Genomic DNA, 72,089 nt, shown 5'->3' on the forward strand with positions numbered 1-72,089 from the left:
AAATCTCTGTCTCCAAGCCATCAGACTGTTAAACAGCCATCACTAACATAGAGAGGCTGCTGCCAACACACTGACTCAAATCTCTGTCTCCAAGCCATCAGACTGTTAAACAGCCATCACTAGCATAGAGAGGCTGCTGCCAACACACTGACTCAAATCTCTGTCTCCAAGCCATCAGACTGTTAAACAGCCATCACTAGCATAGAGAGGCTGCTGCCAACACACTGACTCAAATCTCTGTCTCCAAGCCATCAGACTGTTAAACAGCCATCACTAGCATAGAGAGGCTGCTGCCAACACACTGACTCAAATCTCTGTCTCCAAGCCATCAGACTGTTAAACAGCCATCACTAGCATAGAGAGGCTGCTGCCAACACACTGACTCAAATCTCTGTCTCCAAGCCATCAGACTGTTAAACAGCCATCACTAGCATAGAGAGGCTGCTGCCAACACACTGACTCAAATCTCTGTCTCCAAGCCATCAGACTGTTAAACAGCCATCACTAGCATAGAGAGGCTGCTGCCAACACACTGACTCAAATCTCTGTCTCCAAGCCATCAGACTGTTAAACAGCCATCACTAGCATAGAGAGGCTGCTGCCAACACACTGACTCAAATCTCTGTCTCCAAGCCATCAGACTGTTAAACAGCCATCACTAACATAGAGAGGCTGCTGCCAACACACTGACTCAAATCTCTGTCTCCAAGCCATCAGACTGTTAAACAGCCATCACTAGCATAGAGAGGCTGCTGCCAACACACTGACTCAAATCTCTGTCTCCAAGCCATCAGACTGTTAAACAGCCATCACTAACATAGAGAGGCTGCTGCCAACACACTGACTCAAATCTCTGTCTCCAAGCCATCAGACTGTTAAACAGCCATCACTAGCATAGAGAGGCTGCTGCCAACACACTGACTCAAATCTCTGTCTCCAAGCCATCAGACTGTTAAACAGCCATCACTAACATAGAGAGGCTGCTGCCAACACACTGACTCAAATCTCTGTCTCCAAGCCATCAGACTGTTAAACAGCCATCACTAGCATAGAGAGGCTGCTGCCAACACACTGACTCAAATCTCTGTCTCCAAGCCATCAGACTGTTAAACAGCCATCACTAACATAGAGAGGCTGCTGCCAACACACTGACTCAAATCTCTGTCTCCAAGCCATCAGACTGTTAAACAGCCATCACTAGCATAGAGAGGCTGCTGCCAACACACTGACTCAAATCTCTGTCTCCAAGCCATCAGACTGTTAAACAGCCATCACTAGCATAGAGAGGCTGCTGCCAACACACTGACTCAAATCTCTGTCTCCAAGCCATCAGACTGTTAAACAGCCATCACTAGCATAGAGAGGCTGCTGCCAACACACTGACTCAAATCTCTGTCTCCAAGCCATCAGACTGTTAAACAGCCATCACTAACATAGAGAGGCTGCTGCCAACACACTGACTCAAATCTCTGTCTCCAAGCCATCAGACTGTTAAACAGCCATCACTAGCATAGAGAGGCTGCTGCCAACACACTGACTCAAATCTCTGTCTCCAAGCCATCAGACTGTTAAACAGCCATCACTAACATAGAGAGGCTGCTGCCAACACACTGACTCAAATCTCTGTCTCCAAGCCATCAGACTGTTAAACAGCCATCACTAGCATAGAGAGGCTGCTGCCAACACACTGACTCAAATCTCTGTCTCCAAGCCATCAGACTGTTAAACAGCCATCACTAACATAGAGAGGCTGCTGCCAACACACTGACTCAAATCTCTGTCTCCAAGCCATCAGACTGTTAAACAGCCATCACTAACATAGAGAGGCTGCTGCCAACATACTGACTCAAATCTCTGTCTCCAAGCCATCAGACTGTTAAACAGCCATCACTAGCATAGAGAGGATGCTGCCAACACACTGACTCAAATCTCTGTCTCCAAGCCATCAGACTGTTAAACAGCCATCACTAACATAGAGAGGCTGCTGCCAACACACTGACTCAAATCTCTGTCTCCAAGCCATCAGACTGTTAAACAGCCATCACTAACATAGAGAGGCTGCTGCCTACACACTGACTCAAATCTCTGTCTCCAAGCCATCAGACTGTTAAACAGCCATCACTAGCATAGAGATGCTGCTGCCAACACACTGACTCAAATCTCTGTCTCCAAGCCATCAGACTGTTAAACAGCCATCACTAACATAGAGAGGCTGCTGCCAACACACTGACTCAAATCTCTGTCTCCAAGCCATCAGACTGTTAAACAGCCATCACTAACATAGAGAGGCTGCTGCCAACACACTGACTCAAATCTCTGTCTCCAAGCCATCAGACTGTTAAACAGCCATCACTAGCATAGAGAGGCTGCTGCCAACACACTGACTCAATCTCTGTCTCCAAGCCATCAGACTGTTAAACAGCCATCACTAACATAGAGAGGCTGCTGCCAACACACTGACTCAAATCTCTGTCTCCAAGCCATCAGACTGTTAAACAGCCATCACTAGCATAGAGAGGCTGCTGCCAACACACTGACTCAAATCTCTGTCTCCAAGCCATCAGACTGTTAAACAGCCATCACTAGCATAGAGAGGCTGCTGCCAACACACTGACTCAAATCTCTGTCTCCAAGCCATCAGACTGTTAAACAGCCATCACTAACATAGAGAGGCTGCTGCCAACACACTGACTCAAATCTCTGTCTCCAAGCCATCAGACTGTTAAACAGCCATCACTAACATAGAGAGGCTGCTGCCAACACACTGACTCAAATCTCTGTCTCCAAGCCATCAGACTGTTAAACAGCCATCACTAACATAGAGAGGCTGCTGCCAACACACTGACTCAAATCTCTGTCTCCAAGCCATCAGACTGTTAAACAGCCATCACTAGCATAGAGAGGCTGCTGCCAACACACTGACTCAAATCTCTGTCTCCAAGCCATCAGACTGTTAAACAGCCATCACTAACATAGAGAGGCTGCTGCCAACACACTGACTCAAATCTCTGTCTCCAAGCCATCAGACTGTTAAACAGCCATCACTAGCATAGAGAGGCTGCTGCCAACACACTGACTCAAATCTCTGTCTCCAAGCCATCAGACTGTTAAACAGCCATCACTAGCATAGAGAGGCTGCTGCCAACACACTGACTCAAATCTCTGTCTCCAAGCCATCAGACTGTTAAACAGCCATCACTAGCATAGAGAGGCTGCTGCCAACACACTGACTCAAATCTCTGTCTCCAAGCCATCAGACTGTTAAACAGCCATCACTAGCATAGAGAGGCTGCTGCCAACACACTGACTCAAATCTCTGTCTCCAAGCCATCAGACTGTTAAACAGCCATCACTAACATAGAGAGGCTGCTGCCAACACACTGACTCAAATCTCTGTCTCCAAGCCATCAGACTGTTAAACAGCCATCACTAGCATAGAGAGGCTGCTGCCAACACACTGACTCAAATCTCTGTCTCCAAGCCATCAGACTGTTAAACAGCCATCACTAACATAGAGAGGCTGCTGCCAACACACTGACTCAAATCTCTGTCTCCAAGCCATCAGACTGTTAAACAGCCATCACTAGCATAGAGAGGCTGCTGCCAACACACTGACTCAAATCTCTGTCTCCAAGCCATCAGACTGTTAAACAGCCATCACTAGCATAGAGAGGCTGCTGCCAACACACTGACTCAAATCTCTGTCTCCAAGCCATCAGACTGTTAAACAGCCATCACTACATAGAGAGGCTGCTGCCAACACACTGACTCAAATCTCTGTCTCCAAGCCATCAGACTGTTAAACAGCCATCACTAACATAGAGAGGCTGCTGCCAACACACTGACTCAAATCTCTGTCTCCAAGCCATCAGACTGTTAAACAGCCATCACTAGCATAGAGAGGCTGCTGCCAACACACTGACTCAAATCTCTGTCTCCAAGCCATCAGACTGTTAAACAGCCATCACTAACATAGAGAGGCTGCTGCCAACACACTGACTCAAATCTCTGTCTCCAAGCCATCAGACTGTTAAACAGCCATCACTAGCATAGAGAGGCTGCTGCCAACACACTGACTCAAATCTCTGTCTCCAAGCCATCAGACTGTTAAACAGCCATCACTAGCATAGAGAGGCTGCTGCCAACACACTGACTCAAATCTCTGTCTCCAAGCCATCAGACTGTTAAACAGCCATCACTAGCATAGAGAGGCTGCTGCCAACACACTGACTCAAATCTCTGTCTCCAAGCCATCAGACTGTTAAACAGCCATCACTAGCATAGAGAGGCTGCTGCCAACACACTGACTCAAATCTCTGTCTCCAAGCCATCAGACTGTTAAACAGCCATCACTAGCATAGAGAGGCTGCTGCCAACACACTGACTCAAATCTCTGTCTCCAAGCCATCAGACTGTTAAACAGCCATCACTAGCATAGAGAGGCTGCTGCCAACACACTGACTCAAATCTCTGTCTCCAAGCCATCAGACTGTTAAACAGCCATCACTAGCATAGAGAGGCTGCTGCCAACACACTGACTCAAATCTCTGTCTCCAAGCCATCAGACTGTTAAACAGCCATCACTAACATAGAGAGGCTGCTGCCAACACACTGACTCAAATCTCTGTCTCCAAGCCATCAGACTGTTAAACAGCCATCACTAACATAGAGAGGCTGCTGCCAACACACTGACTCAAATCTCTGTCTCCAAGCCATCAGACTGTTAAACAGCCATCACTAACATAGAGAGGCTGCTGCCAACACACTGACTCAAATCTCTGTCTCCAAGCCATCAGACTGTTAAACAGCCATCACTAACATAGAGAGGCTGCTGCCAACACACTGACTCAAATCTCTGTCTCCAAGCCATCAGACTGTTAAACAGCCATCACTAGCATAGAGAGGCTGCTGCCAACACACTGACTCAAATCTCTGTCTCCAAGCCATCAGACTGTTAAACAGCCATCACTAGCATAGAGAGGCTGCTGCCAACACACTGACTCAAATCTCTGTCTCCAAGCCATCAGACTGTTAAACAGCCATCACTAGCATAGAGAGGCTGCTGCCAACACACTGACTCAAATCTCTGTCTCCAAGCCATCAGACTGTTAAACAGCCATCACTAGCATAGAGAGGCTGCTGCCAACACACTGACTCAAATCTCTGTCTCCAAGCCATCAGACTGTTAAACAGCCATCACTAGCATAGAGAGGCTGCTGCCAACACACTGACTCAAATCTCTGTCTCCAAGCCATCAGACTGTTAAACAGCCATCACTAGCATAGAGAGGCTGCTGCCAACACACTGACTCAAATCTCTGTCTCCAAGCCATCAGACTGTTAAACAGCCATCACTAGCATAGAGAGGCTGCTGCCAACACACTGACTCAAATCTCTGTCTCCAAGCCATCAGACTGTTAAACAGCCATCACTAGCATAGAGAGGCTGCTGCCAACACACTGACTCAAATCTCTGTCTCCAAGCCATCAGACTGTTAAACAGCCATCACTAACATAGAGAGGCTGCTGCCAACACACTGACTCAAATCTCTGTCTCCAAGCCATCAGACTGTTAAACAGCCATCACTAACATAGAGAGGCTGCTGCCAACACACTGACTCAAATCTCTGTCTCCAAGCCATCAGACTGTTAAACAGCCATCACTAACATAGAGAGGCTGCTGCCAACACACTGACTCAAATCTCTGTCTCCAAGCCATCAGACTGTTAAACAGCCATCACTAACATAGAGAGGCTGCTGCCAACACACTGACTCAAATCTCTGTCTCCAAGCCATCAGACTGTTAAACAGCCATCACTAGCATAGAGAGGCTGCTGCCAACACACTGACTCAAATCTCTGGCCACTTAAATACATGGATTTAATAAAGGTATCACTAGTCACTTTAAATAACGCCACTTTAATGTTTACATACATTACTCATCTCATATGTATATACTGTATTCTATAACATCTACTGCATCTTGCCTCTGCCGCACGCCATCACTCATCCATATATTTATATGTACATATTCTATTCATCACTAAGCAGTTGTGAATTTGTTAAGATTAGGCTGCTGTCGGAACTTGAAGCACACTGACTCAAATAACCTCAGACTGCCAGAAAACAGCCTCTTAAGGTTTCTTCCTAGGTTTTACCTTTCTAGGAATTTCTGCCACCTCTTTACACCTACATTTTAATAAAGGTATCACTAGTCACTTTAAATAACGGTTTTAATGTTTACATACATTACTCATCTCATATGTATATACTGTATTCTATAACATCTACTGCATCTTGCCTCTGCCGCACGCCATCACTCATCCATATATTTATATGTACATATTCTATTCATCCCTTTACATGTGTGTGTATAAGGTTGTTGTGAATTTGTTAGATTACTTGTTAGATATTACTGCATAGTCGGAACTTGAAGCACAAGCCTTTCGCTACACTCACATTAACACCTGCTAACAATGTGTATGTGACCAATAACATTTGATTTGTTTCTTTCAAAATTATGTCCGAACAATTGAATTTGCCACAGGTGAACTCCAATCAGGTTGTAGTGACATCTAGGATGATCAAAGGAAAGTGGATGCACCCGAGATCAATGTGGAGCATCAGAGCAAAGGAGTGTGAATAGTTATGTCAATTAGATATTTATAGATTTCATTTTCAATACATTTGCAAACATTTCCAAAAAACATGTTTTCACTTTGTTATTACGGGGTATTGTGTGTAGATGGTTGAGAAAAAAATATATTGAATCCATTTTGAATTCAGGCTGTAACACAAAATGTAGAATAAGTCAAGAGGTCTGAATGAATACTTTCTGAAGGTACTGTATATTTAAGCAATAAGGCACGAGGGGGTGTGGTATATGTGGACGAGGGGGTGTGGTATATGTGCACGAGGGGGTGTGGTATATGTGCACGAGGGGGTGTGGTATATGTGCACGAGGGGGTGTGGTATATGTGCACGAGGGGGTGTGGTATATGTGCACGAGGGGGTGTGGTATATGCCCAATATACAGCTACGGGCTGTTCCTACACACGACGCAATTGCTATTATAAACTGGTTACCAACGTAGTAGTAAAAATAATTGTTTTGTCATACCCATGGTATATGGTCTGATATACCACGGCTGTCAGCCAATCAGCATTCAGGGCTCGATCCACCCAGTTTATTATAGCCCTTTACTCCCTCTCACACACTGTTGTTGTGGAGTAACAACACACACTTCATGTTAAATTAAACACTTTATTAAAAAATATCACCACATTCATCAACATCCTATTATTAGTCCCCTGGGTCCTTCATGGGGGAGATCAACTGTGCTCTTCAGACAGGGACATCAGCTATTGCTGAGTAGGTGGTGAAAATTGAAACACTACTCTATTTCTAGCTTTCTCTTTCACACTCTCTCTCACACAATCACTCAGGTGTAGGGGTCAGCACATCCGAGTTGGGGGGTCAGGGTGAGAGGTCAGTGGACTATAGAGTTAAGGGGTTCAGCGCGGATGTTCCCCAGGTCCAGCGAAGAATCTGTGTCCTCGTCAATCTCCCCAATCACAGCTCTGCAAAATAGAGGAGAGCAGTTGGGCCTGGGTGTACTACTGTGTGTTGAAGTCTGACTGACTGACAACCCCCCCCAAAGTGGCCAGTTAAAGTGTTCATTCCCCTCACGGTTTCAGAAATGTTGTCGACACTCAGTCTCTTCACCAATCCAAGTGCATGATGGGGAGTGAACGGGCGCAGTGAGAGGGAGAGGTCATAAGGGGTTGTTTGGGTGAAAGGTGAGAGTTCCACCAGAGGTCGACATGATACTTACACGTTGTCTCCTCTGACGATGTATAGTCCCAGGACCACCTGCTCCACGCCCTGAGAGGAACTGAACACACGCTCATGACTCTCATCCAGAATCAGGTTGATGGTCTGGTCAAAGCCCTTCAGGGTGCCCTGAACACACACAGTCAGTTCAACGGTCCAATCAAAACAGTACACACAGATCAACGGTCCAATCAAAACAGAACACACACAATCAGATCAACAGTCCAATCAAAACAGTACACACAGATCAACGGTCCAATCAAAACAGTACACACAGATCAACAGTCCAATCAAAACAGTACACACAGATCAACAGTCCAATCAAAACAGTACACACAGATCAACGGTCCAATCAAAACAGTACACACAGATCAACGGTCCAATCAAAACAGTACACACAGATCAACGGTCCAATCAAAACAGTACACACAGATCAACGGTCCAATCAAGACAGTACACACAGTCAGATCAACGGTCCAATCAAGACAGTACACACAGTCAGATCAACGGTCCAATCAAAACAGTACACACACAGTCAGATCAACGGTCCAATCAAAACAGTACACGTACAGTCAGATCAACGGTCCAATCAAAACAGTACACACACAGTCAGATCAACGGTCCAATCAAAACAGTACACACACAGTCAGATCAACGGTCCAATCAAAACAGTACACACACAGTCAGATCAACGGTCCAATTAAAACAGTACACGCACAGTCAGATCAACGGTCCAATCAAAACAGTACACGTACAGTCAGATCAACGGTCCAATCAAAACAGTACACGCACAGTCAGATCAACGGTCCAATCAAAACAGTACACACACAATCAGATCAACTGTCCAATCAAAACAGTACACACAGTGAAATCAACGGTCCAATCAAGACAGTACACACAGATCAACAGTCCAATCAAAACAGTACACACACAGTCAGTTCAACGGTCCAATCAAAACAGCACACGCACAAAATCAGGTTTATGGTCCTGTCAAAACCATTCAGACACATACAGACACACAGATCTGGAGCCAAGTACGGCAGTGAAGTAGCTAGAGACATACCACTATCATCCGTCCGTCAGATGTAACGATGGCCACTGTACCTGAAACACAGCAGCTAAGGAAAACATTTGGGACACTATTTCCAACCTGGTCTCAGGGGTAGACGTAACATAGTAAATGTAAATCCATGACACTCGTAATTTGTATAAGTTACATTTCGTATGGTATGTATTCACTTGTGGATGTCCGTCCATCCATCCATGGGTGGCAGGTAGCCTAGTGGTTAGAGGCAGGTAGCCTAGTGGTTAGAGCGTTGGACTAGTAACCAAAAGGTTGAAAGATCGAATCCCCGAGCTGACAAGGTTAAAATCTGTCGTTCTGCCCCCAAACATTAGTTAACCCACTGTTCCTAGGCCGTCGTTGAAAATAAGAATTTGCTCTTAACTGACTTGCCTAGTTAAATAAAGGTAAAATTAACATTTTAAAAAGTACGAAACAATACTAATTCCAATTTGTTGTGGCTGACATTAGCTAGGCTTGGGGTTAAGGTTAACTAACACGCAAATTTGCTAAACAAATAGGAAGTAGTTGCAAAGTTGCTAAAACGCTTAAGTTGTCCGTGATGAGATTCTTACAGCTTTTGTGGCGTTACACGCCCAACCACCCTGCTTTACTTTCTACTTACTGAGTAACGTTCGCTCTTATAATACTAAACATAACATATATACTCATTGAGTGCCCAGGATTTACGTTTACTATATTACGTCTAGTCTATCACCTCGATCAGACCGTTTACTATATTACGTCTAGTCTATCACCTCGATCAGACCGTTTACTATATTACGTCTAGTCTATCACCTCGATCAGACCGTTTACTATATTACGTCTAGTCTATCACCTCGATCAGACCGTTTACTATATTACGTCTAGTCTATCACCTCGTTCAGACCCACAGCGTCAATGCGTTTTGGTGCATTCATTTCCAAAGAACCGCTGCCTTGCAACATTGCGTAGCAGTGGTTCATACGCTGAACAAAAACACAACATGTAAAGTGTTGGTCCCATGTTTTACGAGCTGAAATAAAAGATCCCAGAAATGTTCCATACACACAAAAAAGCCTATTTCCCTCAAATGTTTTGCACAAATTTGTTCACATCCCTGTTAGTGAGAATGTCTCTTTTGTCAAGATAATCCATCCACTGTACAGGATAGGCATATCAAGAAGCTGATTAAACAGCACGATCATTACACGGGTGCCCCTAAAAGGTCACCAAAATGTGCAGTTTTGTCACAACAAAGCCACAGATTTATCAAGTAGAGGGAGTGTGTAATTGGCATGCTGACTGCAGGAATATCCAACAGGGCTTTTGCCAGATAATTTAATGTTCATTTCTCTACCATAATGTCGTTTTAGAGAATTTGGCAGTACTTCTAACCACAGACCATGTGTATGGCGTGGTGTCGGTGAGTGGTTTGCTGATGTCAACGTTGTGAACAGAGGGCCCCACGGTGGCGGTGGGGTTATGGTATGGTGTTTGCTGATGTCAACGTTGTGAACAGAGGGCCCCCCACGGTGGCGGTGGGGTTATGGTATGGGCAGGCATAAGCTACGGCCAACGAACACAACTGCATTTTATCGATGGCAATTTGAATGCATAGAGATACCGTGACACAATCCTGAGGCCCATTGGTGTGCCATTCATCTTGTTTCAGCATGATAATGCCCCATGTCACAAGGACCTGTACACAATTCCTGGAAGCTGAAAACGGCCTACATTCTCAGACATGTCACCCATTGAGCATTTTATTTGATCTTTATTTAACAAGGCAAGTCAGTTAAGCGCAAATTCTTATTTTCAGAAGGCCTAGGAACAGTGGGTTAACTGCCTTGTTCAGGGGCAGAACGACAGATTTGAACCTTGTCAGCTCGGGGATTTGATCTTGCAACCTTTCTAGTCCAACACTCTAACCACTAGGCTACCTGACGCTCTAACCACTATCGAGGCACCCCAATCGAGGCATATGAGAACAGGCTGCTATTTCATGAGAAGCTGCACATGCAGCAATACTGTTGAGCTTGCATGACAAATCCATAGTTAGCTTGCTATTATAAACTTGGTGGTTCAAGCCCTGAATGCTGATTGGAAAGCCGTTGTATATCAGACAGTATACCACTGGTATGACACAACATGCATTTTTACTGTTCTAATTACATTTGTAAACAGTTTATAAGAGCAATAAGGCACCTCGGGGGTTTGTGGTATATTGCCAATATACCACAGCTAAGGGCTGTATTCAGGCACTCAGCTTTGAGTCGTGCTAAAGATCAGCCCATAGCCGTGGTCTATTGGCCATATACCACACCTCCTCGGGCCTTATTGCTTAAATAACACATTTGGATGAACATGTACCAATGTCTGGCTTCCAAAATCATTTGTATTATATTTTATCTAACTAGCGCACAGTTACATGTCATTCTACTAAAAAGCCATATGCGATGCTATTGCTAGCTTAAGCTCAATCTAGCAGGCCAAAGCACCCATGCATCAATAATCACGCGATTCATCAGCAAAAGTCCCATTCAGTGACTGTACCAGGATGACTTTAGTTGAAAGGATACGGTTGATGTAGCTCTCGAGGGCAGTCGACATGGTGACAACAAAAGACTCGTTCAAATCCGCCGGGTTTATTTGGAAAACACAAACGTAGCTCCACCGTAGATCACAAAATCGGCGTGCAGGCACAAACCGGAAACAGCATCAGACCAGACTAGATGATTGCAGACCCACTAATGATTTTGGTGTCCAGAAGATGGCGCCGAATCCACAGAAAATGAGTGTCGCGCCGTTCTTTATACCTCAGTGGTGTCGCCCTACCGATCCATGAGTTTACCAGACCGCCCTTTCTAGAGAAAATAGGCTTGTTCGACCTTGGATCATAATTAATTACTGATTATTATTTGTAGATCAGTCAGTCACCATTTACCCACAATGCATCATGGATTTGATGTTCTCCAGCCAAAGGGATCAGGGTTCTGGTCTTGAAGCATGGTTTCAACTGCTCCTACAGTTTTGCTTCGGTACTGCAGTTTAACTGACACCCGGCCCAGAAAAAAAAGTCAGATTAGAAAATGTATTAATAAGACACTTTAGTCATAAGCTTTGTGCACAAAACAGCCATTTCATTATTTGAATGATTTTCCCCCAGTGCTCACAGTTGAAGACAGTTGTCCTGTTGGAGAGCATCAACGTGATGTATAATTGGTCAATTGTGACTTGACTGATCTACAAATAATGAGTCGTTATTTATGATGCAAGGTGATTTGTAGATCAGTCAGTCAGCAGTCACCTGCAATATCAAACAAGTCCATTAACATGTTAATATTCATCCAATGTCTGCTGTTTTCGGATGATGTAATCGCTACTCCTTTTGCACATTGAGTGCGAGTGCACATGTGATGTTGGTCTGTATAAACCGGATAAAACCTGGTCATGAAGAATGTCAGTAGATTACCTTAAACAGTCAGACATATGGATGCAGTCTCTAGCGCTCATTATACCTCAGTGTCTCCAACACTGCTTCTGTTTCTATGGCATACTGCACCTGGGCAGGCTGCTGAGACCCATACTGCACCTGGGCAGGCTGCTAAGACCCATACTGCACCTGGGCAGGCTGCTGAGACCCATACTGCACCTGGGCAGGCTGCTTAGACCCATACTGCACCTGGGCAGGCTGCTAAGACCCATACTGCACCTGGGCAGGCTGCTAAGACCCATACTGCACCTGGGCAGGCTGCTGAGACTGCCTAAGACCCACTGCACCTGGGCAGGCTGCTGAGACCCATACTGCACCTGGGCAGGCTGCTGAGACCCATACTGCACCTGGGCAGGCTGCTGAGACCCATACTGCACCTGGGCAGGCTGCTGAGACCCATACTGCACCTGGGCAGGCTGCTGAAACCCATACTGCACCTGGGCAGGCTGCTGAGACCCATATTGCACCTGGGCAGGCTGCTGAAACCCATACTGCACCTGGGCAGGCTGCTGAGACCCATACTGTACCTGGGCAGGCTGCTGAGACCCATACTGCACCTGGGCAGGCTGCTGAGACCCATACTGCACCTGGGCAGGCTGCTGAGACCCATAATGCACCTGGGCAGGCTGCTGAGACCCATACTGCACCTGGGCAGGCTGCTGAGACCCATACTGCACCTGGGCAGGCTGCTGAGACCCATACTGCACCTGGGCAGGCTGCTGAGACCCATACTGCACCTGGGCAGGCTGCTGAGACCCATACTGCACCTGGGCAGGCTGCTGAGACACACTTGGCTCACTGGAGTGACTTACATTAGCATGAACGTACATGATTGGTTGTCAAAAAGGCAGTTACTTGACATAAATAACATTTTCGGGATTTAAACGTTTTTATTTCTCACTTCTTTACAAATGTATATGACATTAAATAAGGTAATGTGACAGACAGGGCTGTTGTTGTTATCAAATGCACTGGACTGCTTAAAACAGCAGTGTTAAGGTCTCCTATATCTGGTGTGGTTAAAGACAACAGTCCCTGTCAGGAAGTGAGAGGGGGACCTCCTGATATACCCATCCACACCATGTGGTACTACTACATCTCCTCCACAAGAAGACAGAAGTCTGTGCTGTCAGTCAATAGACAAATAATGTCATCTACATGAGCAGTTCATTTAAACACATCCTTCAGGCTCCAGTCGCGGTCTCTCCCCTGCGTTTAGACCAGGAGTGGTGAGTTGATATGGAACAGGTGCTGAGCTTGTAGACAGAGGATCGGCAAAGTAAACAAAACTGGGATTAAACGGGATGGGACAGTATTCAGGAATGACAGCGGTCTATTCCAGGTTTCTGGGATACGGTGTAGTTCATTGGTAGTGGTTGCTCTTTGCCAGCTGAAGCCCGTCCTAGCCTGGTCACAGATCTGTTAGTGCTGCCTTGCTCAACTCCTACGGCCAATCGGCGTCACAAAGACCATAGGAGTTGTCAAAAACACATCTGGGACCAGGCTACTGTTTTTCCTCCCATCTCCCCTCACTTTCCCGGCCAGGAGGCCCTGAGGTTGAGCAGGATGAGGACGTCGCAGGGGGCCAGGCGGTAGACCCCCACCTCGTTGAGGGCTGACGTAGGGCTGGGCTGCTTGCCCTCCGGGGTCCCTGGTTCCTCCTCGTCTTCCTCAGCCTGCCTCAGGACGTCTCGTAGAAGAAGAGCTGAGCCCACATTCAGACACAGGATGACACAGGCCTCCTTCACACTGAGAGAGGGAGACATGAACAATCATTTTTTAAATAGAAATTATTTGACAAGGAATTCAAGCAGGACATTTAATAACCTAAGGAACTACAAACAAACTGTAGGTCTCTTCTACAGATTATGGTCCAGTGGACAATGTTTTCAGGTGATATTGTCAGCAGAATTGCCATTGTATGTAATGGCCCACTCACTGTTTGAAGAAGTTCTCAGGCCTCTTGCAGTAGTGTCCAAACAGAGGGAAGAGGTTTCTTGTCATGTCGAATTGGAGCTGGGCTGCACCCCCCTCGTTGAAGTGGTTATACAGAATCACCTGAGGGAGACAGGTAGCAGGTCCATATGTTAATAGAGATGTGATTACCCCCCAAAAAACATTCTCTATTGCTTCATCCTATTTTCTTTCGTCTGTATTTTATCATTAGAATTAGTCAGGAGCCAATGTAGTTTTAATGTATTTGAGAACAGATGTGTCTAATGATGTGTGACAATCTAATTACCTTCTTTTAAGTCTCTCCAGACAGTAGTATCTGCGAAATCACTAAAAGTTCAAATATTTAATGAAGTCAACTATCTGATTAATTCCCATTGTAGCAGGTCAGCAGTGTGACTCACATTCTGGTAGAGGAAGAGGTCCAGCCTCTCAGCCAGGTCCTGCCAGCCCATCTGGAAGAGAGGCAGACACAGCATCTGCTGCAGCTGGAGCAGGTGGTCCCTGAGACAGAGCATCAGAGGACAGGCTAAACTGGACAGGGACATGGTGGCCTGGTCACACTGGGACGGCAGAGACAACCACCTGGGAGGACAAGGATACACCTTAGTGTCATTCTACTTTTGAACATTTTGTTCACTCCAACATTGTGTTGTTCAATTGGTTATATTGTGGCTGTAGGTGATGATCTGAGCTCAAGAAATCACATTTCATTCCTACTGTCCAGGTGTGTTACAGGACAAAGACATTTGTCACAAAGTGCTTACAATCAGCCTGGGCCTAAACACCAAGCAAAGCAAGGTGACAGTGGGTGCCTAGTGTTTAAAACTCCAAAGATAGGACTACATCTTGAGAGGAACTAGATTGAACAGAAAGAACCCTTCCTCTAAGAGAAGAGTGTCTCCACTGACCTGTCCCTGCAGTAGGGCTGGGCCTTCTTCTGTACGTCCCTCATGACAGCCTCCAGTAACCTGCCCAGCATGTCTCCTCTCAGCCTCTCCAGCAGCCCCAGGAGCCCCTCAAACAGAGACCCCTCCAGAGAGGCCAGACGGCCGGACTCAGTGACCCCCAGCGGCCCCAACAGCTCCTCCTCCCCCAGGGCCACAGCAGACTGCTGCAGCTGCAGGAAGAACTGAGGAAGAACAGTGGACAGAGAAAAGAACATTGAACAGCCTTGAAGAAGACCTCTGGAGCAGTGCAGTAAAAGGAGGGACCATACAGCAGAGTGAAGGTGTTAATATGTGGCTTTTTCTGTCCCCTTAACTACTTCTGAACAGACAACACATGTACAGTCAGACAGACAGACAGATTGACAGACAGACAGGCAGGCAGACTGACAGATTGACAGACAGACAGGCAGACAGACAGACAGATTGACAGACAGACAGTCAGGCAGACTGACAGATTGACAGACAGACAGGCAGGCAGACTGACAGATTGACAGACAGACAGGCAGGCAGGCAGGCAGAAAGGCAGGCAGACTGACTGACAGACAGACAGACAGACAGACAGACAGACAGACAGGCAGGCAGACAGACAGACAGACAGACAGGCAGGCAGGCAGGCAGGCAGAAAGGCAGGCAGACAGGCAGACAGGCAGGCAGGCAGGCAGGCAGACAGGCGGTCAGCATGTGCCAAAGCAGCAGCTACTCTTCCTGGGGTCCAGCAAAATGAAGGCAGTTTATACAACTGTAATACATTACAATACATTCAGATTTCACAACACACTGTGTGCCCTCAGGCCCCTACTCCACCATATGTATATATAGTGTGTGTGTGTGTATGTGTCTGTGCCAATGTGTGTGTTGCTTCACGGTCCCTGCTGTTCCATAATGTGTTTTTTTATCTGTTTTTAAATCTAATTGTACTGTTTGCGTCAGTTACCTGATGTGGAATAGAGTTCCATGTAGTCATGGCTCTATGTGGTACTGTGGAATAGAGTTCCATGTAGTCATGGCTCTATGTGGTACTGTGGAATAGAGTTCCATGTAGTCATGGCTCTATGTAGTACTGTGGAATAGAGTTCCATGTAGTCATGGCTCTATGTAGTACTGTGGAATAGAGTTCCATGTAGTCATGGCTCTATGTAGTACTGTGGAATAGAGTTCCATGTAGTCATGACTCTATGTAGTACTGTTGAATAGAGTTCCATGTAGTCATGACTCTATGTAGTACTGTTGAATAGAGTTCCATGTAGTCATGACTGTGGAATAGAGTTCATGTAGTCATGTAGTACTGTTGAATAGAGTTCCATGTAGTCATGACTCTATGTAGTACTGTTGAATAGAGTTCCATGTAGTCATGGCTCTATGGTACTGTGGAATAGAGTTCCATGTAGTCACTATGTGTACTGTGGAATAGAGTTCCATGTAGTCATGGCTCTATGTAGTACTGTTGAATAGAGTTCCATGTAGTCATGGCTCTATGGTACTGTGGAATAGAGTTCCATGTAGTCATGGCTCTATGTGTACTGTGAATAGAGTTCCATGTAGTCATGGTACTCCATGTAGTCATGGCTGTAGTACTGTTGAATAGAGTTCCATGTAGTGTATGTAGTACTGTTGAATAGAGTTCCATGTAGTCATGACTGTACTGTGAATAGAGTTCCATGTAGTCATGGCTCTATGTAGTACTGTTGAATAGAGTTCCATGTAGTCCTGTATGTGGTATGAATAGTTCCATGTAGTCATCTATGTAGTACTGTTGAATAGAGTTCCATGTAGTCATGGCTCTATGTAGTACTGTGGAATAGAGTTCCATGTAGTCATGGCTCTATGTAGTACTGTGGAATAGAGTTCCATGTAGTCATGGCTGTATGTAGTACTGTGGAATAGAGTTCCATGTAGTCATGGCTACTGTTGAATAGAGTTCCATGTAGTCATGGCTGTATGTAGTACTGTTGAATAGAGTTCCATGTAGTCATGGCTCTATGTGTACTGTGGAATAGAGTTCCATGTAGTCATGGCTCTATGTGGTACTGTGGAATAGAGTTCCATGTAGTCATGGCTACTGTGGAATAGAGTTCCATGTAGTCACTGTGTGGAATAGAGTTCCATGTAGTCATGGCTCTATGTAGTACTGTGGAATAGAGTTCCATGTAGTCATGGCTCTATGTAGTACTGTGGAATAGAGTTCCATGTAGTCATGACTCTATGTAGTACTGTGGAATAGAGTTCCATGTAGTCATGGCTCTATGTAGTACTGTGGAATAGAGTTCCATGTAGTCATGGCTCTATGTAGTACTGTGGAATAGAGTTCCATGTAGTCATGGCTCTATGTAGTACTGTGGAATAGAGTTCCATGTAGTCATGGCTCTATGTAGTACTGTGGAATAGAGTTCCATGTAGTCATGGCTCTATGTAGTACTGTTGAATAGAGTTCCATGTAGTCATGACTCTATGTAGTACTGTGGAATAGAGTTCCATGTAGTCATGGCTCTATGTAGTACTGTTGGAATAGTCAGTTCCATGTAGTTCCATAGGCTCTATGTAGTACTGTGGAATAGAGTTCCATGTAGTCATGACTCTATGTAGTACTGTGGAATAGAGTTCCATGTAGTCATGACTCTATGTAGTACTGTTGAATAGAGTTCCATGTAGTCATGACTCTATGTAGTACTGTGGAATAGAGTTCCATGTAGTCAGGGCTCTATGTGGTACTGTGGAATAGAGTTCCATGTAGTCATGGCTCTATGTAGTACTGTGTGCCTCACATAGTCTGTTCTGGACTTGGGGACTGTGAAGAGACCTCTTGTGGCTTGTCTTGTGGGGTATGTATGGGTGTCCGAGCTGTGTGCCAGTAGTTTAGACACACAGCTCGGTGCATTCAACATGTCAATACCTCTCATAAATAAAAGTAGTGATGAAGTCAATCTCTCCTCCACTTTCAGCCAGCAGAGACTGACATGCATATTATTAATATTAGCTCTCTGTGTACATCCAAGGGCCAGCCGTGCTGCCCTGTTCTGAGCCAATTGCAATTTTCCTGAGTCCTTTTTTGTGGCACCTGACCACACGACTGAACAGTAGTCAAGGTACGACAAAACTAGGGCCTGTAGGACCTGCCTTGTTTATAGTGTTGTTAAGAAGGTAGAAACTAGGGCCTGTAGGACCTGCCTTGTTGATAGTGTTGTTAAGAAGGTAGAAACTAGGGCCTGTAGGACCTGCCATGTTGATAGTGTTGTTAAGAAGGTAGAAACTAGGGCCTGTAGGACCTGCCTTGTTGATAGTGTTGTTAAGAAGGCAGAGCATCGCTTTATTATAGACAGACTTCTCCCCATCTTAGCTACTTCTGCATCAATATGTTTTGTATAGCAACAGCGTGATGACTCCGAGGGGCCACGTACCACGTTGTCTCCCCAGTCCCCCAGCACGGTGGAGATGTAGTTGGCAGCGTTGAGAATAGCACAGTATCTAGCGCCCAGCGGGTTACGGGACTCTTCCTTCATCACCTGGGTGAGGCGGATACGGAAGTCGTCCACCAACTCTCTCTGTAGCGCCAGGAAACGCAGCTGGGCACGAGGGCAGGGGAGGGCACGGTAGCGGTCTGGTAGGGGGAGTATTAGAGATTGAGGGGGAGAGAGAGGATAGAGGGAGGTGGAGGGGAGAGAAAGGGAAAGCAGAGAGAGGGAGGGAGAGAAGGGGAGAGAGATAGAGTGCAGTAAGTCAGAGGCTGCCCCAACAGCAGGTTGTCCCTCTATGACAAACAGAGGGATGAACAGTGACAACCAACAAGATAGACAGAGTGAGACGAGAGAGAGACAGAGAGAGAGAGAGAGAGGCAGAGAGAGAGAGGCAGAGAGAGGCAGAGAGAGAGAGAGGCAGAGAGAGAGGCAGAGAGAGACAGAGAGAGAGAGAGAGAGAGAGAGGCAGAGAGAGACAGAGAGAGAGAGAGAGAGAGAGAGAGGCAGAGAGAGAGAGAGGCAGAGAGAGAGAGAGGCAGAGAGAGAGGCAGGCAGAGAGAGAGGCAGAGAGAGAGAGAGAGGCAGAGAGAGACAGAGAGAGAGAGAGAGGCAGAGAGAGAGAGAGAGGCAGAGAGAGAGAGAGGCAGAGAGAGGCAGAGAGAGAGGCAGAGAGAGAGGCAGAGAGAGACAGAGAGAGAGAGAGAGAGGCAGAGAGAGACAGAGAGGCAGAGAGAGAGAGATAGAGAGGAAGAGAGAGAGCGAGAGAGAGAGAGAGGAAGAGAGAGAGAGAGGCAGAGAGAGAGAGAGAGGTAGAGAGAGGTAGAGAGAGAGAGTGATAAAGTAGTTAATAATCCTACCAGTGATGACCAGCAGTAAGGTCATGAAGGTCTCAGCGCAGTCTGGAGCCTTAAGTTCGTCCATGTCACTGATGTCTTTGTACTGGGAGCTCCAAGCCCCCTCAGCAGACAGCATGGCATCCACCTTCTCTATCGCCACTACAGAGAGACACACAGTTGGGATGAGCACACATCACACATTCACTAAATCACATACACTGATATAAACAGAGTCTAACAGAGAAATAAAATCCCACATAAAATCAATCTCTTTAGTCAGTCCCAAATGGCTTCCTACCCCTTCACTTCACCCAAACCCTTCAATGTTTGCAGATCTGTAAGGTAGAAGCGATATGGCGGAAGCTCTGCCAGTACACTGCTTATACCTATCCAGCCCCTTCAGATATGCGGAAATTGGAGGGTTAGGGCCAAGGGGAAAGAGTAGGGAACGATGAGAGATGCTCCACTGCTGCCTCTCTCACTCACTCTTCCTCTCCACAGTGAGCCACTTCTGCAGCACGACCTCCTCCAGCAGTACATGCAGCACTCCAGGCAGGGTGCTGGGGTAGGAGTGGGTGGTGCGCAGCTCCCTCTCAAACTGCAGGATCTCATCCACCAGGTGGCAGAAGAGAGAGTCGTCGTAGAGCAGCCGTGGAGCATCCAACGCTAGCTTCTCCTGGGCCAGGGTGAGTAGACCGCGACACAGCTCCACCTGGTGGGGACGTGAGGGATGACATGAGATACTTCAATAGCTATAACCATTATATTTTATTATATTAATATATATATGCTTATATCCTCTCATATGACTGTGGAACATCAAGAGCAGCTACGATTGACAGATGACTGCAATGGACTCAGCTTGACTTTCAGATTTGAATCTTGGGGGTGAACAAATACTTCAATGGCACATGAACTCAGGATTCTAGATGATCACATAGCTGATCCTCTAACCTTGGCGTTGGCGTTAGCTCCATTCCTGTCCAGAATGGGCTGGATCTTCTCCTCCATGAAGTTGGAGCTGTTACCCATCCACATCAGGACCTGGGTCAGGAACCACTCAGGCTGCATGGAGACGAGATGGAGGTTATTATTATTGTCAAAGTCTGTCTGTCTGTGTTTGAGACGTGCTCTCTCTGTGTGTGTGTGTGTGTGTGTGTGTGACATGCTCTGTGTGTGTGTGTGTGTGTGTGAGACATGCTCTCTGTGTGTGTGTGTGTGTGTGTGTGTGTGTGTGTGTGTGTGTGAGACATGCTCTCTGTGTGTGTGTGTGTGTGTGAGACATGCTCTCTGTGTGTGTGTGTGTGTGTGTGTGTGTGTGTGTGTGTGTGTGTGTGTGTGTGTGTGTGTGTGTGTGTGTGTGAGTGAGACATGCTCTGTGTGTGTGTGTGTGTGTGTGTGTGTGTGTGTGTGTGTGTGTGTGTGTGTGTGTGTGTGTGTGTGTGTGTGTGTGTGTGTGTGTTGCTCTAACCTTGTTGAGTGAATTGGTCTGACGGTTTCCAGTGAAGTGGTATCGAAACCTCTTGCTCAGAGGAAGCAACATGATCTGGACAGGAAGAGACAGGGGTGTCGTCGGGGGCAACCCTACACGGGACACAGAGGTTGGCTTCTCTGATATGAGATCATCACTGAGAAACAGGTTAAAGAAACCAGGTATTCATCTCAGTACAATATCAACATCAATATCAGTCAATATCTTAGGAAGTGTGTGGGGAACAGTATGTCTGTGGCTGGGAATGTATGAAGTATGAAGCTAGTGTATGAAGAAGTGTGCAGAGTGGAAATAATGCACTGTGTCTATAACCTAGTAGTGTCTATAACCCAGTCCTGTCTATAACCCAGTAGTGTGTATAACCCAGTCCTGTCTATAACCCAGTCCTGTCTATAACCCAGTCCTGTCTATAACCCAGTAGTGTGTATAACCGAGTCCTGTCTATAACCCAGTAGTGTGTATAACCCAGTCCTGTCTATAACCCAGTAGTGTGTATAACCCAGTCCTGTCTATAACCCAGTAGTGTGTATAACCGAGTCCTGTCTATAACCCAGTAGTGTGTATAACCCAGTCCTGTCTATAACCCAGTCCTGTCTATAACCCAGTCCTGTCTATAACCCAGTATTGTGTATAACCCAGTCCTGTCTATAACCCAGTAGTGTGTATAACCCAGTCCTGTCTATAACCCAGTCCTGTCTATAACCCAGTCCTGTCTATAACCCAGTCCTGTCTACAACCCAGTCCTGTCTACCACCCAGTCCTGTCTATAACCTAGTAGTGTCTATAACCCAGTCCTGTCTATAACCCAGTCCTGTCTACAACCCAGTCCTGTCTACCACCCAGTCCTGTCTATAACCTAGTAGTGTCTACAACCCAGTCCTGTCTACCACCCAGTCCTGTCTATAACCTAGTAGTGTCTATAACCCAGTCCTGTCTATAACCCAGTCCTGTCTATAACCCAGTCCTGTCTACAACCCAGTCCTGTCTATAACCCAGTCCTGTCTATAACCCAGTAGTGTCTATAACCCAGTAGTGTCTATAACCCAGTAGTGTCTATAACCCAGTCCTGTCTACAACCCAGTCCTGTCTATAACCCAGTCCTGTCTACAACCTAGTAGTGTCTATAACGCAGTCGTGTGTATAACCTAGTAGTGTCTATAACCCAGTCCTGTCTATAACCCAGTAGTGTCTATAACCCAGTCCTGTCTATAACCCAGTCCTGTCTATAACCCAGTCCTGCCTATAACCCAGTAGTGTCTATAACCTAGTAGTGTCTATAACCCAGTCCTGTCTATAACCCAGTAGTGTCTATAACCTAGTAGTGTCTATAACCCAGTCCTGTCTATAACCCAGTCCTGTCTACAACCCAGTCCTGCCTATAACCCAGTAGTGTCTATAACCTAGTAGTGTCTATAATCCAGTCCTGTCTATAACCCAGTCCTGTCTATAACCCAGTAGTGTCTATAACCCAGTCCTGTCTATAACCCAGTCCTGTCTATAACCCAGTCCTGTCTATAACCCAGTAGTGTGTATAACCTAGTAGTGTCTATAACCCAGTCCTGTCTACAACCCAGTCCTGCCTATAACCCAGTAGTGTATATAACCTAGTAGTGTCTATAACCCAGTCCTGTCTACAACCTAGTAGTGTCTATAACCTAGTAGTGTCTAGAACCCAGTCCTGTCTATAACCCAGTAGTGTCTATAACCCAGTCCTGTCCACAACCCAGTCCTGTCTATAACCTAGTAGTGTCTATTACCCAGTCCTGTCTACAACCCAGTCCTGTCTACAACCCAGTCCTGTCTATAACCCAGTCCTGTCTATAACCCAGTAGTGTCTATAACCTACTAGTGTCTATAACCTAGTAGTGTCTACAACCCAGTCCTGTCTATAACCTAGTAGTGTCTATAAACCAGTCCTGTCTACAACCCAGTCCTGTCTACAACCCAGTCCTGTCTACAACCCAGTCCTGTCTATAACCCAGTAGTGTGTATAACCCAGTCCTGTCTATAACCCAGTCCTGTCTATAACCCAGTCCTGTCTATAACCCAGTCCTGTCTACAACCCAGTCCTGTCTACCACCCAGTCCTGTCTATAACCTAGTAGTGTCTATAACCCAGTCCTGTCTATAACCCAGTCCTGTCTACAACCCAGTCCTGTCTACCACCCAGTCCTGTCTATAACCTAGTAGTGTCTACAACCCAGTCCTGTCTACCACCCAGTCCTGTCTATAACCTAGTAGTGTCTATAACCCAGTCCTGTCTATAACCCAGTCCTGTCTATAACCCAGTCCTGTCTATAACCCAGTCCTGTCTATAACCCAGTCCTGTCTATAACCCAGTAGTGTCTATAACCCAGTAGTGTCTATAACCCAGTAGTGTCTATAACCCAGTCCTGTCTACAACCCAGTCCTGTCTATAACCCAGTCCTGTCTACAACCTAGTAGTGTCTATAACGCAGTCGTGTGTATAACCTAGTAGTGTCTATAACCCAGTCCTGTCTATAACCCAGTAGTGTCTATAACCCAGTCCTGTCTATAACCCAGTCCTGTCTATAACCCAGTAGTGTCTATAACCTAGTAGTGTCTATAACCCAGTCCTGTCTATAACCCAGTAGTGTCTATAACCCAGTCCTGTCTATAACCCAGTCCTGCCTATAACCCAGTCGTGTGTATAACCTAGTAGTGTCTATAACCCAGTCCTGTCTATAACCCAGTAGTGTCTATAACCCAGTCCTGTCTATAACCCAGTCCTGCCTATAACCCAGTAGTGTCTATAACCTAGTAGTGTCTATAACCCAGTCCTGTCTATAACCCAGTAGTGTCTATAACCTAGTAGTGTCTATAACCCAGTCCTGTCTATAACCCAGTCCTGTCTACAACCCAGTCCTGCCTATAACCCAGTAGTGTCTATAACCTAGTAGTGTCTATAATCCAGTCCTGTCTATAACCCAGTCCTGTCTATAACCCAGTAGTGTCTATAACCCAGTCCTGTCTATAACCCAGTCCTGTCTATAACCCAGTCCTGTCTATAACCCAGTAGTGTGTATAACCTAGTAGTGTCTATAACCCAGTCCTGTCTACAACCCAGTCCTGCCTATAACCCAGTAGTGTATATAACCTAGTAGTGTCTATAACCCAGTCCTGTCTACAACCTAGTAGTGTCTATAACCTAGTAGTGTCTATAACCCAGTCCTGTCCACAACCCAGTCCTGTCTACAACCCAGTCCTGTCTATAACCCAGTCCTGTCTATAACCCAGTAGTGTCTATAACCTACTAGTGTCTATAACCTAGTAGTGTCTACAACCCAGTCCTGTCTATAACCTAGTAGTGTCTATAAACCAGTCCTGTCTACAACCCAGTCCTGTCTACAACCCAGTCCTGTCTACAACCCAGTCCTGTCTATAACCCAGTCCTGTCTATAACCCAGTAGTGTCTATAACCTACTAGTGTCTATAACCTACTAGTGTCTATAGTGTGTCTATAACCTACTAGTGTCTATAACCTACTAGTGTCTATAACCTACTAGTGTCTATAACCCAGTCCTGTCTATAACCTAGTAGTGTCTATAACCCAGTCCTGTCTATAACCCAGTCCTGTCTATAACCCAGTCCTGTCTATAACCCAGTCCTGTCTATAACCCAGTCCTGTCTATAACCTAGTAGTGTCTATAACCCAGTCCTGTCTATAACCCAGTCCTGTCTACCACCCAGTCCTGTCTATAACCCAGTCCTGTCTATAACCCAGTCCTGTCTATAACCCAGTCCTGTCTATAACCTAGTAGTGTCTATAACCCAGTCCTGTCTACCACCCAGTCCTGTCTATAACCCAGTCCTGTCTATAACCCAGTCCTGTCTATAACCTAGTAGTGTCTATAACCCAGTAGTGTCTATAACCCAGTCCTGTCTATAACCCAGTCCTGTCTATAACCCAGTAGTGTGTATAACCTAGTAGTGTCTATAACCCAGTCCTGTCTACAACCCAGTCCTGCCTATAACCCAGTAGTGTCTATAACCTAGTAGTGTCTATAACCCAGTCCTGTCTACAACCTAGTAGTGTCTATAACCTAGTAGTGTCTAGAACCCAGTCCTGTCTATAACCCAGTAGTGTCTATAACCCAGTCCTGTCCACAACCCAGTCCTGTCTATAACCTAGTAGTGTCTATTACCCAGTCCTGTCTACAACCCAGTCCTGTCTACAACCCAGTCCTGTCTATAACCCAGTCCTGTCTATAACCCAGTAGTGTCTATAACCTACTAGTGTCTATAACCTAGTAGTGTCTACAACCCAGTCCTGTCTATAACCTAGTAGTGTCTATAACCCAGTCCTGTCTACAACCCAGTCCTGTCTACAACCCAGTCCTGTCTATAACCCAGTCCTGTCTATAACCCAGTAGTGTCTATAACCTACTAGTGTCTATAACCTACTAGTGTCTATAACCCAGTCCTGTCTATAACCTAGTAGTGTCTATAACCCAGTCCTGTCTATAACCCAGTCCTGTCTATAACCCAGTCCTGTCTATAACCCAGTCCTGTCTATAACCCAGTCCTGTCTATAACCCAGTCCTGTCTATAACCTAGTAGTGTCTATAACCCAGTCCTGTCTATAACCCAGTCCTGTCTACCACCCAGTCCTGTCTATAACCCAGTCCTGTCTATAACCCAGTCCTGTCTATAACCCAGTCCTGTCTATAACCTAGTAGTGTCTATAACCCAGTCCTGTCTACCACCCAGTCCTGTCTATAACCCAGTCCTGTCTATAACCCAGTCCTGTCTATAACCTAGTAGTGTCTATAACCCAGTCCTGTCTATAACCCAGTCCTGTCTATAACCCAGTCCTGTCTATAACCTAGTAGTGTCTATAACACAGTCCTGTTTATAACCTAGTCCTGTCTATAACCTAGTAGTGTCTATAACCTAGTCCTGTCTATAACCTAGTAGTGTCTATAACCCAGTCCTGTCTATAACCCAGTCCTGTCTATAACCCAGTCCTGTCTATAACCCAGTCCTGTCTATAACCTAGTAGTGTCTATAACCCAGTCCTGTCTATAACCCAGTTCTGTCTATAACCCAGTCCTGTCTATAACCCAGTCCTGTCTATAACCTAGTAGTGTCTATAACCCAGTCCTGTCTATAACCCAGTCCTGTCTACCACCCAGTCCTGTCTATAACCCAGTCCTGTCTATAACCCAGTCCTGTCTATAACCCAGTCCTGTCTATAACCTAGTAGTGTCTATAACCCAGTCCTGTCTACCACCCAGTCCTGTCTATAACCCAGTCCTGTCTATAACCCAGTCCTGTCTATAACCTAGTAGTGTCTATAACCCAGTCCTGTCTATAACCCAGTCCTGTCTATAACCCAGTCCTGTCTATAACCTAGTAGTGTCTATAACACAGTCCTGTCTATAACCTAGTCCTGTCTATAACCTAGCAGTGTCTATAACCTAGTCCTGTCTATAACCTAGTAGTGTCTATAACCCAGTCCTGTCTATAACCCAGTCCTGTCTATAACCCAGTCCTGTCTATAACCTAGTCCTGTCTATAACCTAGTCCTGTCTATAACCTAGTAGTGTCTATAACCCAGTCCTGTCTATAACCCAGTCCTGTCTATAACCCAGTCCTGTCTATAACCCAGTAGTGTCTATAACCCAGTCCTGTCTATAACCCAGTCCTGTCTATAACCTAGTAGTGTCTATAACCTAGTAGTGTCTATAACCCAGTCCTGTCTATAACCCAGTCCTGTCTATAACCCAGCCCTGTCTATAACCTAGTAGTGTCTATAACCTAGTAGTGTCTATAACCCAGTCCTGTCTACAACCCAGTCCTGCCTATAACCCAGTAGTGTCTATAACCCAGTAGTGTCTATAACCCAGTAGTGTCTATAACCCAGTCCTGTCTACAACCCAGTCCTGTCTATAACCCAGTCCTGTCTACAACCTAGTAGTGTCTATAACGCAGTCGTGTGTATAACCTAGTAGTGTCTATAACCCAGTCCTGTCTATAACCCAGTAGTGTCTATAACCCAGTCCTGTCTATAACCCAGTCCTGCCTATAACCCAGTAGTGTCTATAACCTAGTAGTGTCTATAACCCAGTCCTGTCTATAACCCAGTAGTGTCTATAACCTAGTAGTGTCTATAACCCAGTCCTGTCTATAACCCAGTCCTGTCTACAACCCAGTCCTGCCTATAACCCAGTAGTGTCTATAACCTAGTAGTGTCTATAATCCAGTCCTGTCTATAACCCAGTCCTGTCTATAACCCAGTAGTGTCTATAACCCAGTCCTGTCTATAACCCAGTCCTGTCTATAACCCAGTAGTGTGTATAACCTAGTAGTGTCTATAACCCAGTCCTGTCTACAACCCAGTCCTGCCTATAACCCAGTAGTGTCTATAACCTAGTAGTGTCTATAACCCAGTCCTGTCTACAACCCAGTCCTGTCTATAACCTAGTAGTGTCTATAACCTAGTAGTGTCTATAACCCAGTCCTGTCTATAACCCAGTCCTGTCTATAACGCAGTCGTGTGTATAACCTAGTAGTGTCTATAACCCAGTCCTGTCTATAACCCAGTCCTGTCTACCACCCAGTCCTGTCTATAACCCAGTCCTGTCTATAACCCAGTCCTGTCTATAACACAGTCGTGTGTATAACCTAGTAGTGTCTATAACCCAGTCCTGTCTATAACCCAGTCCTGTCTATAACCCAGTCCTGTCTATAACCCAGTAGTGTCTATAACCCAGTCCTGTCTACCACCCAGTCCTGTCTATAACCAAGTCCTGTCTATAACCCAGTAGTGTCTACAACCCAGTCCTGTCTATAACCCAAACCCAGTCCTGTCTATAACCCAGTCCTGTCTACCACCCAGTCCTGTCTATAACCCAGTCCTGTCTATAACCCAGTAGTGTCTATAACCCAGTCCTGTCTATAACCCAGTCCTGTCTATAACCCAGTCCTGTCTATAACCCAGTAGTGTCTATAACCCAGTCCTGTCTATAACCTAGTAGTGTCTATAACCCAGTCCTGTCTACCACCCAGTCCTGTCTATAACCCAGTCCTGTCTATAACCCAGTCCTGTCTATAACCCAGTCCTGTCTATAACCCAAACCCAGTCCTGTCTATAACCCAGTCCTGTCTATAACCCAGTCCTGTCTATAACCCAGTCCTGTCTATAACCCAGTCCTGTCTATAACCCAAACCCAGTCCTGTCTATAACCCAGTCCTGTCTATAACCTAGCAGTGTCTACAACCCAGTCCGGTCTATAACCCAGTCCTGTCTATAACCCAGTCCTGTCTATAACCTAGTCCTGTCTATAACCCAGTCCTGTCTATAACCCAGTCCTGTCTATAACCCAGTCGTCTATAACCCAGTCCTGTCTATAACCCAGTCCTGTCTATAACCCAGTCCTGTCTATAACCCTATAATCCAGTCCTGTCTATAACCCAGTCCTGTCTACCACCCAGTCCTGTCTACCACCCAGTCCTGTCTATAACCCAGTCCTGTCTATAACCCAGTCCTGTCTATAACCTAGTAGTGTCTATAACCCAGTCCTGTCTATAACCCAGTCCTGTCTACCACCCAGTCCTGTCTATAACCCAGTCCTGTCTATAACCCAGTAGTGTCTATAACCCAGTCCTGTCTATAACCCAGTCCTGTCTATAACCCAGTAGTGTCTATAACCCAGTCCTGTCTACCACCCAGTCCTGTCTATAACCCAGTCCTGTCTACCACCCAGTCCTGTCTATAACCCAGTCCTGTCTATAACCCAGTAGTGTCTATAACCCAGTCCTGTCTATAACCTAGTAGTGTCTATAACCCAGTCCTGTCTATAACCCAGTCCTGTCTACCACCCAGTCCTGTCTACCACCCAGTCCTGTCTATAACCCAGTCCTGTCTATAACCCAGTCCTGTCTATAACCCAGTCCTGTCTATAACCCAGTCCTGTCTATAACCCAGTCCTGTCTATAACCCTTTAGTGTGTATAACCTAGTAGTGTCTATAACCCAGTCCTGTCTACAACCCAGTCCTGTCTATAACCTAGTAGTGTCTAGAACAGCGTGCGTATAACCTAGTAGTGTCTATAACAGCGTATGTATAACAGACGATAATGCTAGTGTGTATGTCTTCGACTCTGATAACACTATATTAGGGTGAAGGATACGAGGTCTGTAGAGACAGGAGCTGGGCCACCAGTAGCTCCAGCTGGCTGTGGAGCTCCTGAGCGTTGGCAGGGGGGGAGAGAGACTGGGTGGGAGGAGAGATGAACGGCCAGTGGAGCTGGATCAGCAACTCCTCAAAATCACTGCCAGACAGAGGAGGAGGAGGAGTTACAAATCACATTCAGGTCTGAGGTAGCTTGACTTTGGATCATCATAATAACTGTGAATCACCAAGCCCAGTCCTGGAGAGCTACCTTGTGTCTCTTACTTGTTCTGGCCCAACACAAATACACCTGGTCAACTAATAATTTAGACTGAATTAGATGGGTTAGTGCCAGACTGGAACAAAGGCCTGCATGGCCAGTTGCTCTCCAGGACCAGGGTTTCTGACCACTGATCTAAACAGAGATCCTAATAACTAGCACAGAGTTCTCCATGGCCAGTCCTTCTGCTCCGGCCCGGCCCGCTAACACAACACACTGCCTGCCCTGTCTGACCCACTCAGACACACATACCCAGCCAGTCTGTCCTTAATGATCTTGTGCCAGAAGCATAGTGTCTCTCTGAGGAAGGCCTGGAGATGAGAGCAGCCAGACTGCTTTAGGCCCACATCTAGACTGGCCATGCTGCCCACCGCCACCACTGCCTCCCATATACTGTTGGTGATCAGACACTGCTGGATGCTGTCACTGTGGGAGGAGAGAACGGCAGTTAGCGGAACAACTTAACATACAGTAGGATACCATTTTGTGTGTGTGTGTGTATTCCAATCAGGATCCTATCTTTGAATAGTGTCAAATATATTGTCCAACTGCAAGAAGATGAACATATATTGTCCAACTGCAAGAAGAAGAAGAAGAAAATAATAATACTGTTGCTCACCTGAGTTCTTCAATGCGTGACAGACACTGCAGGTATTTCATGTGTTTCTCTGTGTTGTCCAGCTGTTCCAGGGTCCGTCCCAGGCTGTCTGCCCAGGGCTGGGCGCCCTGCAGGTGCTGTATCAGGGTGTTGGACAGGACCCTCTCCCGCTGGAGCAAACCTTCCAGAGACACACGGGACTCCTCGGCAGCAGACAGCGCTGCTGACACCCGCAGCGGCACCGAACTGGACACCGTCAGAACCTGAGAAGGTGGGTGGAGGAAGACCTGTCAGCAAGGGAATGCACGCCCTTAAACTAGCTAGCAAAGGTTAGCTATAGATCATGTTTGTATTACTTACATTAACTAGCAAGGGGCAGAATAATACTCGCATTATTAACGATTCTATTATTTTTTATGCAATAATTGATACAGCATTGAAAGCTTGCTAACTACCTGCTCCTCCAGCAACTTGTTTTCCGCTGTCAGTTTCTCCAGGAGCGCGCTAACTTTCTTCAGCGACTTCAGATCCACTCCGATTTCTTTCTCTATCAATTCGACAACGTAGTCGGGGAGTGCTCCCTCCCCCGATTCTGTTTCGGAGTCTTCATCATTTGTCGATATAGGGCTTTGTAGATCAGATTCATTACTTTGGCCGTTTTGCTGCTCTGCAGAGGGCGCCGCCATCTTTCTTCTGTGTCTCTTCCACGTCAACAGCACGCAGATGTAAACACAGCACCGAACACAGCCGTCACCGTCTATACACCCCCTCTAGTGGTGACAGTTAGTACTGCGGGGCCTGTCACGGGTAAACACTTGGGACATTTCCAACTCCAACACAATCCACGCTTTCTTCCCTCCTCCATTCATTGGTTCATGTAACCAGTGATATCATAAGTGGAGTGGTGATAGCTTCAGACAATTTACCGTTGATGTGTTATTTCAGTGATAACTAATGTGAATTAGGAAGGATGTTTCCAAAACAAGACCCTCTTCAGTGTTGAGTGTCATGTTGACAATCAAGACTTCACAGGAAACAACTGGATATACTGTATGTGCTCAGTTATGTAGTTGTTGAACTAATCTGTCACCCAGAAAGGAACAGTTACTCTCCAGCATCTTATTCTGTCCTATTCTACTGTATCTACTCAGTTATGTAGTTGTTGAACTAATCTGTTACCCAGAACGGAACAGTTACTCTCCAGCATCTTATTCTGTCCTATTCTACTGTATCTACTCAGTTATGTAGTTGTTGAACTAATCTGTTACCCAGAACGGAACAGTTACTCTCCAGCATCTTATTCTGTCCTATTCTACTGTATCTTAGTCTATGCAGCATCTTATTCTGTCCTATTCTACTGTATCTTAGTCTATGCAGCATCTTATTCTGTCCTATTCTACTGTATCTTAGTCTATGCAGCATCTTATTCTGTCCTATTCTACTGTATCTTAGTCTATGCAGCATCTTATTCTGTCCTATTCTACTGTATCTTAGTCTATGCAGCATCTTATTCTGTCCTATTCTACTGTATCTTAGTCTATGCAGCATCTTATTCTGTCCTATTCTACTGTATCTTAGTCTATGCAGCATCTTATTCTGTCCTATTCTACTGTATCTTAGTCTATGCAGCATCTTATTCTGTCCTATTCTACTGTATCTTAGTCTATGCAGCATCTTATTCTGTCCTATTCTACTGTATCTTAGTCTATGCAGCATCTTATTCTGTCCTATTCTACTGTATCTTAGTCTATGCAGCATCTTATTCTGTCCTATTCTACTGTATCTTAGTCTATGCAGCATCTTATTCTGTCCTATTCTACTGTATCTTAGTCTATGCAGCATCTTATTCTGTCCTATTCTACTGTATCTTAGTCTATGCAGCATCTTATTCTGTCCTATTCTACTGTATCTTAGTCTATGCAGCATCTTATTCTGTCCTATTCTACTGTATCTTAGTCTATGCAGCATCTTATTCTGTCTATTCTACTGTATCTTAGTCTATGCAGCATCTTATTCTGTCCTATTCTACTGTATCTTAGTCTATGCAGCATCTTATTCTGTCCTATTCTACTGTATCTTAGTCTATGCAGCATCTTATTCTGTCCTATTCTACTGTATCTTAGTCTATGCAGCATCTTATTCTGTCCTATTCTACTGTATCTTAGTCTATGCAGCATCTTATTCTGTCCTATTCTACTGTATCTTAGTCTATGCAGCATCTTATTCTGTCCTATTCTACTGTATCTTAGTCTATGCAGCATCTTATTCTGTCCTATTCTACTGTATCTTAGTCTATGCAGCATCTTATTCTGTCCTATTCTACTGTATCTTAGTCTATGCAGCATCTTATTCTGTCCTATTCTACTGTATCTTAGTCTATGCAGCATCTTATTCTGTCCTATTCTACTGTATCTTAGTCTATGCAGCATCTTATTCTGTCTATTCTATTCTTAGTCTGCATCTTATCTATTTAGTCTATGCAGCATCTTATTCTGTCCTATTCTACTGTATCTTAGTCTATGCAGCATCTTAGCATCTGTATTCTTATTCTGTCCTATTCTACTGTATCTTAGTCTATGCAGCATCTTATTCTGTCCTATTCTACTGTATCTTAGTCTATGCATCAGCATCTTATTCTGTCCTATTCTACTGTATCTTAGTCTATGCAGCATCTTATTCTGTCCTATTCTACTGTATCTTAGTCTATGCAGCATCTTATTCTGTCCTATTCTACTGTATCTTAGTCTATGCAGCATCTTATTCTGTCCTATTCTACTGTATCTTAGTCTATGCAGCATCTTATTCTGTCCTATTCTACTGTATCTTAGTCTATGCAGCATCTTATTCTGTCCTATTCTACTGTATCTTAGTCTATGCAGCATCTTATTCTGTCCTATTCTACTGTATCTTAGTCTATGCAGCATCTTATTCTGTCCTATTCTACTGTATCTTAGTCTATGCAGCATCTTATTCTGTCCTATTCTACTGTATCTTAGTCTATGCAGCATCTTATTCTGTCCTATTCTACTGTATCTTAGTCTATGCAGCATCTTATTCTGTCCTATTCTACTGTATCTTAGTCTATGCAGCATCTTATTCTGTCCTATTCTACTGTATCTTAGTCTATGCAGCATCTTATTCTGTCCTATCTTAGTCTATGCAGCATCTTTCTACTGTATCTTAGTCTATGCAGCATCTTATTCTGTCCTATTCTACTGTATCTTAGTCTATGCAGTATCTTATTCTGTCCTATTCTACTGTATCTTAGTCTAGGCAGCATCTTATTCTGTCCTATTCTACTGTATCTTAGTCTATGCAGCTCTGACATTGCTTGTCCATATATTTATATATTCTTAATTCCATCCCTTTACTTTAGATTGTGTATATTGTTAGATATTACTAGTTAGATATTACTGCACTGTTAGAGCTAGAAACACAAGCATTTCGCTACACCCGCAATAACATCTACTATACACGTGTATGTGACAAATGAAATGTGATTTGATTATATCTCAAACATATTATAAAATTAGCACGCTCCCTTATCCTTTATTCGTACATCCTTTTCCTGTGAATGGGGAATATGCTTGAGTCTGTTCTGTTACTATCATATGCTTGAATCTGTTCCGTTACTATCATATGCTTGAGTCTGTTCTGTTACTATCATATGCTTGAATCTGTTCCGGGTTACTATCATATGCTTGAATCTGTTCTGTTACTATCATATGCTTGAATCTGTTCCGTTACTATCATATGCTTGAGTCTGTTCCGTTACTATCATATGCTTGAGTCTGTTCCGTTACTATCATATTATTGAGTCTGTTCTGTTACTATCATATGCTTGAATCTGTTCCGTTACTATCATATGCTTGAATCTGTTCCGTTACTATCATATGCTTGAGTCTGTTCCATTGCTATCATATGCTTGAATCTGTTCCGTTACTATCATATGCTTGAATCTGTTCTGTTACTATCATATGCTTGAGTCTGTTCCATTACTATCATATGCTTGAGTCTGTTCCATTACTATCATATGCTTGAGTCTGTTCCGTTACTATCATATGCTTGAGTCTGTTCCGTTACCATCATATGCTTGAGTCTGTTCCGTTACTATCATATGCTTGAGTCTGTTCCGTTACTATCATATGCTTGAGTCTGTTCCGTTACTATCATATGCTTGAGTCTGTTCCGTTACCATCATATGCTTGAGTCTGTTCCGTTACTATCATATGCTTGAGTCTGTTCCGTTACTATCATATGCTTGAGTCTGTTCCATTACTATCATATGCTTGAGTCTGTTCCGTTACTATCATATGCTTGAATCTGTTCCGTTACTATCATATGCTTGAGTCTGTTCTGTTACTATCATATGCTTGAGTCTGTTCCATTACTATCATATGCTTGAGTCTGTTCTGTTACTATCATATGCTTGAGTCTGTTCCATGACTATCATATGCTTGAGTCTGTTCTGTTACTATCATATGCTTGAATCTGTTCCGTTACTATGATTGAGTCTGTTCCATTACTGTTATATGCTTGAGTCTGTTCCATTACTATCATAAGCTTGAGTCTGTTCCATTACTATCATATGCTTGAGTCTGTTCCATTACTATCATATCCTTGAGTCTGTTCCATTACTATCATATGCTTGAGTCTGTTCCATTACTATCATATGCTTGAGTCTGTTCCATTACTATCTTCCTCTGTACAAAATGTGCTCCAGATGTTTTGCGGAGTTGCATTGACATTGACATTGCTTAAACCTGTTGGGGCTACCCCTGAATACTGCCCCTTCTGGAGGAATTCGGTACCCATATAAAACATGATACATTTTTGTCAAAAGTTGCTAATATATGCATATAAAAATTATTATCGAATAGGAAACACTCTAAAGCTTCTAAAACCGTTTACATTTTGTCTCTATGTAAAGCAGAAGTGTCAGGGCATGCATTCTCCCAAAGTCTCTCTTGTAATGAAAAAAGTTGCCACCACTTCGACGTCATCGTATACACACTTCCCAAGCAGTTATAACCATGGAAACAGTTTCTACGTCTTCAGCGTGAAGCCTACTTTTCGCTCACGAGACGTTCAGCGTGCCCAAACGTCTCGGTGACGCAAAAAAAAAGTTTACCCAATGCGCTGGGATGTTTCTCTCTCTTTCCCTCAGGATGGATTGAACAACGTGTGTGTGTCTGTTCGCCCTCACGATTGCTGTAGACCTTTATAACATGTTAAGGCTTAATTATAAACATAGTTTGACAAGTTTACTCGACATATAATGTATACTTTCGACGTTTTGGTGCGCATCCACTTGAAATTTGCATACATTTCGACCGAAATGTGGCTAGTTTGAGAACCGAAAGACACAGACTTGAAAACTGAACGCTAACTTGGTGAGTATTAACCCTTCCAGGTCTTCTGATGGAAGAACAGCCACGGTAAGGGAATATTTATGTCTTCATTTTGGGTTTCTGTCGACTCCAAGATAGAGGAGTCATTATGCTAAATGGGAGCGCCGCCTCCCTATTATAGCCTAGTGAACGCAAAATGGAACGTTAAAAATAATTGTAACACAGCGATTGCATTTAGAAGAAGTTTATCTTGCCATACATATGTAAAACATGCATATTTAGTCAAAGTTTATGATGTGTATTCCTTGTTAGCTGACGTTATCTGCCGGAGCTATTTTATTTCTCCTGACATTGCAGTAGCATTTTTTGAACGATGCATAATTGTAAACAGATATTTATGGATATATATTACATATTATTGAAAAAAAATGAATGTACTGTGTAACATGTTATATTACTGTCATCTGATGAAGATTTCAAAAGGTTAGTGAAATGATTTTTCTTTTAATCCTGCGTTTGTTGATTGCATATTTTTTCCTACTTGGCTATGCTAATGAGGTATGTCTGCAGTGGTGGTTGGACATAAATATGTGCTATGTTTTCGCCGTAAAACATTTTAGAAATCTGACTTGCTGGGTAGATAAACAACTTCTTTATCTTTCATTTGAGCCATTTTTCTTGCTAATCTGTGGAGGTTAAATATTTTTAGGATTATTTATTGCGTTCCCTGCGCCACATTACAGCTCAGGGGGGGGTGGGGGGAGTTCCCAAAGGGGAACTAGTAGCCCTATCAGGTTTAACACTTGGCCCTTCTCTGGATCCCTAGAGACCCAATGGGGTTGCTTCTCAAATAGCACTCTATTCCCTATATAGTGCACTACTTTTTGACCAGGGCCTATAGAGCACTACGGAATAGGGTGCCATTTTGGACGCAAGTGGTGAGGTCATAGTTGTCCAGAAATGGCTGATTATGTGATTTCATGTTCACTCAGGCCTCCTTGCTCTGGACTGGACCTCTGGAGTCTGGGTTCCTGTAGTAGATGCTTTGTTCTGCCAAGACAACAGATAGAAGAGCAGACAATAAGTGCTTTATGAGTTCTTAATTCTCTCTCTTTAATGGGGTGTTGTTGGCATGAGAAACATATGTTTACATTGTCAAAGCAAGTGAAATAAACAATAAAGAAAGTGAGAAGAAACAAAAAACAACATCAACAATAAACAGTAAACAACACAAAGGTTTCATAAAGATACAGACATTTCAAGAGTTATATTATCATATTTGTCCAGGGTTTTAATGAGCAAATAGTTGTAGTATGAATAGTGGGGGAAGATAAATAAACAGATCAACGTTCACAATGTTGTTTGTGCTCCACTGGTTGCCGTTTTCTCAGGGCAACTGGCCACAAATCTTACTGTCTGATTTCACATCTCTCTCTAACTTCCGGGAGAGCTCATTTAAAGAAAATATAAGTCAAGTCCCTCCCTTTATGCTAAGCTCTAACCATCAGTGACATAATGTTCATGCTAGTCCCTCCAATGTCACAAAACATCATTCAGCAGCATGTCAACACACTCTCATGTTGAGAAGAAGAAGAAACAGTTAAAGGAATCGGACAATCTATTTTCTGGACTTAAAGATCTTGGGCTTCAGCAAGACCAACTCTGAAGTGAACTGCTTATCCAAACGGTTGTTTTTATTATAACAAATATAGAAATGGGAAGAATACATATCTGCGTAAAACGGACGTTCATTTTCGTCTGTGTCTTGATCGGGGTAAGTTATCGTCCAGTATTTTGGCCTGTTAATATACGAGTTGATAAACCATTTTTTTATAGGAGAAACCGTTTTTTAATACAGGCAAATGTTTTGTCATTATTGCCGGTTATTTATTTATATTTACTTCAACGCAAGTAGTGAGAGTTGCAGTTTACACGCGACAGAATAAAGAGCAGTGCCACTTTCATCAACACTAATGAGCGAGTTGTTCTATAGCACGGCATTGAAAGAAGCACTCAAATTAAATATACATGTATTTAATGTTGCAATTAGGCTACTGGGTTTTGCTCAGTATAATCCTCGCGCTGCTAAATGTTTTAAAGTCATGAGTTATGTTTATTCTCGTCTTCAAATAGGCCTACTGACCTTAGTTATCACGTTTTTGGCAGAATATTAGGATAGTCAATAACTGTTATTAGATTTTTATAAACAGTACATTGTAATGATTGTATCAACCTTTACTGTGCAATTCAGTATAATAGCATTATCAGTAGAATTCTAGTAAATGATTGATTGTATCAACCTGACTCAGTAAATATTTCAGCTATTCATTTCTTAATAATGTATGATTTCTTAGTCTGTTTATAAATGAGGTATAATATATGTAAATACAATTTACTGTCTGCTTACAAACCATTTGTAGATGGCGTTGGTCAAATGCATTATTGAAGTTATGAAGAAATAGATCCCTCAACTCTCCTCTGAAACAAATGACTGTATCAACCTTTACTGTGCATTATCAGTAGAATTCTCAGAATAATACCCTGTACATTGTAATGCATTTGTATCAACTGTACATTGTAATGATTTACTGTGCATTATCAGTAGAATTCTCAGTATAATACCCTGTACATTGTAATGATTGTATCAACCTTTACTGTGCATTATCAGTAGAATTACCCTGTACAGTAATGATAACCTTTACTGTGCATTATCAGTAGAATTCTGTACATTGTAATGATTGTATCAACCTTTACTGTGCATTATCAGTAGAATTCTCATTATCAGTAATGATTGTATCAACCTTTACTGTGCATTATCAGTAGAATTCTCAGAATAATACCCTGTACATTGTAATGATTGTATCAACCTTTACTGTGCATTATCAGTAGAATTCTACAGTATAATAACCTTTACTGTGCATTATCAGTAACCCTGTACATTGTAATGATTGTATCAACCTTTACTGTGCATTATCAGTAGAATTCTCAGAATAATACCCTGTACATTGTAATGATTGTATCAACCTTTACTGTGCATTATCAGTAGAATTCTCAGAATTACTGTGCATTATCAGTAGAATTCTCAGTATAATACCCTGTACATTGTAATGATTGTATCAACCTTTACTGTGCATTATCAGTCAGAATAATCTACATTGTAATAATCAACCTTTACTGTGCATTATCATTGTAATGTACATTGTAATGATTGTATCAACCTTTACTGTGCATTATCAGTAGAATTCTCAGAATAATACCCTGTACATTGTAATGATTGTATCAATTCCAGAATAATTTACTGTATCAACCTTTACTGTGCATTATCAGTAGAATTCAGAATAATCAGTATAATACCCTGTACATTGTAATGATTGTAATATCAACCTTTACTGTGCATTATCAGTAGAATTCTCATTGTAATGAATACCCTGTACATTGTAATGAATAATACCCTGTACATTGTAATGATTGTATCAACCTTTACTGTGCATTATCAGTAGAATTCTCAGAATAATACCCTGTACATTGTAATGATTGTATCAACCTTTACTGTGCATTATTATCAGAATAATAGTACATTGTAATGATTGTTCTTTCATTAATAATAATACCCTGTACATTGTAATGATTGTATCAACCTTTACTGTGCATTATCAGTAGAATTCTCAGAATAATCTGTACATTGTAATGATTGTATACCCTGCATTACATTGTACCCTGTACATTGTAATGATTGTATCAACCTTTACTGTGCATTATCAGTAGAATTCTCAGTATAATACCCTGTACATTGTAATGATTGTATCAACCTTTACTGTGCATTATCAGTAGTATAAATTCTCAGAATAATACCCTGTACATTGTAATGATTGTATCAACCTTTACTGTGCATTATCAGTAGAATTCTCAGTATAATACCCTGTACATTGTAATGACTGCATTATCAACCAGAATAATTTACTGTAATGCATTATCAGTAGAATTCTCAGAATAATACCCTGTACATTGTAATGATTGTATCAACCTTTACTGTGCATTATCAGTAGAATTCTCAGAATAATACCCTGTACATTGTAATGATTGTATCAACCTTTACTGTGCATTATCAGTAGAATTCTCAGAATAATACCCTGTACATTGTAATGATTGTATCAACCTTTACTGTGCATTATCAGTAGAATTGTATAATACCCTGTACATTGTAATATCAACCTTTACTGTGCATTATCAGTAATGAATTCCCACTGTGCATAATACCCTGTACATTGTAATGATTGTATCAACCTTTACTGTGCATTATCAGTAGAATTTCAGAATCAGTACATAATATTGTATCAACCTTTACTGTGCATTATCAGTAGAATTCTGTACATTGTAATGATTGTATCAACCTTTACTGTGCATTATCAGTAGAATTCTCAGAATAATACCCTGTACATTGTAATGATTGTATCAACCTTTACTGTGCATTATCAGTAGAATTCTCAGTATAATACCCTGTACATTGCAATGACTGTATCAACCTTTACTGTGCATTATCAGTAGAATTCTCAGAATAATACCCTGTACATTGTAATGACTGTATCAACCTTTACTGTGCATTATCAGTAGAATTCTCAGAATAATACCCTGTACATTGTAATGATTGTATCAACCTTTACTGTGTTGATACCATTTCTTACTAACAAAGACCGTAATTAATTTGGCAGAATCAACCTTTACATTACAGTGCCTTGTACATTGTAATGAGTATCAACAGTAGAATTCTCTCAGTACCCTGTACATTGTAATGACTTATCATTGGATTTGAATAATACCCTGTATCCCCCTTGAACTTTGCAACCTTTTGCCACATTTCAGGCTTCAAACATAAAGATATAAAACTGTATTTTTTTGTGAAGAATCAACAACCAGTGGGACACAATCATGAAGTGGAACGACATTTATTGGATATTTCAAACTTTTTTAACAAATCAAAAACTGAAAAATTGGGCGTGCAAAATTATTCAGCCCCCCTTAAGTTAATACTTTGTAGCGCCACCTTTTGCTGCGATTACAGCTGTAAGTCGCTTGGGGTATGTCTCTATGTCTCTATCTATCTATCTCTATCAGGAACCACCAGCTTTCATATGTTCTCATGCTCTGAGCAAGGAACTAAAACGTTAGCTTTTTTTACATGGCACATATTGCACTTTTACTTTCTTCTCCAACACTTTGTTTTTGCATTATTTAAACCAAATTGAACATTATTTATTTGAGACTAAATTGATTTTATTTATGTATTATATTAAGTTAAAATAAAAGTGTTCATTCAGTATTGTTGTAATTGTCATTATTACAAAAATATATATATAAAAATCGGCCGATTAATCGGTATAGGCTTTTTTTGGTTCTCCAATTATCGGTATCGGCCTTGAACAATCATAATCAGTCAACCTGTAGTTCTTTCAGGGCCTTCGAGGTATCTGCTTGGGGGGGATATACATGGCTGTGACTTTCATTCAACCTTGAGGCAATGTTTGTTTGCTGTTCTGGAAAAAATATATTTGAGAAGTTATTGTATGATGGTGCAATGCATCTGATTCTTGATAATTCAATGTCAGTATCTGTCCTTTTCAAATTTCCAAGCTGATTATAGCTTTCAACTGTGACTATAACACTCAATGTTAACTTGATTCATTTCAAGATGGAGGAGTTAACCAGAGAGGAACATCTAGCGATGATTCCTCTGAGTGGAGCGAAACAAAAAGATATAGAAACGATATACAACATACAGACTAACGTAAGTCACCTTCATTTAATGCTTCTTATGGTCTCTGCTTGTGCCGATTCAATGTCCCAGGGTGCCAATGCAATGTCCCAGGGTACCAATGCAATGTCCCAGGGTGCCAATGCAATGTCCCAGGGTACCAATGCAATGTCCCAGGGTGCCAATTCAATGTCCCAGGGTGCCAATTCAATGTCCCAGGGTGCCAATTCAAAGTCCCAGGGTGCCAATTCAATGTCCCAGGGTGCCAATTCAATGTCCCAGGGTGCCAATTCAATGTCCCAGGGTGCCAATTCAAAGTCCCAGGGTGCCAATTCAATGTCCCAGGGTGCCAATTTAATGTCCCAGGGTGCCAATTCAAAGTCCCAGAGTGCCGTTTCAAAGTCCCAGAGTGCCGTTTCAAAGTCCCAGAGTGCCGTTTCAAAGTCCCAGAGTGCCGTTTCAAAGTCCCAGAGTGCCGTTTCAAAGTCCCAGAATGCCGTTTCAAAGTCCCAGGGTGCCAATTCAAAGTCCCAGAGTGCCGTTTCAAAGTCCCAGAGTGCCGTTTCAATGTGTGTCTTTAGGGCCGGTTTTCCTTATTATGTAAATCAAGGCCTGGACTAAAAGCACTTTCATTGGAGATTTCTCCATGTAGGGTTCTTCCAGGACGAGGCCTTAACTATACCTGGTAAATCATGTTTTTAAAATGTCTGTTGTGCTGTTGTTCTGTTTACTTCACTTTCAGTTAAAATGCTGTGGGCTCGTACAAGGCTACCAAGACTGGGCCACAGACATACCCCTCTCCTGTCTCTGTTCTGATGAGGACTCAACAGACTTTACATGTGTGAGTCTGCTGTGTTAAATAAGTTATATTGTTGCTGTTGTTATGTGTATGATGAGGAGGATGGGTTTCAATGTGTCCGTCTGTTAAATAAATTATCACTCAAATATGAAAGTGGAAATCTCAATACAAAACAGATGATGAGGACAGTGACAAGACGACCATAAACTGAGGAAGATGTACATGACAAAACTCTAAAAGACCAACAGAAACCATAGAACACATTTGGACCAGACACATAATGGATGCCATGCTGCAGCCTAGTAAGAAATCATGCAGCTAAAGTAGAGCACTGTTTTAAACCTTGTCACATTCTATTTCAGGTTGCCCCTGGTAACAATACAAGATTTGTTATTCACTATCCCAACAGTGATATGTCTGAGGATGATGACCACAAGGGATTAATGGATGAACACATGCTGGTATATAAAGAGGTAAAATCATGGCATTCCACTACACCAGGGATGGGCAACAATAAACTGATATCATTCCACTACACCAGGGATGGGCAACAATAAACTGATGTCATTCCACTACACCAGGGATGGGCAACAATAAACTGATGTCATTCCACTACACCAGGGATGGGCAACAATAAACTGATGTCATTCCACTACACCAGGGATGGGCAACAATAAACTGATGTCATTCCACTACACCAGGGATGGGTAACAATAAACTGATATCATTCCACTACACCAGGGATGGGTAACAATAAACTGATATCATTCCACTACACCAGGGATGGGTAACAATAAACTGATATCATTCCACTACACCAGGGATGGGCAACAATAAACTGATATCATTCCACTACACCAGGGATGGGCAACAATAAACTGATATCATTCCACTACACCAGGGATGGGCAACAATAAACTGATATCATTCCACTACACCAGGGATGGGCAACAATAAACTGATATCATTCCACTACACCAGGGATTAAACAATAAACTGATGTCATTCCACTACACCAGGGATGGGCAACAATAAACTGATATCATTCCACTACACCAGGGATGGGCAACAATAAACTGATATCATTCCACTACACCAGGGATGGGCAACAATAAACTGATGTCATTCCACTACACCAGGGATGGGCAACAATAAACTGATGTCATTCCACTACACCAGGGATGGGCAACAATAAACTGATGTCATTCCACTACACCAGGGATGGGCAACAATAAACTGATGTCATTCCACTACACCAGGGATGGGCAACAATAAACTGATGTCATTCCACTACACCAGGGATGGGCAACAATAAACTGATGTCATTCCACTACACCAGGGATGGGCAACAATAAACTGATTAGTCTAATTCTAACCCATGTCAGTTAATAAGGGTTAGCCCTAACTAGCCCTAACCCATGTCAGTTAATAATTAGTTAGCCCTAACTAGCACCTAACCCATGCCAGTTAATAAAGTTGGCCTCATTCCACTAACCCATGGATTGGGCCCTAACTAGCCCTAACCCATGTCAGTTAATAATTAGTTCCTAACTAGCCCTAACCCATGTCAGTTAATAATTAGGGATGGGCCCTAACCCATGTCAGTTAATAATTAGTTAGCCCTAACTAAACCCATGTCATTCCACTAATTAGTTGGCCCTAACTAGCCCTAACCCATGTCAGTTAATAATTAGTTAGCCCTAACTAGCCCTAACCCATGTCAGTTAATAATTAGTTAGCCCTAACTAGCCCTAACCCATGTCAGTTAATAATTAGTTAGCCCTAACTAGCCCTAACCCATGCCAGTTAATAATTAGTTAGGCCTAACTAGCCTAACCCATGTCAGTTAATAATTAGTTAGCCCTAACTAGCCCTAACCCATGTCAGTTAATAATTAGTTAGGCCTAACTAGCCTAACCCATGTCAGTTAATAATTAGTTAGCCCTAACTAGCCCTAACCCATGTCAGTTAATAATTAGTTAGCCCTAACTAGCCCTAACCCATGTCAGTTAATAATTAGTTAGCCCTAACTAGCCCTAACCCATGTCAGTTAATAATTAGTTAGCCCTAACTAGCCCTAACCCATGTCAGTTAATAATTAGTTAGCCCTAACTAGCCCTAACCCATGTCAGTTAATAATTAGTTAGCCTAACTAGCCCTAACCCATGTCAGTTAATAATTAGTTAGCCCTAACTAGCCCTAACCCATGTCAGTTAATAATTAGTTAGCCCTAACTAGCCTAACCCATGTCAGTTAATAATTAGTTAGCCCTAACTAGCCCTAACCCATGTCAGTTAATAATTAGTTTAGCCTAACCCCTAACTAACTAGCCCTAACCCATGTCAGTTAATAATTAGTTAGCCCTAACCCATGTCAGTTAATAATTAGTTAGCCCTAACTAGCCCTAACCCATGTCAGTTAATAATTAGTTAGCCCTAACTAGCCCTAACCCATGTCAGTTAATATATTTTAGATTGCTAAATTAGTTTACCAGTCAGCTATCTAAACCTGTTATCATGGTCAAATTACCGCACATGGAGTCCCCATTGATGTTGTTAGTCAGTCTCACTCTAATGTCATATTAAAAACTGCATACATTTCTCACCACCCTATGGCAAAATGTGTAGAATTGCAGTAAACTTGCTTTAAAACGGCAACATTTTCTCTACACCCCATGTCAAAATGTGTAGAATTGCAGCAAACTTGCTTTAAAACGGCAACATTTTCTCTACACCCCATGTCAAAATATGTAGAATTGCACGAAATGAACTCTAAAATTAAAAAAATGTTCTCTCTGCTGTCAAGAAGGTGCAACTAAAAAGTTAATTTTTTAATTTTGCGCAAAATGTCTTGCAGTGCTCATTGATACAATAAACAGCTATATGTTCAAGTTCTGATATTAGACAGAGTGGATACTCTTGTTTTTTACAAACTCTTTATTTTTCATTTTCAGCCATGTCTTCCCATCTTAATCTCTTTCGTGGGCTATGACATCAGCCTGATAATAGGAACATTAGTAGCACTTAAAGCATTATGGGTATGTATTTCAGATCTATGTCCGTACTATTTCACCATTTCAGGGTTGGTGTCCATTCAGTTTTTTAAATTCAATAAATAGAAAGTCAATTCCCGAATTGAAAATTGTCTGTAATTTTTCATGTGTATTTTTCAATTCAGGAAGTGAATTTCAATTACCTGAATTGAAAACTTTAGTATTTGTTTATTATAAATATTACCGATGTGGTAGCTAAAAGCTGAATTGCAGTACACAGTACATACAAGTAAACAAGAACAATTAAAACATCTGAAAGTCAGGATGCTAACTGAAGGATGGATGAATCGACCCCAACGCTGTACCATAGTGATTTTTACCGTACCTTTGGAGTGTAGGCCTATTAGATTGAACCATCATCTATCACACCCCAACGCTGTACCATAGTGATTTTTACCGTACCTTTGGAGTGTAGGCCTATTAGATTGAACCATCATCTATCACACTCAGCATCTGGTCACCTGCTCCGTCAATCCTGACTGAACCGTTACTGTGTGTCTGGTCCTCAGGATGTTTGAGTTGTCCTGGCCATCACAATACTCTGCCAGATGAGAAGAAAGGTCGATGTTCCACCTGTGATCTTCACCTCTCAACCACCTCAATACAGGGAGCTGTGTGACACAGCAGAGAGTGTCTGAAATGAAATGGTCCTCTTATGAAGGAGACTCAATGCACTAGTCTGAGTGCCAGTCTGTTTGTGCCATCATGACAACTCCTGTCACTCATTTGTGTCAAGCCAAACATGACAATGGGTGACAAAGTGTTGGCTTGGCAATGACAGACTGGCATGATGGCCTTTATTTAGCTAGGCAAGTCAGTTACGAACAACTTCTTATTTACAATGACGGCCTACTGGGGAACAGTGGGTTAAACTGCCTTGTTCAGGGGCAGAACGACCGTTGGCAAGACCACAAACACCACAAACAGATCTGGGATCAGGTTAGCAATGCATCCATATTATGTACATACTCATAACACACATGAAAGGACAACTCGGGACATTATTAGACATTAGACATCTCTACTGTGTTGTCCAAAGTATTACTGTTCAACTGTTCAACCATTTAACCATTGTAGTGCCTCAGTGTTGGTTACAGTGTCTTGAATAAAGGGACAATCATCTTTTAACATTATGGTCCTTCTTTATTTGACAACCATTTCTTCCAATGACTTTTGTCCTTTGTCCTTTGTCCCCATCCTTATTTCATTTTCTGCCTTTGTCTTTTCCTCCTGCTCTCTCCTCTCATCCTCCTCTCTCTTCCTCTCTCCTCTCATCCTCCTCTCTCTTCCTCTCTCCTCTCATTCTCCCCTCTCTTCCTCTTTTCAGCCTACTTTGCCCTATCAGATCCAACACCCATTAAAACCTCACCACTATTCCACTACTTGGCCCTATCAGATCCTACACCCATTAAAACCTCCCCACTATTCCACTACTTGGCCCTATCAGACCCTACACCCATTAAAACCTCACCACTATTCCACTACTTGGCCCTATCAGACCCTACACCCATTAAAACCTCACCACTATTCCACTACTTGGCCCTATCAGACCCTACACCCATTAAAACCTCCCCACTATTCCACCTCTTGGCCCTATCAGATCCTACACCCATTAAAACCTCCCCACTATTCCACTACTTGGCCCTATCAGATCCTGCACCCATTAAAACCTCCCCACTATTCCACTACTTGGCCCTATCAGATTCTGCACCCATTAAAACCTCCCCATTATTCCACTACTTGGCCCTATCAGATTCTGCACCCATTAAAACCTCCCCACTATTCCACTACTTGGCCCTATCAGATCCTGCACCCATTAAAACCTCCCCACTATTCCACTACTTGGCCCTATCAGATCCTACACCCATTAAAACCTCCCCACTATTCCACTACTTGGCCCTATCAGATCCTGCACCCATTAAAACCTCCCCACTATTCCACTACTTGGCCCTATCAGATCCTGCACCCATTAAAACCTCCCCACTATTCCACTACTTGGCCCTATCAGATCCTGCACCCATTAAAACCTCCCCACTATTCCACTACTTGGCCCTATCAGATCCTGCACCCATTAAAACCTCCCCACTATTCCACTACTTGGCTCTATCAGATCCTGCACCCATTAAAACCTCCCCACTATTCCACTACTTGGCCCTATCAGATCCTGCACCCATTAAAACCTCCCCACTATTCCACTACTTGGCCCTATCAGATCCTACACCCATTAAAACCTCCCCACTATTCCACTACTTGGCCCTATCAGATCCTACACCCATTAAAACCTCCCCACTATCAGATCCTACACCCATTAAAACCTCCCCACTATTCCACTACTTGGCCCTATCAGATCCTACACCCATTAAAACCTCCCCACTATTCCACTACTTGGCCCTATCAGATCCTGCACCCATTAAAACCTCCCCACTATTCCACTACTTGGCCCTATCAGATCCTACACCCATTAAAACCTCCCCACTATTCCACTACTTGGCTCTATCAGATCCTACACCCATTAAAACCTCCCCACTATTCCACTACTTGGCCCTATCAGATCCTGCACCAGGCCTCTTTTCCACGTTAATAGCATGCATACGTAAACACAGCACCAGACCAAGGTTTATCTATTATATTGACTAGATAGTGACCGCTCTAACAATGGAAATACATCTCCTCAATGATCGAAGGCAGGCGAGATCAGGTTGTAACATTCTAGCCAATGAGAGGGCAGATGTGAAAAACTGGAACAACTAAGTTATTTGACTTAAAGTTGCCAGAATGTCACTTGCATCCACTTATATCAGTACATTTGTAACAGCCTAAACATCACGGAACTATTAGATCAAATAAGCCTCACATATTTGACCCTTCGCTAAGTTCCGCCTCACTTGGTTACTTCTGCAACCTCAGACATTTTCCCTGGAAACCCAATTCCCCATTCAGCCACGGTGGAAATCCCCTCACAACGATCTCAAAGTGTGTTAATAATACACAATGAAATGAAACACAGACTTCACCTTGCTAACCAGGAAATTATTGGGTATGTTGTTGTGGACCGTTATTATCATTGCTTCACTGGAACATGGTCAAAGGTTCTGTCCTCCTCTGGGTACATTGACTTCAACACAAAACCTAGGAGGCTCATGGTTGTCACTCCTCTCCGTAGACTTATGGAATGGCTAACTAATGGAATGGCATCAAACACATGGAAACCATGTATTTCATACCATTCCACCTATTCCACTCCAGACATTACCACAAACCCGTCCTCCCCAATTAAGGTGCCACCAACCTCCTGTGACTGTAAATACCTACACCACGTAGACTTCATCATTACATCCTTTTCCTAAGAATGGGGAATATGTTTGGGTATGTTATGTTACTATACTTATTTCAGCATGATTTCATCCCTTATTTTTGGCACTAAACTGTCTACATATATACAGTACTCTACCGGGGACCTTCAGACAAGTCTCTTGAGGCCTGTGGGCATCCTAGAGCAAAACAACCAACATGTACGTGTTCATGAGAGTCTCACCTTTCCACAAATAGTGTGTAGCCCAAACTGTTCGGACACTACAGAACGAAGTTGGCAGATCGGATTCTACCAACTGCAGACGAGTCTCAAGACGCTTGTGGGGGTTATAGAGCAAAACGGAGAACATTATCATTAAAACAAATTGTACATGTGCATTCAGAAAGTAGTACGACCCCTTGACTTTTTACACACTTTGTTCTGTTACAGCCTTATTCTAAAGTGGACTAAATAGATGTTTTCTTCCATTCAATCTACATACAATAACCCATAATGGCAAAGCGAAAACAGGTTTTTCAAAATTTTTGCAGTTGACAGTGCATATCAGAGCAAAAAAACAAACCGTGAGGTCGAAGGAATTGTCCGTAGAGCTCCGAGACAGGATTGTGTCGAGGCACAGATCTGGGGAAGGGTACCAAAAAATGGTTGCAGCATTGAAGGTCCCTAAGAACACAGTGGCCTCCATCTTTCTTAAGTGGAAGAAGTTTGGAACCACCAAGACTCTTCCTAGAGCTGGTCGCCTGGCCACACTGAGCAATCGGGGGACAAGGGCCTTGGTCACTCTGGCAGAGCTCCAGAGTTCCTCTGTATACCTTCCAGAAGGAAAACCATCTCTGCAGCATTCCACCAATCAGGCCTTTATGGTAGAGTGGCCAGACAGGAGCCACTCCTCAGTAAAAGGCACATGACAGCCCGCTTGGAGTTTTCCAAAAGGCACCTAAAGGACTCTTTGACCATGAGAAACAAGTTCTCTGGTCTGACGAAACCAAGATTGAAATCTTTGGCCTGAATACCAATACCACCGAATTTCATGATGTCTCACGGTCTGACTAACACAGTTCTAGCTCTGTCACCTTTCACGATAGATGCGGAAGTGCCACATATGTTGATTGAGACGCAGCCTATGCAAAAAAATCCTATCTCTCGGGAACTGATGTTGGGCGATTAGGCCTAGCTCACAGTCGTCATGAACACGTTTCACTGCTCCAGAGTCAAATGGCGGTGAGCTGGGACTCCCGGGTGGCGCAGTGGTCTAGGGCACTGCATCGCAGTTCTAGCTGTGCCACCAGAGACTCTGGTTCGCGCCCAGGTTCTATCGCAGCTGGCCGCGACCGGGAAGTCCGTGGGGCGACTCACAATTGGCCTAGTGTCGTCCGGGTTAGGGAAGGATTGGCCGGTAGGGATATCCTTGTCTCATCGCACACTAGCGACTCCTGTGGCGGGCCGGGCGCAGTGCACGCTAACCTGGGTCGCCACGTGCATGGTGTTTCCTCCGACACATTAGTGTGGCTGGCTTCCGGGTTGGATGCGCACTGTGTTAAGAGCTCGTACGGAAGTTGTAGCAATGAGACAAGATAGTAACTACTAACAATTGGATACCACGAAATTGGGGAAAAACGGGGGTAAAAAAATAAAAATCAACACCATAAAAAAAATGGCAGCGAGCTTTACACCACTTGGCATTGCGCATGGTGATCTTAGGCTTGGGTGTGGCTGCTCGGCCATGGAAACCCATTTTATGAAGCTCTGACGACCAGTTCTTGTGCTGACGTTGCTTCCAGAGGAAGTCTGGAACTCGGTAGTGAGTGTTGCAACCGAGGACAGATGATTTGTACATGTTACCCGCTTCAGCACTCGGTGGTTCCAATCTGTGAGCTTGTGTGGCCCACCACTTCACGGCTGAGCCGTTGTTGCTCCTAGATGTTTCCACTTCACAATAACAGCACTTACAGTTGACCGGAGCAGCTCTAGCAGAGCATACATTTGACGAACTGACTTGTTGGAAAGTCGGCATCCCATAACGGTGCTACGTAGAAAGTCACTGAGCTCTTCAGTAAGGAAATGATACTGCCAATGTTTGTCTATGAAGATTCCATGGCTGTGTGCTCATACACCTATCAGCAAAGGGTGTGGCTGAAATAGCTGAATCCACTAATTTGACGGGGGGTCCACATAATTTGGTATTTATAGGTTAGCTCTGAGAGCTGTCTAGTTGTAAAGACATGTTGGTTTTGAAAGGCTGACTCTAAACGCTGACTGGCTCTGGAAGCTGGTTGGCTGTGGAGCTTGGTTGGACTGGAGGCTCGATGGTTCTGCGGTCAATTTTCAACAAGGGTTGCTTTTGTATGCGTTGACGAACATGGGCTCTTGGACCCATGACCGACACCTATGGGGGAGTGAGCGTCGCCATTCCCGCCATGCTCTATGGCAGGTGAGGAAACCTCTGTTATAGCCAAGGGCACTGGGACAGCATTAAGAGATGCAACATGTTGGTTACTGTTACACTCTGTGCAGCATGCTGGCTTGTTGAAGAGCAGAATCTAAAGCAAATGTAGTTGTCCTTTAGACAACGTTTACGTTCTTCCAGAGGCTTTTGTCTGAATCCTCTACAGCTCTTGAGATGGTGTGGTACTTGTGGATAGGGCACCCTGTGTCTGCGTCCTCAACTGGATGTTGCTGGTAGGCAGGTTTACCAGCCTCTGTTTAGTGTGCTGAGATGGGATTGAATCTTCATGTCTTACTTGGAGTCTCTCTGGTCTTGTCATGGATGTACTTGAGGTTGAAAGGGTAAAGCTGGGGTCGTTCCTCACGTTTGTCTCATTGAGGATGAAAAAGGACAAGTGAAAGGGGGAGAAAGGCCACACGGTGTCGCTGTTTGCAACTCAGTCTGTGACACCCATTTCTCTTGAAGACTGGAGGGTAGCTTCTCTACAATGGGAATGATTCCACATGCTGTATTTTCAGTTGTATTTATACTTATTAACGATCCCCATTAATTCCTGTCAAGGCAGTAGCTTCTCTTCCAGGGGTTTATTATGGATCCCTATTAGTTCCTGTCAAGGCAGTAGCTTCTCTTCCTGGGGTTTATTATGGATCCCTATTAGTTCCTGCTAAGGCAGCAACTACCCTTCCTGGGGTATATTATGGATCCTTATTGGTTCCTGCCAAGGAATCAGCTACTCTTCCTGGGGTTTATTATGGATCCCTATTGGTTCCTCCCAAGGCAGCAGCTACTCTTTCTGGGGTTTATTACGGATCCCCCTTAGTTCCTGCTAAGGCAGTCAGCCCTCCAAAACCAACAAGTCTTTAAACCAGACAGCTCTCAGAGCTGAACTATATGTACAAAAGTATTTGTATTCGGCTATTTCAGTCACACCCATTGCTGACAGGTGTATAGAATTAGGCACACAGCTATGCAATCTCCATAGACAAACATTGGCAGTAGAATGGCCTTACTGCAGAGTTTAGAGACTTTCAACGTGGTACAATCATAGGATGCCCCCTTTCCAACAAGTCAGATCGTCAAATATTGAAACAATCTTGAAGCATAGATTCTGATTGGTCAGACCAACATTGAACAGTCCTTACCACGGGTACTTCCTGTTTAAATTTCTGCCTATAGGACGGGAGGAGCAAAATGGAGGCGTGATCTGATTTTCTGAAAGGAGGGTGGGGGAGGGCCTTGTAGCCATCCCAGAAGGGGGAGAAACAATGGTCCAGAGTTCTCGATGCCCGAGTAGCACAGGAGATGTGTTGATAGAACTTTGGTAGCATACTCCTCAGATGTATGTTATTAAAGTCCCCAGCTACAATAAATGCAGCCTCAGGATATGCGGTTTCCAGTTTGCACAAAGTCCAGTGTATTACTTTGTGCCCCTTCAGAGTTTTGGGTGCATGACGCCCTGCTAGGGAGAAGGTTTTTGTAAAGTTACCCGTAATGTTACCCTAATGTTTGAGAGTGTCCAGTTTTCCATTGGTTAGGGGGACCTTCTATCTGTATGTTAGGTTCTAAGTTCTGGTGCAAATCCAGTCAGACACCAAAGGAAGCTCAGACTAGATTTATTCCACCCAAAACTGGATGCTGCAAGCACACATAGAATTCACACAAGCATATATATACACCTTTCAATTAGGAGTCACCTCCTTGTATGTCTGGAATACAATCAGTCTCTGTTGTTGGGCAGGAACTGAGTCAGGTCCCCCTGTTGGTGTAATCGTGGCCCAGCCTGAGTGCAGGACCTTTGTGGGCAGGGAGGTGTGTGTGAGAGAGAAAAGGCTTTAGTTGAAGGGTTGATGGGATGTGCCACTCTAGCCTCCCTCATAGAAGTTTCTTCTCTTCAACTTTGTCCTCACTTCGATGTGGAAGTCTCTCCCAGCCCTAGTTCCACCGAAACTCGCGTGATCTTACCAGGAACTGAGACTCACCTGTGGTTCTTTACCTACTTCCTTAGAAATATTAAAATGCAGAAATAACATATCTGGCCATACAGAGACATTCTGGACTTCCCTTTGTCTCTCTAGCTCCAACATCCTAACCAATAACAAATTATTACTACTAATAAGCACTTTTTGTGATTATAAACAGACTCATTGTGCATCTAAAACTGGCTAAAGTCAAATAGTTTCCAACAATCCTCCTTCTGGAACGCTCCACTCCACCTATAAAGCATAATGACTTGAGCAGACTGAATATTTCTGGGATCTTTTATTTCAGCTCATGAAACATGTGATCAACACTTTACATGTTGCGTTTATATTTTTAATAATTTTTTTCAGTGGACAATATTTATGTTTAATGGACGTGGCAAGAACATCCATGTGTCCAGTTTTGTAAGGGTTAGGAGAATATTCCATCAACGTCCCAACAAACATACACAGAACATGGCTGCTATGTTCTCAGAAAACAAGATTAAGTAAAGGAGAGCCGCACGCTCTATTAGCTCAAATTCAAAAATATTTATGTCCAACATTTTGACAGACAAGCTATCTTCGTGTTCTCAGAACATAAGATATTCATGTTCTAGACACGTTTCATGGGAACGTTGCAAGACCATTTCTGTGTATCAGTTGTCAGTTCTGATGGAACAAAACAAATAGAAATGGTTTCATTACACGTCAAGACTTGTTAGTGTTGTCATGACAATCAAGGCCCTGATTGGTGAACCACTGATCCAGTCATAGCTCTTTTTTTTGTTGGCAAGTGATACTCACACAGAATGCTTTTAACATAACATCATCAAATGAGATATTTGACTACATTGTGCATGTTAGTTTATACAATAATTATTATTCTACAGTTCTCACCAGTGATTTGAACTCATAACCTCTTGTTTCACGGTATGTCTAGCTTCCTGCTACACTACCATGTCCATATCATGTACTGATTAATCTGACCATTCTCATCATTGATTTGATTGACTTATTTCATCCATTTAAGGGCTTTCAGAACAGTTGTCTAATGTTGGTGGTGCATTTTAACCTGTTTTAATTGATACTCTTGAATCCCTTTTTCGTGAGTGTACTTTTAACAGAGGTGTCAAGTTGTTTCAAATCGACACAAGTGCCTGGTGAGTAGGGGGTAGGGTTTGTTCTGGACAGGACAGGGCCTAACTATAGTGGCCCAATAAGCACATGTCCTAGCGATATCCTTATTGGGACAGTGGTGAAGGTGTTTCAGATCGACACACGTGCCTGGTGAGTAGGGGGTAGGGTTTGTTCTGGACAGGGCCTAACTATAGTGGCCCAATAAGCACATGTCCTAGCGATATCCCTTATTGGGACAGTGGTGAAGGTGTTTGTCATTGGTCTTTGGTCTTGTGTTCAAGACCCACTTAACAAAAATATGTTAATGTCATTATTTTGGCATCAGTTACAACAGACCTATCTGATCGAATTTAAAATGAGTTTGTCATCAAACGATAGGAATATGTGCGTTTTCCCCTTGAGCACAAATTATAATTGACCACATTTCTACTACCTCATAAATGTTCAGTATTTATTCATTCTACATAGCTGAGCATCTCAAAAATAACTCCATGGTCATTTTGAAATCTACACCACATATATAATGCACAACAAACGTGTCATTGACAAACTCATTTTGAATTAGATCAGATAGGTGTTTAACTGCTGCCAAATAATGACATTAACATATATTGGTACTAATGTGAGAGTAGGGTGACTCCCCTAGAGAGTATTGAACCCAGGACAACAGCACCAATGCCAAACCCTAACCACTGTCCAATAACAGCTATCACTAGGGCATGTGCTTATTGGGCCAGTATAGTTAGGCCCTGTCCAATAGAAACCCTACCTCCTCCTCCCTAGGAGGATATGAAAGAACTGTATAGGTGATATGTAGAGCCGTTTGCACACTCTTGCCTGCATCTAGCTGATCTAAGATGTATTCATTACTCCAAAAGTTGCAAATGTGAGTTTCTATTGGACAAATTCAGGTATGTTTATTTCTGTTTCGTTCATTTGCTTCCATTTAAGTTTTTCTTTTAACAGAATCGGAGGAATGAACACACACCTGATCACACGCAAACACAATTCACTTTCATAGCAGCCACATAAAAACCGCATTAACACTTTGCTCGTTGTATATAGAATTCCTTCTTGCAATTACCGACTCGCTCTCATCCTCTCACCTTTTCCATTCGCTTGTGGACTTTAGTGCACAACACATCAGCTGTCTGTAACCAGGAGAAAAAACCTTTACAAGCCAAACCTTCATATCATGACCGCTAACCGCTACACACAGCCTACAGTGGTAAACATTCATTAAACCAAGAGCTTATCTTGACTTGAATGAGTTCCAGAGTTGGATAGCCATAGCCAACTAAGTAACATAGCATCCTTCTCTGTTTGAGCCAGGTATTTGAATAGGCTAAACTAGCTAGCTGCATTCCCTAGCTAAGTGAAAGTGAAGAAAAGAATACAACCAAACATAGCTATCTCTCTCTCTCTCTCTTTCTCTCTCTGTCTTGCTTCTCCTTAATTTTGTAAGAAATTAATTTGTTCAACTATTGTCTTTTTCTCTCATTGAGTCATCTACTCACCACATGTTATGCACTGCAGTGCTAGCTAGCTGTAGCTTATTCTGTCAGTACTATATTCATTCTCTGATCTTCTAATTGGGTGGACAACGTCAGTTCATCTTGCAAGGGCTCTGACGTTGTCACAATTTCTGTGTAAGTCTATGGGAGCGGTTAAGAACCATGAGTTCTCTAGGTTTTGTATTAAAGTCAATGTACCCAGAGGAGGATAGAAGCTAGCTGTCCTCTAGCTACACCATGGTGCTACCCTACAGACTGCTGCTGAGGCTACTGTAGACCTTTAGTGCAAAACAGTGTGTTTTAATCATTTATTTGCTGACCTGAATATATATAGTATAGTTTTATTAAAAAAGATAACTTTTTAAATGTTTCCCTATTTGTATTTTTCAGAAATGCACTGAGGCGGATGGTCCTCCACACTTTGAGATCATTGTGAGGGGATTTCACCAGTGGTTGAATGGGGAATTGGGCTTCCGTGAAAATGTCTGAGGTTGCAGAAGTAGCCAAGTGAGGCGGAACTTAGCGAAGGGTCAAATATGTGAGGCTTATTTGATCTAATAGTTCCGTGATGTTTAGGCTGTTACAAATGTACTGATATAAGTGGATGCAAGTGACATTCTGGCAACTTTAAGTCAAATAACTTAGTTGTGTATCTGCCCTCTCATTGGCTAGAATGTTACAACCTGATCTCGCCTGCCTTCGATCATTGAGGAGATGTATTTCCATTGTTAGAGCGGTCACTATCTAGTCAATATAATAGATAAACATTGGTCTGGTGCTGTGTTTACGTATGCATGCTATTAACGTGGAAAAGAGGCCTGGTGCAGGATCTGATAATGTGTGCAGGATCTGATAGGGCCAAGTAGTGGAATAGTGGGGAGGGATCCAAGTAGTGGAATAGTGGGGAGGTTTTAATGGGTGCAGGATCTGATAGGGCCAATCTGATAGGGTAGTGGAATAGTGGGGAGGTTTTAATGGGTGCAGGATCTGATAGGGCCAAGTAGTGGAATAGTGGGGAGGTTTTAATGGGTGCAGGATCTGATAGGGCCAAGTAGTGGAATAGTGGGGAGGTTTTAATGGGTGCAGGATCTGATAGGGCCAAGTAGTGGAATAGTGGGGAGGTTTTAATGGGTGCAGAATCTGATAGGGCCAAGTAGTGGAATAGTGGTGAGGTTTTAATGGGTGCAGAATCTGATAGGGCCAAGTAGTGGAATAGTGGTGAGGTTTTAATGGGTGTTGGATCTGATAGGGCCAAGTAGGCTGAAAAGAGGAAGAGAGAGGAGAATGAGAGGAGAGAGCAAGTGGAAAAGAGGAAGAAAGAGGAGGAGGAGAGGAGTAAGAGAGAGGAGAATGAGAGGAGAGAGCAGGAGGAAAAGAGGAAGGCAGAAAATAAAATAAGGATGGAGACAAAGGACATAGGACAAAGGTCATTGGAAGAAATGGTTGTCGAATAAAGAAGGACCATAATGTTAAAAGATGATTGTCCCTTTATTCAAGACACTGTAACCAACACTTAGGCACTTCAACAGTTAAATGGTTGAACAGTAATACTTTGGACAACACAGTAGAGATGTCTAATAATGTCCCGAGTTGTCCTTTCAAGTGTGTTATGAGTATATACATAATAGGAGTGCATTGCTAACCTGATCCCAGATCTGTTTGTGGTGTTTGTGGTCTTGCCAATGCCAACGGTCGTTCTGCCCCTGAACAAGGCAGTTTAACCCACTGTTCCCCAGTAGGCCGTCATTGTAAATAAGAAGTTGTTTGTAACTGACTTGCCTAGCTAAATAAAGGCCATCATGCCAGTCTGTCATTGCCAAGCCAACACTTTGTCACCCATTGTCATGTTTGGCTTGACACAAATGAGTGACAGGAGTTGTCATGATGGCACAAACAGACTGGCACTCAGACTAGTGCATTGAGTCTCCTTCATAAGAGGACCATTTCATTTCAGACACTCTCTGCTGTGTCACACAGCTCCCTGTATTGAGGTGGTTGAGAGGTGAAGATCACAGGTGGCACATCAACCTTTCTTCTCATCTGGCAGAGTATTGTGATGGCCAGGGCAACTCCAACATCCTGAGGACCAGACACACAGTAACGGTTCAGTCAGGATTGACGGAGCAGGTGACCAGATGCTGAGTGTGATAGATGATGGTTCAATCTAATAGGCCTACACTCCAAAGGAGTGTAGGCCTCTTCGATATCGGGGGTGCTATTTTAATTTTTGGATGAAAAACGTTCCCGTTTTAAACAAGATATTTTGTCACGAAAAGATGCTCGACTATGCATATAATTGACAGCTTTGGAAAGAAAACACTCTGACGTTTCCAAAACTGCAAAGATATTGTCTGTGAGTGCCACAGAACTGATGTTACAGGCGAAACCCAGATAAAAATCCAATCAGGAAGTGCTGCATTTTTTTAAACCACCTAATGCCAATGACTCCTTATATGGCTGTGAATGAGCTACGAATGAGCTTACGTTTTCCACGCATTCCCCAAGGTGTCTACAGCATTGTGACGTCTTTTTAGGCATTTCCATTGGAGAATGGCTGTAAGGGACCATATATAGCGAGTGGTCACATGGTGTCTCCCGGAGAAAATCTTGCGTAAAATACTGAGGTAGCCATTTTTCCAATCGTTTCTTATGAGAAACCAACTGCCTCGACGGATATATTATCGAATACATATGTTAAAAACACCTTGAGGATGGATCCTAAACAACGTTTGCCGTGTTTCTGTCTGATATTATGGAGCAAATTTTGAAAAAAGTTTGGCCTTATAGTTTAAGTATTTTTCGGTCGATTTCTCAGCCAAGCAGGATGAACAAACGGGAGCTTTTTCGCCTACAAAAATATTATTTTGGGAAAAAAGGAACATTTGCTATCTAACTGGGAGTCTCCTGAGTGAAAGCATCTGAAGTTCTTCAAAGGTAAATGATTTAATTTGGTTGCTTTTCTTATTTTCGTGAAAATGTTGCCTGCTGCCAGCAGAGCCTAGCATAGCATTATGCCATGATAAACTTACACAAATGCTTGTCTAGCGTTGGCTGTAACGCATATTTTGAAAATCTGAGATGACAGTGTTGTTAACAAAAGGCTAAGCTTGTGTTTGAATATATTTATTTCATTTCATTTGCGATTTTCATGAATAGGAAAAGTTGCGTTATGGTAATGCACTTGAGGCTATGATTACGCTCCCGGAGACGGGATTGCTAGTCGCAAGAAGTTGTAATAGATAGAAGGATATTTCTGTCCTGTTAGTGTCTATGTTTTTATGGTCTCCACTCTAATTCCCTGCAGCTAATCTGGGCATATGGTCACCAGAGATGAGTTAAAGACTGCATTACATAGTAAAGATGTGATGGGTGTAACCAAGAGAGGAGTTTAGAACAATTCCTCATGGTCTCTAAATCATTCTTCCATCTTGGAAACTAAGCCAGGGTGGGGTTAAGACAACAACCCAAGTGCAGATAACGACAGGATGCAGCCAGTGGCTTATGATGCTCTTTGGTCTGCATGGGGGGGGGGGGTTGAACCAACCATGACTGAGCCTTGTTAGTGTCAGCTATATACAGTACTCTGTATTTGTGTAAGGTTAGGAGGTTAGGGGGGGGGGGGGTCAACCATCCTCATTATTGCAATAATTAATCAATATTAAATAAAGATGATTGTTTGAAGAAATGACCAAGTCTGTCTCAGTACTGAATTTCCACGACAGGGGTCAAATCATCCATCCTTCAGTTAGCATCCTGACTTTCAGATGTTTTAATTGTTCTTGTTTCCTTGTATGTACTCTGTACTGCAATTCAGATTTTAGCTGCCACATCGGTAATATTTATAATAAACAAATACTACTAAAGTTTTCAATTCGTGTAGTCAATTGAATTTCAATTGATTTGATTGAAAAAACTGAATGGACCCCAACCCTGAAATGGTTAAATAGTACAGACATAGATATGAAATACATACCCATAATGTGTTAAGTGCTACTAATGTTCCTATCATCAGGCTGATTGCATAGCCCATGAAAGAGAGCAGGATGGGAAGACATGGCTGAAAATGACAAATTTAGAGTTTATCATTTTGTGAGAAAAACAGGAGTATATGTGTCCGTATTATATCAGAACAAATATCAGTTTATTGTATCAGAGAGTACTGTAAATCCTCTTTGTTTATCAAACTAGAATTATGGCATTGTAATGGTGTAGTGGAATGACATCAGTTTATTGTTGCCCATCCCTGGTGTAGTGGAATGACATCAGTTTATTGTTGCCCATCCCTGGTTAGTGGGCATTGTTGCCCAATGGTGTAGTGGAATGACATCAGTTTGACATCAGTTTATTGTTGCCCATCCCTGGTGTAGTGGAATGACATCAGTTTATTGTTGCCCATCCCTGGTGTAGTGGAATGATATCAGTTTATTGTTGCCCATCCCTGGTGTAGTGGAATGATATCAGTTTATTGTTGCCCATCCCTGGTGTAGTGGAATGATATCAGTTTATTGTTGCCCATCCCTGGTGTAGTGGAATGATATCAGTTTATTGTTGCCCATCCCTGGTGTAGTGGAATGATATCAGTTTATTGTTGCCCATCCCTGGTGTAGTGGAATGATATCAGTTTATTTTGCCCATTGTGTAGTGGAATGCCCATCCCTGGTGTAGTGGAATGATATCAGTTTATTGTTGCCCATCCCTGGTGTAGTGGAATGATATCAGTTTATTGTTGCCCATCCCTGGTGTAGTGGAATGATATCAGTTTATTGTTGCCCATCCCTGGTGTAGTGGAATGATATCAGTTTATTGTTGCCCATCCCTGGTGTAGTGGAATGATATCAGTTTATTGTTGCCCATCCCTGGTGTAGTGGAATGATATCAGTTTATTGTTGCCCATCCCTGGTGTAGTGGAATGATATCAGTTTATTGTTGCCCATCCCTGGTGTAGTGGAATGATATCAGTTTATTGTTGCCCATCCCTGGTGTAGTGGAATGATATCAGTTTATTGTTGCCCATCCCTGGTGTAGTGGAATGGTGTGCCCAGTGGAATGATATCAGTTTATTGTTGCCCATCCCTGGTGTAGTGGAATGATATCAGTTTATTGTTGCCCATCCCTGTTGTGTGTAGTGGAATGATATCAGTTTATTGTTGCCCATCCCTGGTGTAGTGGAATGATATCAGTTTATTGTTGCCCATCCCTGGTGTAGTGGAATGATATCAGTTTATTGTTGTAAAGTGGAATGATATCAGTTTATTGTTGCCCATCCCTGGTGTAGTGGAATGATATCAGTTTATTGTTGCCCATCCCTGGTTGGAATGACCTCTTTATATACCAGCATGTGTTCATCCATTAATCCCTTGTGGTCATCATCCTCAGACATATCACTGTTGGGATAGTGAATAACAAATCTTGTATTGTTACCACGAGCAACCTGAAATAGAATGTGACATGGGCTCATAAAAATATATCAATTGATCTTCCCGAAAGACATAACAGATTTATTTAACACAGACTGACACACTGAATCAGATCCTCCTCAGCATACACACAACAACAACATCAACAACAGCATCTAGTTAACTTATTTAACACAGCAGACTCACACATTTAAAGTCTGTTGAGTCCTCATCAGAACAGAGACAGGAGATGGGGATGTCTGTGCCCCAGTCTTGGTAGCCTTGTACGAGCCCACAGCATTTAAACTGAAAGTGAAGGAAACAGAACAACAGACACTTTAAAAACACTTAATGATTTCCGGAACTACAAGGCCTTGAAGCCTACTCCATGGAGACATCTCCAATGAAAGTGCTTTTAGTCCAGGACTAGGTTTACATCATCTGTGTCCGGAAAACATATTGCAGACACTTTTTATCCAAAACAACCCCATTTGTACAGTGTCTACCAGCCCTAAAGACTCACCCATGGAAAAACCCACCTAATTACAAAGGTGGAAGCACCCTGTCCTGGATTGGCCGAGACCCTGAGAAGTACTCAATGAAGGGGACTTACGTTAGCTTGAAAGTAGTATATCTGTTCTATATCGGTTTGTTTCGCTCCACTGAGAGGCATCATGGCTAGGTCTTCCTTTCTGCTTAACTCCTCCATCTTGAATGAACGAGGTTTACATTGAATGTTATATTCACAGCTAAAACCTATACAGTAATCATCTACGACTTTGATAGGAACAGACTGAATTATCAAGAGTCAGATATATTCCACCATCATGCTTTATACTATAACATTTATGTTACATTTAACTCTAATATATTTTCACCGGAACAGCAAACAAACATTGGCACGGTTGAATTGAAAAGGTAAGATACATATAAGCTGTAGACTGTACCTCGTGTTTGGCTTGATATATTTTCACACACTCCACAAACAGGTACAGGCTGGCCAGTGACATACCTACTGAAAACTACACACATATTGGGGTTTGTCAAGCAAAATCAACACTAAAGGTTCATTCAAATCAAAATCACTTCAAACCATATCACACTTTGTGGGAAACATGTTGGAAACAGGTCATGGGAAAATGGTTGATTGGTTTCAGTTGAGTTCTAAGGCATGCCATGACTTGTCAGAAAGGAACCGTTTTGCAGGAGAGGAAACGTCACGTCGGTAGACACTAGCCTGGTCCCAGATCTGTTTGTGTTGTATAGCCAACCCCTGTGGTCATTGTCCAAGACAACACCAACAGATCTGGGACCAGGGCAGCTACCACTTTAGGGTACAGGTCTTGGCAAGCTTACCAGAATCACAGCCCACTTCTTCTCCTTGCGAGCTCCATAGACCCCAAAGATTGAAAGGGCCAGGGTTGCTGCTTCTAGGACATACAGAACTGCTATCCCTGGCAGCATCTTGTCTATCTGTGAGTAGGAAGACAAGCCAGACTAATGATATGGCAACTGTGGGTTTAGAATCATAATATTACAATGATCCTGCTGAATTCTAGTCTGGTCTCATATCTGTTTATGCTGTATAGCCAACTCCTATGGTTGTTGTCATGCCAAACACTGTAGGAGTTGGAAAGACAGCACAAACAGATCTGGGACCAGGCTAGATGGACACAGAATTATTATAACTAAATGTGTATGACATAATAAGGAAATGCAATAGGAGCTATAAAAATAACAATTACTTCTTCTGATTGGTGGAAGTGCCCGTGTCCAAATAATGTGATGGCCAGCAAGAGGGTGCTGATGATCTGAAGAGAATACAACACATGATACAATCATTACAATGTACAGGGTATTATTCTGAGAATTCTACTGATAATGCACAGTAAAGGTTGATACAATCATTACAATGTACAGGGTATTATTCTGAGAATTCTACTGATAATGCACAGTAAAGGTTGATACAATCATTACAATGTACAGGGTATTATTCTGGGAATTCTACTGATAATGCACAGTAAAGGTTGATACAATCATTACAATGTACAGGGTATTATACTGGGAATTCTACTGATAATGCACAGTAAAGGTTGATACAATCATTACAATGTACAGGGTATTATACTGGGAATTCTACTGATAATGCACAGTAAAGGTTGATACAATCATTACAATGTACAGGGTATTATTCTGAGAATTCTACTGATAATGCACAGTAAAGGTTGATACAATCATTACAATGTACAGGGTATTATACTGGGAATTCTACTGATAATGCACAGTAAAGGTTGATACAATCATTACAATGTACAGGGTATTATACTGAGAATTCTACTGATAATGCACAGTAAAGGTTGATACAATCATTACAATGTACAGGGTATTATTCTGAGAATTCTACTGATAATGCACAGTAAAGGTTGATACAATCATTACAATGTACAGGGTATTATACTATACTGGGAATTCTACTGATAATGAATTCTACTGATAATGCAGTAAAGGTTGATACAATCATTACAATGTACAGGGTATTATTCTGAGAATTCTACTGATAATGCACAGTAAAGGTTGATACAATCATTACAATGTACAGGGTATTATACTGAGAATTCTACTGATAATGCACAGTAAAGGTTGATACAATCATTACAATGTACAGGGTATTATACTGGGAATTCTACTGATAATGCACAGTAAAGGTTGATACAATCATTACAATGTACAGGGTATTATTCTGAGAATTCTACTGATAATGCACAGTAAAGGTTGATACAATCATTACAATGTACAGGGTATTATTCTGAGAATTCTACTGATAATGCACAGTAAAGGTTGATACAATCATTACAATGTACAGGGTATTATACTGGGAATTCTACTGATAATGCACAGTAAAGGTTGATACAATCATTACAATGTACAACATTACAATGGGTATTATTCTGAGAATTCTACTGATAATGCACAGTAAAGGTTGATACAATCATTACAATGTACAGGGTATTATACTGGGAATTCTACTGATAATGCACAGTAAAGGTTGATACAGTCATTACAATGTACAGGGTATTATTCTGAGAATTCTACTGATAATGCACAGTAAAGGTTGATACAATCATTACAATGTACAGGGTATTATTCTGAGAATTCTACTGATAATGCACAGTAAAGGTTGATACAGTCATTACAATGTACAGGGTATTATTCTGAGAATTCTACTGATAATGCACAGTAAAGGTTGATACAATCATTACAATGTACATGGTATTATTCTGAGAATTCTACTCATGCTTCATCATGAGTCATGAGGGATGGAATTATTTACAGGGTTTGTGAGCAGAGGGTTAATGAGTTTACAATATTTCATATGTATCATTTATAAATAGCCTATAAATGATTACATGAATAGCTGAAATGTTAATTTAGTTGGCTGTTTACTAATCAAATATACTTACAAACCCTTTGTGGTTTGCCGTGTGTCTGAGTTAATAAACATGACATAACTTTATAACATTCTGCAGCTTAAGTAGAATATGCTGAGACAATAAATACATATGTTGAACACATCCCAACAAGCCACACCTAAAACACGGATTCCAGTGAAAGGTTAAACATGACAGCTGATATCAAAGGGTAACTACGTAGGCTACAACATCTATTTTGTTTTAGTTCTTAGTTCAGTACTACACTAGATGAGAACAATCGGCCAATGTATTTGAATGTAAGCAGCGCCTCTCATTGCTTGGGCACCCCACCGCGCCCATAACAACAACTAGCGCTGCAGTAGGGATGGAAGTCATATAACTAAACTTGTCTACACGGTCATAAAGTGGCCGATAAAAAAAAACGAATTCATCAACTCGAATGAAATAAGGCCAATAGACTGGAAGATCACTTACCCCTATCAAGACACACACACAAATGAACGCCCGTTTTACCCAGATATTAATTCTTCCCATTTTAATATTTGGTTATGATACAAACAACAGCTTAGATAAATTGTTCACTTCGGAGAGGGGCTAACTTAAATCCAGAAAATGGATCGTCCGATTTCTTTAACCGGTTTTTCTTCTCAGCGTGAGTTTGTTGACACTGCCTAACGACTCAAACTGAATTATTCCGCTGCTCTATGTTCGCTACATACTTCAGAGAATAAACTAAGGTCCATGGGCGTGGCGTATCGTTTTTGACGGAGCAAGGACTTTAATGTTGACATACTGCTGAATGGTGTTTGGTTACATGTGGGGGACTAGCCCACATGAACGCAACCTCCCATGTTATGTTGGCCAGTGCACGATGGCTAGAGATCAGGCAGGCTAAAAGGAACTACATGGTCTGTCTGCTGTCTGCGTTGGCCTTGCGGCATTTATGGTGATAGGGCCTCTACTTCTTACGCTTTGCGGAGCAGGCCAGAACTGTTAACGTTTTGATCCCAGCGCGACAGAAATGAAGCGCCCCGCACTCTTGGCCTCACACGCCAGCAGTGAACATTGCAGAAACATAACGCTGTGCTGCATATCTCACCGCTTTCTTTCATGTGCTGTGGTCTCCTGACGTCAAATAATCAACACTTCTTCATATTGATTCAATGGATTGTGGTCTTAAAGATCGGGTGAATTTTTTCAACTGGAATATGGTGTCAATATTATAAAAAATATATATATATTAGCAAATACAAATTACAAGTGCTATAAACTATATCGTGATTTTCCATGAAGAAACGTTCAGTTTCTGCAAAATGTTCACTGCAAGCGTTGGAGGCCAAGGCTTAATTTCGGTAGCGCAGGAATCAACCCTCCGAGACTTGTCAAGGATCAAATCAAAGTGTATTTGTCACGTGCGTCGAGTACAACAGGTGAAATGCCTTACAGTGAAATGCTTACTTACCAGCTCTAACCAATAGTGCCAAAAAGGTACGTAATAGGTAAGTAAAGAAATAAAACAACAGTAAAAAGACAGGCTATACACAATAGTCTGGGTAGCCATTTGATTACCTGTTCAGGAGTCTTATGGTTTGGGGGTAAAAACGGTTGAGAAGCCTTTTTGTCCTAGACGTGGCACTCCGGTACCGCTTGCCATGCGGTAGTAGAGAGAACAGTATATGACTGGGGTGGCTAGGGTCTTTGACAATTTTTAGGGCCTTCCTCTGACACCGCCTGGTGTAGAGGTCCTGGATGGCAGGCAGCTTAGCCCCAGTGATGTACTGGGCCGTACGCACTACCCTCTGTAGTGCCTTGCGGTCAGAGGCCGAGCAATTGCGTACCAGGCAGTGATGCAGCTCTCGATGTTGCAGCTGTAGAACCTTTTGAGGATCTCAGGACCCCTGACAAATCTTTTTAGTTTCCTGAGGGGGAATAGGCTTTGTCGTGTCCTCTTCACGACTGTCTTGGTGTGTTTGGACCGTTCTAGTTTGTTGGTGATGTGGAACATTATCTTCACACAAGATCAGAAGATCAAGAAAACTGATTTGACGTGTATCAGATTGCATAGTAAATATCAAATGATCAGAACAGGAGTTAAGAAAAGCATGGAACGCCTGGAGCTGTTTTGCATCACCCCTCTATAGAACAAAAATATCATCAATATACCGTTTCCAAATTATGTTAGGCAAGAAAACATTTTTGAGAGGACTGAAAATAGACTGTTTCTCCATGTAACCCACATACAAATTAGCATAGTTAGGAGCCATGGGGGATCCCATAGCAGAACCCTTCGTCTGAATAAAGAAATCATTTAGAAACATGAAATAGTTATGTGTGAGTACTATTTCAGACAATGTTATAATGCATGCACTGGAAGGTAAGTTCATTAGGGTCACGTTGCAGAAGAAAATGTTCCATAGCTTCAATACTGCCCGCGTGTGGAAGATTTGTGTATAACGACTCAACATCAAAAGTAACACAAGGTATTCTCAGGGAGAGGATCAAGAGATTCAATGATAGAGATCATACTGCTGGTGTCCTTTACAAAGGAGGGGAGCTGTTCTGAGATCATACTGCTGGTGTCCTTTACAAAGGAGGGGAGCTGTTCTTATCAAAGTGACAAAGGAGGGGAGCTGTTCTGAGATCATACTGCTGGTGTCCTTTACAAAGGAGGGGAGCTGTTCTGAGACTGCTGGTGCTGTTCTGAGATCATACTGCTGGTGTCCTTTAGGAGGGGACAGGGAGCTGTTCTGAGAACTGCTGGGAGGAGGGGAGCTGTTCTGAGATCATACTGCTGGTGTCCTTTACAAAGGAGGGGAGCTGTTCTGAGATCATACTGCTGGTGTCCTTTACAAAGGAGGGGAGCTGTTCTGAGATCATACTGCTGGTGTCCTTTACAAAGGAGGGGAGCTGTTCTGAGATCATACTGCTGGTGTCCTTTACAAAGGAGGGAGCTGTTCTGAGATCATACTGCTGGTGTCCTTTACAAAGGAGGGGAGCTGTTCTGAGATCATACTGCTGGTGTCCTTTACAAAGGAGGGGAGCTGTTCTGAGATCATACTGCTGGTGTCCTTTACAAAGGAGGAGCTGTTCTGAGGAGCTGTTCTGAGATCATACTGCTGGTGTCCTTTACAAAGGAGGGGAGCTGTTCTGAGATCATACTGCTGGTGTCCTTTACAAAGGGGAGCTGTTCTGAGATCATACTGCTGGTGTCCTTTACAAGAGGGGAGCTGTTCTGAGATCATAGGAGGGGAGCTGTTCTGAGATCATACTGCTGGTGTCCTTTACAAAGGAGGGGAGCTGTTCTGAGATCATACTGCTGGTGTCCTTTACAAAGGAGGGGAGCTGTTCTGAGATCATACTGCTGGTGTCCTTTACAAAGGAGGGAGCTGTTCTGAGATCAACTGCTGGTGTCCTTTAGGGGAGCTGTTCTGAGATCATACTGCTGGTGTCCTTTACAAAGGAGGGGAGCTGTTCTGAGATCATACTGCTGGTGTCCTTTTCTGAGATCATACTGGTGGAGGGGAGCTGTTCTGAGATCATACTGCTGGTGTCCTTTACAAAGGAGGGGAGCTGTTCTGAGATCATACTGCTGGTGTCCTTTACAAAGGAGGGGAGCTGTTCTGAGATCATACTGCTGGTGTCCTTTACAAAGGAGGGGAGCTGTTCTGAGATCATACTGCTGGTGTCCTTTACAAAGGAGGGGAGCTGTTCTGAGATCATACTGCTGGTGTCCTTTACAAAGGAGGGGAGCTGTTCTGAGATCATACTGCTGGTGTCCTTTACAAAGGAGGGAGCTGTTCTGAGATCATACTGCTGGTGTCCTTTACAAAGGAGCTGGGAGCTGTTCTGAGATCATACTGCTGGTGTCCTTTACAAAGGAGGGGAGCTGTTCTGAGATCAGCTGTTCTGAGACTGCTGGTGTCCTTTACAAAGGAGGGGAGCTGTTCTGAGATCATACTGCTGGTGTCCTTTACAAAGGAGGGAGCTGTTCTGAGATCATACTGCTGGTGTCCTTTACAAAGGAGGGGAGCTGTTCTGAGATCATACTGCTGGTGTCCTTTACAAAGGAGGGGAGCTGTTCTGAGATCATACTGCTGGTGTCCTTTACAAAGGAGGGGAGCTGTTCTGAGATCATACTGCTGGTGTCCTTTACAAAGGAGGGGAGCTGTTCTGAGATCATACTGCTGGTGTCCTTTACAAAGGAGGGGAGCTGTTCTGAGATCATACTGCTGGTTGTCCTGGTTACAAAGGAGGGGAGCTGTTCTGAGATCATACTGCTGGTGTCCTTTACAAAGGAGGGAGCTGTTCTGAGATCATACTGCTGGTGTCCTTTACAAAGGAGGGGAGCTGTTCTGAGATCATACTGCTGGTGTCCTTTACAAAGGAGGGGAGCTGTTCTGAGATCATACTGCTGGTGTCCTTTACAAAGGAGGGAGCTGTTCTGAGATCATACTGCTGGTGTCCTTTACAAAGGAGGGGAGCTGTTCTGAGATCATACTGCTGGTGTCCTTTACAAAGGAGGGGAGCTGTTCTGAGATCATACTGCTGGTGTCCTTTACAAAGGAGGGGAGCTGTTCTGAGATCATACTGCTGGTGTCCTTTACAAAGGAGGGGAGCTGTTCTGCGAGTGGTCTAATAAAAAAGTCAACAAAAGTAGATAGAGGGGCTGTTACTGCATCAATGCCCTCTACAATGCCCGCTACAATAGGGCGCCCTGGAGGTTTTGTAACATTCTTGTGTAATTTCGGCAAAGTGTAGAAAGTGGCAATTTTAGGGTGTTGAATAGCCAAAAAGTTATGTTCTTTTTTGGTTATCTGACTAGAACTTAAATACCCATCTAGGACAGTAAAGATAGTATTCTGAAATTGGGAAGTAGGGTCATTTCTGAGTTTCTTGTAAAAGGTGTTGTCAAGCAGCTGTCTATGACACTCATTTATATAAACTGTCCTATCCATGAGTACAACCGACCCGCCCTTATCAGCAGGACGAATAAGGACTGTCCTATACATGAGTACAACCGACCCGCCCTTATCAGCAGGACGAATAAGGACTGACGTATCGGATTGTAAATCAAGCAAAGCTTGTTTTTCATCCTTAGATAAATTATGGAAAGATTTGGACCCCTGTTTATTCTTAAGTAGATGTCCAACATCTTTTTCCACAAGTCTGCAATATGACTCAGAGTGATTGCGATTGGCTGGAGGTATAAAATAACTCTTGCTTCTAAAAGGAGTCAAAGTATGTACAGGAGAGCAATCTACTGGTTCAATAGAAGTGTCAGAATTAGGGGAGCTAAAGTATTCCATAAACGGATGTTTCTAAAAAACTTAAACATGTCTACCTTTATTAATCTTCCTGTGACTCCCCATCCCGGGTCCGGGAGCGTAATCATCGACTGACACTAATTAGCATAATGCAACGCAACGGACATAAATCTTCCTAGAAAATCTTCCGATTCATGAAAATCACAAGTGAAATATATTGGAACACAGCTTAGCCTTTTGTTAATCACCCTGTCATCTCAGATTTTCAAAATATGCTTTACAGCCAAAGCTAGACAAGCATTTGTGTAAGTTTATCGATAGACTAGCATAGCATTATGCCTTGCTAGCAGCAGGCAACCTTGTCACGAAAATCAGAAAAGCAATCAAATTAAATAGTTTACCTTTGATGAACTTCGGATGTTTTCACTCACGAGACTCCCAGGTAGATAGCCAAAGTTCATTTTTTCCCCAAAGATTATTTTTGTAGGAGAAATAGCTCCGTTTGTTTTTCACATTTGGCTGAGAAATCGCACGGAAATTGCAGTCACGAAAATGGCAAAAATATTCCAAATTAGCTCCATAATATCAACAGAAACATGGCAAACGTTGTTTATAATCAATCCTCAATGTGTTTTTCAAATATCTATTCGATAATATATCCGTCGGGACAATTAGTTTTTCAGTTGGACCGATTGGAGTAATGGCTACCTCTGTATTTTACACGAGAGTCACCCTGGGAGCCATCAGGTGACCATTTACGCAATGTAGCCGCCTACGGCTATTCTTCAACATAAATGCGTAAAACTACGTCACAATGCTGTAGACACCTTGGGGAATACGTAGAAAGCGTAAACTGGTTGATAGCACATTCACAGCTCAATAGGGACTCATTGGAACGCAGCGCTTTCAAAATATGGGGCACTTCCGGATTGGATTTTTCTCAGGCTTTCGCCTGCAACATCAGTTCTGTTATACTCACAGACAATATCTTTACAGTTTTGAAAACGTTAGTGTTTTCTATCCAAAGCTGTCAATTATATGCATATTCTAGCATTTTGTCCTGACAAAATATCCCGTTTAAAACGGGAACGTTTTTTCTTCTTCAAAAATGAAAATACTGCCCCTAGAGTCGCAACAGCTTTTAACATCAACATCGTTGCACTGGGTTGTAGGCACAAAATATAACCCTTTATTAAGCAAAGAGACATGGGCAGGGCTCAATATCTTGCTTGATAAATGAAAGACACTCAGTCCCGTGGGTTCTGGGACCGTGTGAACGGGCTCCTCTGCCTCTGATAGTAGTTTCTTCTTACCCCGTCGGGTGCGGCATCTCGTCGACGTCAGTCCAGTCTCTCGTTGAATAACAAACTACCACTGGAAGCCGATGAGGCGCTGGTTGTAGAGCGTTGATCAGACGGGGGTGGATAGAAGTAAGCGGCATCCCTCCTGCTTCTGCCATGGAGAGGAGGAGCAGGACCTCGTCAGGGTTTCTCCAGAAGTAGACTTTATCCTCGGCCTTGTCTTTTTTGTCTTGGTTGAATTTCTTGATTTTAAGTTCCTTTATTTCTTAAGACAACTTGTCCTGGAGCGCTTGGTTAGTTTTCATCAGTTCATTGAATATGACATCATCATTAACAGATATTTTTAAAGCTGTGCGTTTGTCTTTAATCGTGTTATCCATTTCAATAAAATCCTTCATTCAACTGGCCAACAAATAACATCATTAAATCAATAGAGCATTTGTTCAGGATGGCACACCAACGCTCACAGAAATCATCTGTGAGCGAGATGGTTCTTTTTGCCACCTGAGTCCCCGTGGAATAATGCCTTGACGCACATAATCACTAAGAGTGACTATATGTAGATGCGTTCTCGTCTGGCGCTTAGATAAACGTAACAGTTCTTTCGAGAGGTCAGAATTACCTCCCGGAAGAATGACGGGAGTCTGAACCCTTGAAGATTTAAAATAGTTTATTGGGTGCTTCTCTCTTCAATACAGTTTTCAGTTGGCTCTCTCTCATTCAACTGTCTTGGCTAGTCTTATACAATTCCAAATATCCAACGTACTAAAACACTATTTGTAAAAAGGTATAAATTAAGATTTTATCTCATAGATACATTATTAAAATGTCATTCTCAAAATATCTCTAAATACAGCCAGTTAGAATGTTTCCACTCTGTGAATGTTCGTTGGTCCTGTCTCCATGACTACGACAGGCTAGCTTGACTGGAGCTAACTTTAGCCGACGTTAGCTCTATGCTAACAGACTTTTATAAATCAATTAAACTATCAAAACCTTATAAAAAAAACACAATTATATAATTACATTCCGCTTAACTTGGTATTTCATATCCTATGCTTTATAATTCGCTCACTGTGATAATGTTTAAAATATTTACTTCTCTCTTCAGTTTTCAGTTGTCTCACTCATTCAAATTACTCACTGACTAGGCAGGCTAGCGCGAGAGCCACTGTAGAGAGAGACTGCATGAAGCAACCGCTACTAGAGCAAGCGGCTTCCTCAGTGTGCCTAAACAAGCGGAACACCCATTGACTATAAATAGTGTAAATGATTGCAAAATGCCTAAAACGTGGCTACCATATACCTC

General features: G+C 42.9%; 3 protein-coding genes across 5 annotated transcripts in view; all 3 read right to left on the minus strand.

Annotated features, from left to right (window-relative positions):
* Positions 1 to 7,247: 7,247 nt before the first annotated feature.
* lsm8 (LSM8 homolog, U6 small nuclear RNA associated) lies at positions 7,248 to 11,602 on the minus strand. Its single transcript, XM_065021345.1, has 4 exons — positions 11,456 to 11,602; positions 8,895 to 8,935; positions 7,833 to 7,960; positions 7,248 to 7,578 (listed from the first exon to the last, which is right to left on the minus strand). Exons 1-4 carry the CDS (start codon positions 11,484 to 11,486, stop codon positions 7,488 to 7,490), a joined length of 291 nt encoding a protein of 96 aa, XP_064877417.1. The 5' UTR covers positions 11,487 to 11,602; the 3' UTR covers positions 7,248 to 7,487.
* A 1,637-nt stretch (positions 11,603 to 13,239) lies between these two features.
* Positions 13,240 to 30,789, minus strand: rint1 (RAD50 interactor 1). Its single transcript, XM_065021346.1, has 13 exons — positions 30,522 to 30,789; positions 30,088 to 30,329; positions 29,721 to 29,894; positions 29,208 to 29,348; positions 21,032 to 21,188; positions 20,515 to 20,625; positions 20,047 to 20,272; positions 19,582 to 19,719; positions 18,668 to 18,867; positions 15,234 to 15,454; positions 14,727 to 14,907; positions 14,309 to 14,427; positions 13,240 to 14,118 (listed from the first exon to the last, which is right to left on the minus strand). Exons 1-13 carry the CDS (start codon positions 30,750 to 30,752, stop codon positions 13,899 to 13,901), a joined length of 2,361 nt encoding a protein of 786 aa, XP_064877418.1. The 5' UTR covers positions 30,753 to 30,789; the 3' UTR covers positions 13,240 to 13,898.
* Positions 30,790 to 56,857: 26,068 nt separating this feature from the next.
* LOC115119521 (tetraspanin-8-like) overlaps positions 56,858 to 72,089 on the minus strand; it is a 20,237-nt gene continuing 5,005 nt past the window's right edge. Inside the window, exons 1-9 of one of the 3 annotated variants that reach the window (XM_065021348.1) lie at positions 64,690 to 64,962; positions 62,530 to 62,595; positions 62,141 to 62,257; positions 61,732 to 61,806; positions 61,398 to 61,493; positions 60,992 to 61,090; positions 60,709 to 60,819; positions 59,362 to 59,445; positions 56,858 to 57,467 (exon numbers count right to left, since the gene is read on the minus strand). In XM_065021348.1, coding sequence (XP_064877420.1) covers positions 57,339 to 57,467; positions 59,362 to 59,445; positions 60,709 to 60,819; positions 60,992 to 61,090; positions 61,398 to 61,493; positions 61,732 to 61,806; positions 62,141 to 62,257; positions 62,530 to 62,595; positions 64,690 to 64,749 — 837 coding nt within the window. In that variant the 5' untranslated portion in view covers positions 64,750 to 64,962 and the 3' untranslated portion in view covers positions 56,858 to 57,338. Of the gene's footprint in view, positions 57,468 to 59,361; positions 59,446 to 60,708; positions 60,820 to 60,991; positions 61,091 to 61,397; positions 61,494 to 61,731; positions 61,807 to 62,140; positions 62,258 to 62,529; positions 62,596 to 64,689; positions 64,964 to 72,089 lie in introns of those variants that run through there. The other 2 variants (XM_065021350.1, XM_065021349.1) reach the window with 2 other exon arrangements.

This window comes from Oncorhynchus nerka, linkage group LG8 (genome assembly GCF_034236695.1).
Source record: "Oncorhynchus nerka isolate Pitt River linkage group LG8, Oner_Uvic_2.0, whole genome shotgun sequence".
NCBI lineage: Eukaryota > Metazoa > Chordata > Actinopteri > Salmoniformes > Salmonidae > Oncorhynchus > Oncorhynchus nerka.

What these genes read in the sequence shown, in the direction of transcription:
- rint1 (XM_065021346.1), bottom strand. Translation starts at nt 30,752, where the DNA reads ATGGCGGCGCCCTCTGCAGAGCAGCAAAACGGCCAAAGTAATGAATCT. An exon ending in CAGCCCTACTGCAGGGACAG is followed by an intron (nt 14,908 to 15,233) that starts GTCAGTGGAGAC and finishes TTGTCCTCCCAG; the next exon opens with GTGGTTGTCTCTGCCGTCCC. An exon ending in ACCTCTTCCTCTACCAGAAT is followed by an intron (nt 14,428 to 14,726) that starts GTGAGTCACACT and finishes TGTCTCCCTCAG; the next exon opens with GTGATTCTGTATAACCACTT.
- lsm8 (XM_065021345.1), bottom strand. Translation starts at nt 11,486, where the DNA reads ATGTCGACTGCCCTCGAGAGCTACATCAACC. An exon ending in CCTCGAGAGCTACATCAACC is followed by an intron (nt 8,936 to 11,455) that starts GTATCCTTTCAA and finishes GCTGTGTTTCAG; the next exon opens with GTACAGTGGCCATCGTTACA. An exon ending in CTGACGGACGGATGATAGTG is followed by an intron (nt 7,961 to 8,894) that starts GTATGTCTCTAG and finishes GTGTGTGTTCAG; the next exon opens with GGCACCCTGAAGGGCTTTGA.